We start from the raw sequence: 71,856 nt of genomic DNA, 5'->3' as shown, positions 1-71,856 counted from the left end.
CTAGGCGGTGGTACCGCCCAGACATAGTCTCCCAAGCGGTGATACTGCTAGATTGGGTGGTGGTATCACTTAATGTTAGTGTTGCAAGTGGTGGTACCACCCAACACAGGTGGTGGTACTGCCAGGACTTGAGAAACCCAAGATGAAACCATTTTTTGCTCTAATTTTGAAATCATTTGGGCTCTATAAATATCTCAGCTATTCCTGCATGGAGCAATAAGAATAGAGCATGAAATTGAGTTGAAAAAGAGGGAAAAATACTTAAGAAAAAAATTGGGAAACTCTCTTAGGATTTAGGATCACTTCTTTCTTGTATTTAGAAGTTTGTCTAAAGGGAGAAGTGAGGTCTAAAAAAAAAGGCTTGTAAGGGTTGTCCCTAAACCTGTAAAAAGAAGAAAGAGTGTAAAATGGTCGTTGATCTTCGCCTATTGAAAGAAGATCGGTAGTGGAAGCCGGGGGCCTCGATGGCAGAGGAATCGAGAGTGGATGTAGGTCACGACGATCGAACCACTATAAATTCTTGTGTGATCATTTCCATTCTGCTTTTTATTGCTGCTATTACTTTCTAAGTTAATTGCTAGTTCATTTACTCTAAAGTCAAGCACTTTCCGAAATTGGTTTTCAACGAATGAATATCTTATAAAATCAATGTTTTTATCCGTTGTACTAATTCACCCCCCCTCTTAGTGCCAACTCGATCATAACAAAAGTAATATTAGTTTGTATGTATCACCTACAACTAAAGATGATTCAATTGATAGATCTTGAGGATCCATGTTGTATTCTTATAATTCTGGGAATTTGGGTTCTTTACCTAGAATTGTTAGAATATTATTTCCCTTTTGGTGATTGTAAACTTACTGTGATTCAATAAAAATTAACCTTTGAATTATGTATAATAGTCTATACAGAATTAATATGAATCTTAAGTTTACAATGATCTTATAAGTAAATATTAAAATAAAATATAGTTTTATAAACTCCTTAAGATTATGCTTATATTTGTGGGTCACTCTATACTTTCGTCTTAGTAAAGAGAGATATTTTATCACCATATAAATAACTTATTGAGATATGATTCTATATATCTAATTTATGTGAAGTCTTAAATCATTAACACTCTTGAAGTATACATAAATAAAATCAAGAGACAATTAGATAGAAAAGTCAAGATTATCATATCTGACAATGGTGATAAATTTTATGATATTTATAACCCAATTATAATTCTAATTTTTTTGCTAGATTTTTATAAAAATAAGGTATATATGTTTAATATGATTTACCAGATATGTTATAGTAGAATATGATTGCTGAAATATATAATCATGCCTTTATAGATATGGTTAGGAGCATGATATGTTATTATTCTTTTGTATCGAAATCAATATGATAAGAAGCTCCAAGGACAACTATATATTTCTTGAATGGTGTTCCTAGTAAGTAAATTACATGACTTCTTTTAAGTTATGAAATGATAGGAAATCTAACTTAAGATATTTACATATTTGAGATTGTCCTATAAAGATAAGGATCTTCAACTCATGTAAAAAAAAATTAGATTTAATAATTATTTCTAAATATTTTATTATCTATTCAAAAAAGTTTAAAAGGGTACATATATTATTGCTCTAATCATAGTACAAAGACAATTAAATCTAGTAATATAAGATTCTTATAAAATAGCAAATCAATGGGAGTGAAAATCTCGAAATTTTTTTTTGATATAAAGGAGATACAAGTTGATACTCCTTTATTATTTGAAAGATTGTTGTTACTCAAATTATTAAATAATTTGATAAAAATAAACAACAAAATAGTATTACTAAACTCATACATTATATTAATATCGTTATTAATGGTCTTGTAGAACAATCATAATTGACAACCTTGGAAATATTTTAAAGGAAAAGGAATCTTATCATTTATGATTATTATGTGGCATATCTACAATAGTTATTATTATAATATAGGAATTATAATGGGTCCCTTATTATTTTCACATGTAAGTAATGTTTCTGAAAAGTAATATGATGTAATAAAAGAAGAGTTAAAATTAATAACCAAAATGGTGCCTGATAAATTTATCAAATTATCCAATAATTGTAAAAGAGTCTATTATATAAATTTACTCAAAGAATAATGTTGAATAATATAATAATCAAACTTATGGTTAAAAGTTTTACTGATGAAGAATATATCGACCATAACGAGATATTTAGTTTTTAATGAACTCGTTAAGAATCATCATAACATTAGTGACTCATTATGAATTTCAATTATATCATAATGATATGAAAATAATTATTTTAAGGATCTAGTTTTATATGGGCTACTCTAAACAATTTACAAAGAAAATAAAAGAAATATAAAATTTGGTATGCAAATTCAGAAATCCATTTATGACTTTAAATAAGCTTCAAGATAATATAATATATAAAGGTTCTTGATATCATTATTTTTTTTTCAGATTTAAGATAAATACTATTGATCATTATTTATATCAATGGAAGCAAGTTTATTATATTGGTCTTATATATGGATAATATTTTATCTTACCAACAGTGATCTTGGTTTATTATACTAAATCAAGAAATTTATCACTAAGAGTTTTAAGATAATTGATATGAATAAGACATCTTATATTACTAATATTGAGCAATTCAAGGACAGACCTCAATGATTGTGAAGACTATCTTATAAAGGATATATTAATTGAGTCTCGAAAAGATTTAATATACAACTTTGTTCAGTAAATCATAAAAGAAAAATTTTAGTCAATAGTAAATACTTTAAAATGACTTACAAAGAATCAGATGATAAAGAAGATATTCTTTGTATATACGCAATTGGAAGTTTATGCTCAAGCTTGTGTCAAAACATATATCAGTTTTATAGTTAAAATACTAGATATATATTGGAGTTATACAGAAGTAAAAACAATAAAGGACTACAAAGAAAATAATAAGATATCCGGAAAGGACAAAAGATTATATGCTCATATGTATGAAATTATATCAACTTAAAATGATGATATTTTTCAGATGCTGATTGTATACATTGCCTTGATAATATAAAGTCCACCTTACGGTTAATATCTATATCAATTAGAGTGGTAATTTATTATTATTAATAATAGAAGTTGATTTTGTGGTATGCTTTGAGGCCACTGATCAACTTTTTTACTATAAAATTTTATCTCAAGATTTGGTATAGTCAGACTCAATTGTCAAGTCGTTAAAGATATTTTGTGACATTGCAGTAGTTTTCTTCTCCAGGAATGACAAGTACTATTGCATCTCTATGCATTATGGTATAAAGTACTTGTGGTTAAAGAAGATGAGTCCAGAAACATCAAATGTTAATTAATTACTTAAGTTCCACTGTATTGATTGTTGATCCATTCACTTATGACTTACAGCCTAAAGTATTTTGAAAGAACATGTTCTTACGATTGAGTTTGTGAACAACCCATAAAGGATATGGTGATGCATGTTTTAGTGGATACTATAATTGACATTCTTGCTTATGTACTTAAAGTTATTTATTTTTGCTATCAGATTCATAATTATATATGTACATATTATGGTTGAATGTGATGACAAGATTGTCTTGACAAGACAAATTATATGGGTCATTTTGAACTGCATTAGGAAAGACTAACAGTGTTGTGGTACATAGAAGAAAGTATGACACTGATAACATACAACCGCTATGACTCATATTGTTAGTCAAACTTAATATAGTATTATTATATTTATTAGACTTATTGATCTATTTTTAAAAATTCACATGCATGTATATAGTTTTTCTAAAATTTCATAATTCAATTGGGATCAAATTATTTTTAAATATATTTTATTTATTTTTTTTTATTTTAAATCTTTTTTATCTTATCAATTAATGGGTAAGTGAGAGAATGTTAGATTATATGATCCTATTTAATTAGATAAGATATATTATAGATATGATTGGATTCTTTTAATTAAAAAAAAAGTTCATATTATCGTAAGATTCCTTAATGATGCTATTGATGAAATTCTCATGATAATTTATTCTAAATCTTCTATTGTTCTTATTTATAAATAGATAGAATCCTAGGGACTAAAAAGAAGACATCTCACGTGATATGAAAAGATAGGAAGAGATTAAAAATGTCTAATTCTAGTTTTAGTACTTTATCCCCTACAACCGCAGCCCTTCTCTTATCATCTCCTCCTCCCCTTTTTCCCTCTCTTCATCTCTTTCCTTCTCCTTTCTTCTTCCTCTCCTTCTCCCTTACATTCTCTCCTCTTTCCCTTCTCCCCTGCAACCTCCACATTCTTTTCTCCTCTGCTTTGTCCCTTCTCTTCCCCTCTTTCTTTCCTTCTCTTTCTTCTCCCTTCCTTCCCTTCTCTCCCACTACCGCAGCCGTAGTCTTCTCTTCCTTTCCTCCTCTGCTTTCTCCCTTCTTTTTCCCTCTTTCTTTCTTCTCTTTTCCTTCCCTTCTACCCCACAGCCGCAGTCCCCTTCTTCCTTTCATTTCCTCACTCTCCTTCTCTTCTCTTCCCTTCCTTTCCTTACTCTCCTTTCTCTTCTCTCCTTCCTCCCTTTCTCTTCTTCCTTTCCCTTCTTCTCCCACAGCTGCAGCCCCCTTCTTTCTTTCCTTTCTCCCCTTTCCTCTTCTCTCCTTCCTCCCACTTCTCTTCTTCCTCTCCTTCCTCTCTCCTCCACCGATGCACCTCTGTTTCCCTCATGGGGAAGTTAGAGGTGCGTGAGAGGCAAGGGGAAGAAAACTCTATTTTTTTTTTATCTTTTACAGTTTAATCCCTGTAATACCTATATTTATAAATAGATACTTAAAAATAAAAACATAATTTTAGTTCTATAAATTTGACGTATTTAATCCGAAAAGTAATCAAAATTGATATATCTTCGTGGCATCACATATAATTAAATATTTTAAAATATATAAAAATTTTAAATATTATCCGTCTCAAATATTGATCCTCAATATAAATATTTTTGTTCTATCTATATATTAAGATAACTTAGCCTTGTATTAAAGTATGTTAGCATACTTTGGCTTATTATATTATACTTTAAACATTAATACTTACATATGCTCAGTCAATATTTCATAAAATTTTAAAATTTATATATTTTGGAATGCATGTACTCCAATTTTAAGAGTTGAAAATATGAGCATATCATTTATCATATTTATGAGCATAAATATAAAAAATCATATCATGAGAGTAATATATATATATATATATATATATATATATATATATATATATATATTATTTATAGTACTATTGGCTTGATAGTTATAATTCAATGTATGTGAGACTTGAGCGCTATAGTATAAGCCTTTATAGCTTTATTCCGAATATAAAATTCTGCATCAAAATAATTTGAAATGACATATAAAAAACATAAAAAAATTTATAAGCTACTACATTGCATGTTGTCATAATACATATGTACATTTGTATATCACAAGTCATTATATATATATATATATATACACTTTTACATAATATATCATAATATATATGTATGCTCCTACACTATATATCATAACATATACGTGTATTGTATATCATAATATATCTATACACTCTTACATTATATGTTGTAACATATTTTACAATGAATTTAACTTATATTTATTTGATTGAATTCAAAAATGATGATGCCAATAAAAGACTACGTTGTTTATTGATCAAGTGTGCTAAGAAATGATACACCTATCATCGATTTATAATAATTAAGAACCTTATCCCTTGAATTATCGATTTATAATAATTTATTATAATAATTTAATGATAAAATCTCTTATGAAATAAACTGTACTAACCTAAAAAATTATCTGGATTCCTCCACCAATTTTTCAACAATTCACTTTAAAATCAAATGAACTAATTAGTATTATTCAATTAGTGAAGAAATTTTACTTTACTATTCTAGTTGACCGAATGATATTGAATTATCATAAAATTTTATAAAATACTATGAGATATATAAAACTAAATATATACCAAAATTTAGCATAAAAAATAATCATATGGAGGCTAAACTACTCTTCTAATTCAACTACAATGCCTATTCTATTATATTGAAATTGGGTTAATATTATATAAATTTATAAACCTTATATCTTTGTGTATAAAGATAGCATTCACTCAATTTTAAATTTTACAAAAGAAATCTTACTTTTTAAAACATATCAAAATGTTAGAGTTTAATTATATCCCTAAGGAGACTAATTTAGCTCAAATATAATTCTTTTTTAAAAAATAAAATATTCTAAATACCTTATATTAAAGTCATATTAGTGGCCTTAGAACTATAACAGAATCATGCAAGATATATTCAATAATCAAAGATAAATTTAAAGTTTAAGTTATTCAAAAATAGTATGAAATATCAGTCTATAATTTATAAAACTAAAATCCTAGATATAGCAAGGGAAGAGTTAAATTTTTATTAACTCAATCTTCCTTAGAGTTGAGATTTCATGGCCTCTCTGAGAGAAGTTGAGAGAATGGCTAAAAAATAAGAAAAAAAGATTATAGAAAAGAGGATGAGATCAAAATTAAGATAAAAATATTTAAGAGGTTGCTTTAAGGTCTAGGATTCAATCTCATTAGGCCTCCTTTCATGGTTTTCTTTTTTTTTCTTTTACTATTATAATTTTGATATTATAAAAACTTTAATTAAGTTTAATTTGGTTTGAACAACGATTATATTTTTGATCAAATTCATCTTTCAATCTCACTTATGTATCTTAACATTTAGTATAATACTCCTCTTTGATTTGCATCATATTTAATTTTTCTATTACTCTATCCATATCTAAATAACTTATTATCTTGGATATACATGATATTTAAAACTTAAACTTCCTTATTTTAGTTATGTTCAAACTCATTTAAGTCTTAAGATTCACTTAAGATCGATTAAAATTCAATCGTCACTTGTAATCACTATATACATATTTATTATCATAACTTAACCTCATTTTCATCTTAATAATTATATGTGTTTAAATCAATATTTTATAGAACAAAAGATATTTTTGAAAAATATATATTTTAATCTTAAGAATCAAAAACATGAATACGTAATATATGAATATTATTTATGTTTCTATTGATATACTAACTATAATTAAATATTTATGAGACTCCGACACTATATATAAAATTTACTATATGTAAGTAAATAGAGGATATGTTTTACTCCCCTTCGTCTTTCTTCTGCTTTTGATTACTTCTCCAACTCTCTCCCACACTCATAGTTCTCAATGTTAACGCGCATCAATACTAAATCAACGGAGAAATGATTTAGCGTGTGGAAATAAGAACCATTGACTTCTCACCATTAGAATTCTATGCAATTCACATGCACTTTCCTTCCTTGTATTCAAATTCTCGTGGTCTTCAGTTGATGTTGCGATATGGTAACAAATCCAAGCTAATTGAAGTAATCTTAGTGGGTCTAATTTTGTCAAAATATACTACAATATTTACCTTAACTACGTTAATATCCTTAGAATCAATCTCATACCCCCCAAATCTTCCCTCACCGAAGGGATTTAAAGAGTTACAGCAGAAACTTCAACTAAGTTCAATCACCCATATTTAAATACCTCTAATTTAATTTAGGATATTATTTTATCCATGCAAATATGTATACATTTTATTTTTATTTTTATATGATTTATTTGTTACTCTTTCTATTTTCTTGTTCTCACTCGTTGACCTTTGGCTAAAGTCAACTGATGTCTTTTCCAAAAACGACCCTGGTTTTTAGCCGTTTCGAGAGAAGGGGCTCCCACCAAAATGGCCCTTGACGGCTTCTTTCCACATTTGCTCTGCATCGTGTAGCCGAGGAGAAAAAGTCAGCGCCGCTGGATCGTCTCCCTCCGAGCCCCCTTTCCGACCTCCTCCTTCCGTTGGTCAACGCCTCCGTCTCGCTTTCCACGCGGGGAGCATGGGCTTAATAAGCGGAGCTCGAGCTCGGAATCCCGAGGAAGTGTATCTGAGCCATGTGGTTGCTGTCGCTGGGGATGGCTGATGACGACTGGGATCTGGGCGCGGTAGTGCGGAGCTGCCGGCCATCGGGGACGAAGGCCGCGCCGATGGTGCCGCTCGAGGTGGAGCTGCAGGAGGCAGCGGCGGTGGGAGCTGATAAAGGTGCCTCCTTTGTGGGTTTCCAGCGTCTGTTCCTCGGCCGGGATGGCCTTAAAGAGCTGGAGGAGCTTTACGAGCCCTGCTTCCCCCAAGTCCAGCAGCAGCAACAGTCGAGGTGGAGTCCGTCTCCTTCCCTTGCCGACGCTGCTGCGAGACCGTCCAAGGATGCTCACCGACCTCTTTCCCAGACTCCACGCTCCAAACGACGGTAAGAGGAAGCGGTGCCTCTCCGCGGTGTAGTTCAGATTTGAAGAGGAAGCTTTGATCTAAGAATTGGATATTAATTGGGCGATTCCAGGAAGAAGCAGCAGCAGAAGGTGGTGTGCCACGTCCCGTCCGACGGGCTCTCCTCCGATGCGTGGGCGTGGCGGAAGTACGGCCAGAAACCCATCAAAGGCTCTCCTTATCCTCGGTAAGCTAACCCCCCCTCTCTCTCGCTCTCTCTCTCTCTCTCTCTGAGCTTGGTGAGTTCTCTGTTGGTGTCTGGATGCAGGGGATACTACAGGTGTAGCAGCTCAAAGGCTTGCCTCGCCCGCAAGCAGGTGGAGCGCAGCCGGGCGGACCCGGCCATGTTCATCATCACCTACACCGCGGAGCACAACCACCCGGTGCCCACCCACCGCAACGCCCTCGCCGGCAGCACCCGCCACAAGTTCCCTTCCCCTTCCCGCGGAGTTGGCGACCCTGCCCCCGGCAACCCATCCTCCAGCCCGCCGTCGTCCTCCGCTGCGGCGGGTCTCTCCCCCACGACCCCCCTCACGGCCTCCATGGAGGACGAGCTCCTCCAGAAATGGCCGCATGAGAAGGAGGACGAGGACGAGGAGGAGGACGAAGACGAAGGAATCCTACTGGTGAAGGACATGGAGATCATGGGCGAGGACGACCTGCTCTTCATGGGCGCCGCCGCTCCCACTGCGGCTGCCGAGGCGGGGGAGTTCGATTGTGGGGACCTGAGAGACCAGTAGTTCCTTCAGCCGCGGTGACTTCCTAACAGCAACAACACGGCGAAGGCAGCCGGTGGGAGATGATGCCTCCTCCGCCGTCCGTCCTATAAGCTGCACAGAGCAGACAGGAGAGGAAAGGGAGAAAGACGGCATCATATCTCCACAGTTTTCCTTTTTCATACACTGTACAGAGAAATTTATTAGGAAAGAATTATTCACACGCAATCTTCTCTCCATTTTTCTTTCTCTATTCATTATGTAATATGAGTTGTAAGATTTTTGTATTTTTCAATTAATTTAGATTTTTTTTCAATACTCAATCAAATATGTAAATTTTGAATTAATAATAATAGCGACCTGAATAAGTTTGATATCATTTTATATTTTCAATACATCTAAAATATTGAGTAATTATATAATATATGATTTAATATATTTATATTCTTAATATATCAGTCCTCTTTTTCCATGACTACACCATGAAGATTATCAATAAAATAAAATGTGTTAATCGATTAAAAAATAATTTACATCACTAGGAAAAAGAAATTAAGAAGGAACTTTTAATATATATTTTTTTAATAAATTTACTTAGAGGTTAAACTCTTTTAATCTTATATGATAGTTTTAGTTTGATTGAATTTTTTTTTCCTTGAAAATAAATTTGTAAATTTTTCGAGTTTTTCTTCTTTTCTGTTTAAGTCAAAGATTATTTGATGCAAAGAAAATAATGAAATAATAATTTAAGAATGGAGAAAAATGTGTGTGTGTGTGTGAGTTAATGAATTCATCTCTCTTACCTCAATTGATTATTTTGATGCTAAGGCTGTATTCGAAAATACTATGTAGTTACATAATAATACTTTTAGTGTTTGATAAGCAATAGATGTAAATTACATTTTATATGTGTATCCATGGTAATTGTTATTTGATAAAATTATATTTCAAATGTCTAATAATAATTTTTTTTGCTAAATTTATCCTTTTAATTTTTTATATTTATTTAAAATTATAATTACTTATTTTAATTAATAAGTAAAAATAAATAAATGAAATCTTATAAAAAATATTTTATATAAAAATAAAAATAACTTTTAAAAAAGAAATACAATTTTATTTTATAAAAAATATAAATCATGTTAATTTTATTAAATTATTTTGATAAGCTTATAATTTTAAATAATATCATAGAATATTAAAAAAAATTAAAAAAAATATATCCTAAGTTAGTAGTAACATTTGAACATTTTTAACACGATATTTAGATAATCAAGTATGATTTAATAAAATAAATATTAATTTATATTTAAAACACATATTGATGTAACTGTTATTTGATAAAATTATATTTCAAATGTCTATTAATATTTTTTTGCTAAAATTTATAATTTTAATTTTTTATATGCATTAAAAATTATAATTACTTATTTAAATTAATAAGTAAAATAAAAATAAAAAAACTTTTAAAAAATAAATAAAATTTTTATTTTATAAAAATATAAATCATGTTAATTTTTTATTAAATTATTTTGATAAACTTACCATTTCAAATAATATCATAGAATATTTTAAAATTTAAAAAAAATTATATTAACATGCCGTCAATATTGAATATTAATTTGGGTATTTGAGCATTTTTAATATGATATTTAGAAAATCAAATATGAGCATTTGAGCATTTTTAATACGATATTTATTTAAAAAAATCAAATATAATTTTTTTAAAAAAATATTAAATATTAATTTATATTTAAAATATATATTGATCCTCGATACACATTTTAAATATATTCTCAAATAGACTTACCGGTGCACACTGTTCTTTGGCCTATCCACATTTTGCCTGTTTCCTATCATTGTCATCTTAATGTGGGTTTAGTTTTGTCATGGAACGTAAAAGTTGATGCCACATGAAATGGGCGCACTTTCCAAATCTTTCTTTTCCAAGGCAAATAAAAGAAAGTGATTTGAGTTGACAATTTGCCTCATCACTTTTGACCCAATCTCTCCAATGTTAATGTCAAACTCAAATGAAAAGTTTGACCCGTTGCCATAAGGACATTATTTTAATCGAAAATAAGAACATTAATTTTCAACTTACAAACTGTGATTTGACCTATTGAAAAGTCAAAATTGAGTCAATTATTTTTTTCCCCCAAACTCAAGATTTGTTCATCTGATTTGATATTAATATATCAAAAAAAAATTAATTAAATAACTCTTAGCAATATTAATCCTCTCTTAATGTATAATTTCAGACAATATTTTTTTTTCTACCACTTAGTAGATACTAAAATCAAACAAAAAGGATAAAGTATATATATATATATATATATATATATATATATATATATATATATATATATATATATATATATCTTACATGGCATTAATATTTGTAGTAACTCAAAAGTTTTGAAAAATTAGGTGCTAATTTTATTTTATTTTATTTTACCCTTCTGTTTCAGAATCAAAAGTGGGACCCACACTGGTCCCCACCAGGGCTGATATTTCAACCTGTGATCCTCCTATTCACCGCCTTATGTAATGACGAGACCAATCTTTGCTTTGCTTTGCTTTATTCATCCCCATCCCCAATATATCTCTCTCGGATAGGAAGGAGGTTCCTTTTTCGCCCCATTTCTCCCATGGCGTTCCTCCTCCCTCTCACCGACGCCACCTCACTCCCGGCGGCCAAAGCCCCACTCCCCAGGCGGACGAGCAGCAGCAGCCCCGATCCCGGCAGGACACCGCGACGAAGCGTTTGCGCCCGTGGCGCGGTAAAGGACGAGGCTAAGGAGAGGGTGATTAGGGTGTCCGATCCATTGCGGGAGAGGGGCCTGCTCCCTCCCCCTCTCCTCTCCGTCCCCCTAATTTCCGGCGCTTCGTCTGCTTCTCCCCCGTCCCCCTCTGTGACGCCGCAGCAGCAGATGGACGACGGCGACGAGAGGCATAGCTACTATGTCAACATGGGATACGCGATTCGGACCTTGCGAGAGGATTTTCCTGATACCTTCCAGCGTGAACCCAACTTTGACATATTTAGGTTCGTGATTCCGCTTGTTTCGTGGCTTTTATTGGTAATTATATCAAGATTTCGCTTGACCTTTTAAACAATATTCGAATCCAGCTGGAAATTTCACGGAAAAGTTCATCCTTTTAGGTTTAGAGAACCTAATTTCTGTGGACATTTAACAGCCTTAGATGAGAATTTGTACAAGTTTGATCGGAGCTGTCTGGCGGCTTGCTTTCATTTTACTACCACCATCCCCAGATTTTTGCCCATATAAGTAGCGTGGAGAGATTAATGGGGACACGGAAAACCAAAAGTCATGCCTTGAGGAGATATCTCTGAATCTTATGGTTTTTTTGGCATAGCCACAATCTGTGTGGTTGCCACTGCTGTTTTTGGTTTAGGCAGAACTGGATATTAGATGTGTCGACCACGATGGAACTAGGAATGGGCAAAATGTGCACGGAATTCCAATAGCTATACTGTCGAGAAAATACAGGGATGGGATCTTTCATGATTTAAGGCATAATTATGAAACTAGCTTATAAAAATTAAAAAAGTTAAATCACTTGTCTTAGGTCTACCATGTGAAACCCCGTCATGAAACCCATATCAAGAAAAGAGGAGAGCATGAGAAAAGATTAAAAAAAGAAAACCCCATATCTTACAATAGGGTACCTCTGGAAACAGTAGTAGAATTCTGTGTCTATTCTTCCACAACTTACACTGTCATAATGGCATGGACCAAAGAACTGTTCCAAAATAGCACCTACAAGGAAAATAGGGAATGGGTTATGATTATATGATTCCTAACCTAAGACATCTTCTTAGATAAGTAGGATTCAATCGACCGACAAATCAAATTAAGGCATGACTACAAGAGTACTACACTGAACATGGCTGATCAGCCAAACCCATCTCGGCACAAATTTGGACTGGTCCCACCTAGCAAATCTAAACATGTCATTCTTGGTTCCAAAATTCCACTGGATCATAGGTATGACCTTCCTCTCCCTGTAGGACTTGAATTCCCGAAATCTTCATATGCATTAGATGTGCCTAAAATAACAAAATCACAGTTAGATTTGTGTTTGTAGTGATTCTATCGGCCTATGCTCCAAAAGCCTACAAGTCCTTAGAACCATTGATGCGATACCATGCAACCTATTTGCCTGTCAGCAGAAAGATAAACGAACAGTTGTGGAACAGGATATGGGGTCGTTTCATCGATTTTCTATCTGTTGAAGCTCTTCCGCATAAGATGGGAACTATCCGACGAGCCAAACTTAATTCATCATGTACATCAGTAGCTCATGAAAAGGGTAGATAAAAAATAAGGCTTAGCATTTCCCACATTGTCTAGAGATATCCACGTTTGATCACACCCACCACACTTAATATGGTTTTTCATGATTGATCGCTGTGAATCATATTAATGAGGCTCCCTCCAAACCTACTTTTACAGAGGACTAGCTGTCATGACTTGGCCAGGGCTTGATCAGCCTCATCCAATTTCGACTGAATCCAACTAGTTCCAATGGATTTCAGTGGGGTTTTAGTCATCAATGGGCCTAGTTGATCCTATTTAAATTTGGGCCCATTTCGGCCAATCCTGAAATGTTCTAATCACTTTAGGTTGTTTTTTTCTTTCGTAAAAGGCCAGTGTCGCTATCAAATTCTGCCAGTCCAGATCGTAATTTCCATGGTTGTTTTTAAATTGGATCTGAATGTTGCAAATCTTGGTACTTGGTCCAATAGCTAGATCTAACCAAAATGAGTCATCAAGCTAACATATAAATAGAAATGAAGATTTCTCTCGACTTTTAGCCAAGTAATTGATTGGTGCAAATTGGCAGCAGGTGAATCAGCTTATTCTCTCTTTGTTCTTTATTTTGTTTCTCCATCCCTTTCTTTAGGTAGGTAGAGTGGTCACTCTTATGATTCCTTACTAAGCTGTTGTGCGTAGAACTCAAAAATGTGTTTAGACAATGAGGACAGGCTATAATAGCATATATGACTCTCCCTAATGTTATGCTTCCTTCTTCTAAATCCTATTTGCTGTGAGGTCCCCACAAGCTATCATGACTTGATATAAAGTTTTTCAACATCTAAATCTATAAATTTTAGCTGCTGGTCTATCTATAAATGTAAAGAGCTGATAAAGAACCTTGAATACTTATGAAACTTTACAGGGTTTGTTAGATAGAAAATACTTTTCCTACTTTTTGGCTTACACATTTTACCTGGCTGCCTCGATAGAGGCATTGATGGCTCCACATGGGAGTTCCACACGGGCCCTTTAGTTACCTCTACATATCCTCCCATTTGCATGGTTGTTGCCACTCGCCAAGGAAATGAATGATTTTGGTTTAAGTACCACAAACTTCATCAAACTCTCAAGATAAACAGTTCTATATTACCTAGATCAGTCTCATTCTTAAGATTGAACTTTTGTTGAAAATAATTTGAAATATTAGAAATGTTCAAGTAATTCATTAGAACAGGTTGTTTTAAGGTAGACGATACTTACATCATGTACCTTATGAAAACATTCCAGAAGTTATTACTTGTTCCGCTCTAAATTCTCAGTTATAGTTGTAAAGACATGTCCTGTGACTGGTACTCACTGTGTCTGGCGTTGCTGATTCACCATGATCTTCTCACTTTTAATTGGTTGAATAGTTTATATTACTGTCAGTGTAATGATTTTTAGAGCTATTAGTTAGTTCTGGTTAACATATTTCTTTTGTTATCATCCAGGGATGATATTGTCTTCAAAGATCCTCTCAACACGTTTGCTGGTATTGACAATTATAAAAGGATTTTTTGGGCACTAAGACTTAGTGGCTGCATTTTCTTTCGGGCCATATGGATTAACATTGTGAGCATATGGCAGCCTGTGGAGAATGTTATCATGATCCGTTGGATTGTTCATGGCATTCCCCGAGTGCCTTGGGAGAGTCATGGCCGCTTTGATGGAACCTCAGAGTACAAACTTGACAAGAATGGAAAGATCTATGAGCATCGTGTAGACAATGTTGCTCTTAATACACCGACCAAGTTTCAGGTACTGCCAGTGGAGGAGCTGATTCAGTTGCTTGGCTGTCCATCCACTCCAAAGCCCACTTATTTTGAGACATCACTATCAAGTGGCTTTTCTTGCTTGAAATTTATGTTGAGACTCTCATGGATCAAATGCTACTTGGCATTTTATCTAGTTGCATCCAGATGTGCCGAAAAGGACTGACAGAAGTTTCTGCTTCCCAAAATACTTATGGAGTTTTGCCAACTGACATTTGGGAGTTAGCATATGTATAAATTGTTGGTATCAGATTCTTGTATAGTTGTACAGTCAGTTGTAATGCAGTTTTCATGAAATTATTGTTCCATATAATTTAACCGAATGTAGCCACAAAATAAACAGGTGTTGATAAAATCCTAGAAAAAATAAAAGTTAGCGTATTCCTTAATGTGGAAGGGGTTGAATTTTTTTTTTTTCCAATTGAACCAATTTTCTTATATAAATCATAAATGTTTTCATCATTTTGTTCCAGAATGGATTCAGTAATGCCTTGCAAAATCTGCTTTCAAAGAGGGCTGGTAGTTTCTTCAGTCAGATTATGGGCACATGAAAGATCTGTTCTTGTGATTGTGCATGTGCACAGTGATATTATATGACACAGAATATGGTATGCATTATCCTGTTCAATTGTTCCAACTCCTCAATCTTTTCCTGTTGAACTGCAAGTTGAAACTGATGTTGATGATACATGTGCATCATCTTCTTTTAACCCTGGGGATGAAATGGAAAACACATTTTTAGATGCGAGGAAGAAGTTAAAATTGGGACTGTTGTTCTTAGTACAATTGATCCTATTGTCTGCTACAAGTGAACTCTTCATGAAGGAACAAGCAATAAAACTGATGGTGATTTCCTTATAAAAGGCACTTGTAAGATGCTTTGAAATAGTTTATAATAGTTTGCTTCCCTATTTATATTATTCCATTGATATCATGGATCATTTTTTTTCTTCTTCCCATTTAGGAAATGGTCATAACTTCTGCATACAGGGTTTTATTTTGCTATTATTCACCCTTTTCCAAGTGTGAAACTGATGACACAAGATTTTTTTTATTTGCTAGAGAAAAAATTAGTAAGAAAGCAGCTGTGAAGAGAGAGAGAGAGAGAGAGAGAGAGAGAGAGAGAATGAATGTCCATTCCATGTATTTCTTAAATTCTTACCCTTATTAAGTAGGTTAGAAACTTCTTTGTAATTCAACAAACACAATAAAACTGTAATATGCCAATTATCTATCAGTAATCTAACATAATCCTTCCGAGCTTAGAATTTCCTTATAATTTTCAAACTTCCTTAAAATGATTAATCTATTTATTTGTATTTCAATCTGGTATTAATTTTAAATAACCGGTCAGTTTGGTCTAACATTAAGAAAATTATAAAAGAATAATTAATAAACTAATTGAAATTATTAAAAAAAATTAGTATAACGTGTCTTCGATGAAATGGATGATACCTTCTTCAACGATTCGATTCGAGATTATATACATGAAAAATTTTTATACGATTGAAACAAGACTCAAACAATTGCTCGATGGTTAATATGGACTTAGATGCTTGTCTCACAAAAACTAAGATCAAATGAGATTTTCGACGTGATTCCTTCGAAACTCAAGTCAATAATTAATAAAAATAAATAATTTTAATAAATAATAATTGATCTCGATTATCATACCGTAAGTAATCTTTTATAACAAATTAATCTATGAAATGTTTCAACATAATATCCTTTCTCCCATTGTTTTTCATAATATTTCTTGAATTATTATTTTAAATTAATATTTTGAATTATAACAAATTAGAAGTTGATGGGAAAATATTATGAATTAGTCAATAAATTAGAAGTTGATGGGAAAATATTATGAATTGATCGGATCTTTGCTTTCTCTCCGGTGATTTTTACTTGAGAATATCTTCCCATCAACTACTAAATCGTGATATTTTAATTGAAATCAAACCAACAGAAACCGTATCACCAAACATGCTTTAAAAGTCGGGCTGTTGTCGCATTTCATCAAGTTCTGATCCTTCGCCCCTATTCGGTCGCGCATTCGTCCTCTTTCCCTCTCTTTCACTGGTGGCCGCGACGCCTATTCTTGGCGTTCGAAGCCGTTCGCCGGTGCCCTAAAACCATCTCCACGCTGTTCCCAACCCCCGTTGGGTTCAGTCCCGTTTGCCTCCCATCTTCTAATGCCCCCATCAACTCCGCGTCTTCCCACATCCCGGTGGCTCTCGCGGCGTCAGAGGAGGTCACCGGTACGTAACCATCACCTCTCTCCTCCAATCGTTGATGCGTTTGCTCTTCTTTATCCTCCTGTGTTTCAAGATTTCATATTTCTGCTTACAAATTGAATCTTGATGTGTCTCAACCTGATGATTCGTGTGGGGTGAGTTTTATGTCTGTGACCGGCTTATCAGCACGTTCATTGTTGTTTTTTTCTGGATTCTTGCTGTGCTTACTATATCTCTATTCTCTTGACATTTTGTCAGACTGATACGTGACGTAATTGAGAGCTTCTATTGAGATCTTGCTTGGCTTGGAAGGTTAGTAAAGTTGGTGCGTAATCTATTGTTGTGATAAATGTTGTGTATACTAAGATTTTTATATCTTCATGTAAGCTCTGGATGAACGGGTTTTGAGTGCTCAGTGATCGCACGATGAGCTTCATTGTGTGTGGAGCTTCTGTCAATTATGTGCCCACGCCTGTGTCCTAATTGTATCAACGCATTCACATCACATGTGCCAGTTGAAACATGATTAGCTATGCCCAAAAATGTTTGGACAAAGAAAGAATCTTGCCTTTTCCCGCTATGTAATTTCCAAAATCAAGTGAACGCAATCATATCCTTGCGATTTCACTGAATAGCTTAAGATGATGCTACTCTCTGCCTACTTTCTTACGATTTTTTTACTTCTTGTATTTGGTAGCATGTAATAGTACATTTTTTCATTGAATTAGTTAAATTATTTATAAGATAAGTGATGGTTTATTGGGCATGTTATCCTTATGCAAAGGTTATTAACATGCAGGCAGAAATGGAGGAAAAACCAGCACTCGGAGAGTGGGAACCTTCTGATCTTGATTTTGTTTCCACTTCAAATTTTTCCTTGCAATGTTCTATTGGTTCTCACACAACAAATGCCAAGTTTGAGTGGGTAGATTATCGTCCTGCAGTTTTCAGGTTCGTACTTACTTTACAAATTACTTCCTTTTTTTACAGATTTTTAACTAATATACTCATTTCCTATTGAGTTAGTAGTATATTCTATATAAATGAGCTTTATTATTAAATTACAAAGAAATACTGGAATAGTTTTTTAAGATTGTCCTATTAGGCTCTAGATAGGTGTAAATAAGATCTATTTTGGAACTTTTATCTTTATTTGTATTGTGAATTTGTCGTAGATGAGGGTCTGCAAGCTGTAATATCCTCCATCACCTCCTCAGAACAAAATATTAGTTCTATTGAGTATTTTTGTGTTGTGACAGAAGGAAAGAATTACTTTAACATTGACAATCTAAACTGTAACAAGTACACAATATCGCTTTAGTACTATACCTGTTCTTTTAGTAGATTTTGGAACATTTTGTTTGTATGTAACCATTTAGATTATTTGACTTAATCTTTTTTTATTTGCTTCAATCTTCAGGAAACTTCAAGAGTTTGGGGAAATTGATAATGATGACTACACGGACTCAATACGTGGACATGAAACCTTAAAGTTCCTTGTTTCACCTGAAAAGGCTACCTCTCTTTGTTTACAGCATGATGATCGATTTATAATAAAGATCCTAAGCAAATCTGAGATGAAGGTACTGCACTACTGCCTCATTTGTATCAGTAGTTTATTAATCTTTTGCTTTATCTGTTTGAGTCAAAATTTAACCTTATCATGATTATGAAATTTGTTGAAATAAATGGTAAATACTCCAACGTTATGGTAGAAATTGGTGGCCTGCACCAAGACAAACAATAAAAACAACATTATCCTATTTGACACAAATTTGCTTGGGTGTAATTTTCCAGACAGATTTAGTATATCTAGTTTCTGTCTGAATCAGTTTTAAAAATAGGTAACTAACTGAAACTATTTGACATTTTCTCTTAATGTGCATGTGTGGCCACTATTTTCTGCGGGATAAATAACATTTAGTTTATGTTGAGGTTTATTCCATAGGCATTAAAAGTTTTTGCCGCTGCAAACAGCAAGCTTATATTCCTCATTCTTTCAGGTTTTATTAGAAATACTACCAAAATATTATCACCATCTGAAGAAATACAGGAGGTCTTTGCTACCAAAGTTTTATGGGCTATATGTTGTGAAGCCACAAGGTGGAAAAAAGGTAGTATGACATGTCTAATTTGCTTATAACTTCTGCTTCACCTGTAATAAATAACATGATTAGTTGTTTCTTTGCAAATTTTGAGATGGTATCTTACCTATTATGGTGGGTTATGACACATTACTATAAACAGGTTCGCTTCGTCGTAGTTGGAAATATTCTTCGGTCAGATATAAGCATTCATAAGAAATTTAACCTTGGAATTTCACCTCAAGGTCGCCTTGTTAGCAAAGCAGGAGCTGAGGAAGATCTTAATGTTGCTTTTCACCTCCATGCAGCAGTTAGGCACCAACTTCTAAGGTAGGTATCTTGGGTATTATTGCTCTTTACAACAATGTTTTCCTTTGTATTTTTTTCTTTGCTTGTTTTTTCAATGATTTAAAAGGGGTTATACCAAGATCTTCAACCTTTGAACAAGTTGAAACTCATGTAGTTAGTTTATTTTCCTTATCTGATAAATTCTACTTGCTAATTAGAATACTAAATTTATTTATTTTTAATAATCGTGCATTCAGCCATTATTTTTCGTACTTTCAGTTTGCATGTGAAAAACATTGATGTTCATGATTTATCTGAGCCATGAATCCTTTTGTTTGTGTCGCAGTATGTTAACAGAGAGATCTATACTGATCTTAGAAACCTTTATTCTTATGTATCCTCTGCTCACAAACTTTTGTTTCTTCTCATACTTGTTAATTCAGATCCCCACATCTAATTCCTATTTTAGTTTTTTGAGCCAAGTACTAACTAGGCACTAAAGGTTAATGGGCAGACGATTAGGAGACACTGCAAGAGCCTCCTGAAGACTCTGAGGGATTAGGTCCTCAACACTTGCAAAACACTCAATCCTCAGGTCCTTGCTGCTTCAGTATATTTATCTGTCCTCATACCCCTGTGCTACAACCAGTTATGCTCTTTAAAGGATCAGAATCAGAGGAAATGGTGATTGAGTTCAAAAATCAAAAGTAAATAACAAAATTATTTGTTTTAAGAATCAAATTTTTAGTAGAAGTTCCAAAGATATGGAAAGAGATTGAGGGTAATATGGAGAGAACTAAACCATATGAATAGGATTTCTGTGTTTACATAACTGAAGCTCATCTTACTTATTACATTGTGAGAGAACCCCTCGTGTGGTATTGCTTAGGTCATCTCCAAAGCAAACTTAAAATGCCATATCCAAAGTACTGCTAGAAACCTGTTATATGATTATTTCATTTATGAAGGTGGTAAGCGCACAATTAGATAATTTAGAATAGCCCTGCAATTACTGTTAATTTGAACTGAATGAAGGAATATTAAGATTTCATGATATTATCATGTGTTGTCTTTTGTTTTGCTTTCCAAAGTTAATTTCTTTCTGGGGCAGGCAAATAAAGCATGACTGCAGCTTTTTGAAAGAAGTAGGCGTTACTGAGTACAGTCTCTTGCTAGGCATGCATGTCTGCTCCGCACCATTTGAAGCTGTTTTTCAAGGCCACTATACCACTACACATAAAGAAGGTAAAAAAGTATGGCATTTGTTGGGTCTTCTAATGACTATATTGCATATTCTACTAGTCCTATAGTCTGGTGTGAAGTACGCGTAGGTAAATCTTTAGGCATATTTTTATTTTCTCAAGGAAATTTTATGGTTTTAGTTAATCAGTGAGTGAACCTTCTTAAACAAGATTGGAAAAAGTCATCATGCTTCAGTTAAACCAAACTGCCTGGCAAAGAATATGAGAATCTTGATATGCACTTAGCACCTAATGTGCCTCCTTTACTCTAGGGGGCTTATATGAGGTCATATTTAGATTGGAAAGTTGGAAAAACAATTCCTTACAAAAAGACAAAACCACTCCTCTTCAGTAATGATTTTGGGTCCATAGTTTCTCATAGGTCAAAGTGTTTGCACTGATAATAGTTAATTATCCACAACAACAATAACAACAAAACGTAAATCCCAATTATTTGGGGTCAACTACATAAATCTTTTGTCATTATTGAGATATGTAAAACACTATATGTTTGGTTAATTTTAGAATATTTAAAATTTTATTTATAATTTTTATTAAGATCTCTTTAGATTTTTCCCTGTCTCTTCTCTTACCACTAATATTAATCAAGAACACACCAACCCCTGTAAAGATTAGCGGATATCACTGTAGCACAACAGATTGGATGACTTGTGGGCATAACAATAATCATCTGTATGAAGATTCAATAGGAAATGTTGGGTGAGGCTGCAAGTAACGAACACACAAGACCACATTCAAATCAAAGCACGAGTCCCACATTTAGATTTCTAAAGCACCATCCAAGCTCTATCCTAGAACCGAACTTATCTGATTTGTCGTTTTGCATCCTAGCTTTCTGTAAGTACTGAGTTTTAGTTTTACATGCGATGCTTCAACTCCTTAAGGTGTGTGTGACTATATATATATATATATATATATATATATATAGTCAAAAGATGAAACTAAGTATCTGTAAGAGTCATTGTCTGTTTGAAATTTAGGTGCTAGCTAGAGTTGCAATTGGAAAGTTTCTTGTTATTTTAGAAGGAAGACATAATGATGCAGCTTTCATATATCACTAATTCAGCAGCTGGTAAATCAGTTTCAAGCTACTCATTTCCCTGTATTTTCTTTTTTATGTCAAGAATTAAGTTTGTGTGATAAATGCGTCGTATGCGGAGAAAGAAATCTCTCCTTGAAATTGTTTATATGTATAACAATGTCATTTTTCGACACTCTGAGCAATCCCTATCGCACTTAAAGATGATAACTATTGATCCAAAGACATGCAATGGATATATTGTGCAGGTTCAGATGATACCGAGAAGAAAACTTCAGATGGTCCAGACGCAACCCAGTGTGATCCAGCCGAAGATATGACTACCGATGATAATTTAGGGTCATCCTGCCCTATAGAGTAAATATCTCCACATTTTTTATGCTCAGAAATATCCTAATAGTTTTTGGTTTGTAATTTTTCATCTTTGTACATTTAAGCATCAACACATCTTTGGATTTTGGGGTGATAGTTCTGAACTGATCTTTTTTTTAATTTCCTTTTTTTTTTTTTTTCTCTTTCACTTGCTCTAAAAACAAATTAATTATTTCAGATTTGCAAGTGAAATTGGCATCCGAATGACAGCTCGTGTAGTCAACACACAGAGAAAAGAAGGCAATTTAGCATCACTTTGCCACCCCAGGAAGCAGTCGCCCAACAACGTTATCCTGTATCTCGGAATAGTCAATATTCTTCAAGGGCACAGCAAGCTTAAGCATGTGGAACATGTTTTCAGGTCTCTCCAATCAGACTCCCCGGTGATTTTAGCAGTCAATCCCAAGGTTTATTCGACTCATTTCGAGGAGTTCCTTGGCAAATTTTTTCCAGAAAGTGAGGCTGAAAAGATCATGATAGAACTTTGATCATGTTCTGTTTGGAATCAAGCTGTGTGTAACAGTGTGATGGTCCTCATCATATGCTGATAACCTTTCTCTCTAGAAAATTCTTGAGTCCACACAGAATCAGAATTGATGTAAAATGAAGTGTTTCTGAGAAGTTATCAAACACTGTATTTTTCTACTTGTTCACACCGCACATATTTTTGGAAGAATGGCTTATCAATGTATGTTGATATTATCAATGATGGAGTGGAAGCTGGCTGCACTTCCATTGATTGCCAGAGATGTAGAAAATGACTATAGCTTTCTCGAATTTGATGATGTTTCTGTTGACTGATACTGAGAGTTGATCATAGTTGGATGTTTCTGATCTAATCCAAGAAAATTAGGGACTTGTGTGCTTCCTTTCCTCTTATTTTTTGTGCCTTACAACAGTAATTATGTGAAGTCAAAAACCAGAGATTTGCACTTGTTAAAGACTCCAACAATCAAAGCGTAAGAACACCATCATGTGCATAAAGCCTATCCTTGAAGAATCTTGTGATATCAACTGATTTTGAGAGGCTGTTGCCGACATGTAACAGCGGCAACAACAAGTCCTAATTATTCGATGTCGATTACATAAATCTTTTATAATTGTTCGATTTACAAATAATTGGATCTCCTTTCTTGTAGTTTTTTTTTTTTTCATAATTAATGCTAATCGACTTATCAAAGATATGAATCATTTGCAAATCTTCAACTAATTGGATCATTCGTTCCATGGATCAACAGATCAAATTGCAGATTTAATATAGTCTGCTATAATATATTTTTATTTTTAATTTTTGTTAATTTATTGTCTTCCCACATTTCTCTCCTCTCGGTCTCACACAAGTGTTAACTACCGGTAACGACGGATAACTACCACCGGAAAGGATAGGTGGAAGGGATGCAATTGATGGAATACGACGTGGATTTGGTATGTCCACAATAAGATTGTCCAATCGAACGACCTCTATCATCCACGTTTTCAACCCTCACCCAAAGTTTTCCCATCACACAAATCAGCGATGTGAGAGAAAAATATTATCATCCACTCATATGAGAAATGATTTTAATAAAACCATATAATGTTATTTAGCTCGATATGACAAATATTCTTGGTCAATCAGACAGGTGAAAAACCCTAATTGATAATTGTTATAATAAAACAGAAAAATAATAATTATGATGTCCGAATAAACATAAAAATAATAACTATTTATATCTTAAATATTAGTTCCGTAGATTCTAAGATTCGAAACCTTATCCGATATATTTATATATTGTATAAGATGGAGGGTTGAGAGTTCGAAATCTCTGACTTTTGAAATTTTATTGTAATATTTTGAGTTTGAATCTCGCCTATCTTTAAAAAATAAATAATATATTATCTAAATAATAAATATTTATATCTTAAATAATAATTATAAGTTTTTTACTAAGTGTTGAGATTCGAATTCTTATTCGACATATTTATACTTTAAATATCGATCTAATTGTGGTACATTAGACTCTTACAAAGGGTTAAAAGTTCGAAATCTAGATTTTTGAAAGTTTATTATAATATTTTGAGTTTGAATCTTGCCTATATCATATATTTTTTTAAAATAAATAATATATTATCTAAATAATTTTTTAAATTTTTTCATTCATATTCAATTAGAATGGGAATATGTATTTAACTCTTATTATCTCGAAACTTCACAAATTTAAGTGTTTGGAGAGATCTCACTCAACATGACTACACATAATTACAATTATACATACAATGGTTGATTGTCTAAATGTATTGAATTTAGAGAGAGAAATACTATAATCAATTAGCAATATATATGTGGGTGAATTCGTAAAAAAAAGTTTAAATTTTTCATAGAGCGTTTTTAATTTGAAAAATTTTGAAATAATATCTTAAATTATATGAAACAATTATTTTATCTCTTTTTTTATAGTAAGAATGATATGTAAAAAATTTTGAAAAGTAAATTTTTTTTTCAAAAATTCATATATATATATATATATATATATATGGATTCTTTTTGTAGTAATAATAATATTAAAGACGGTTCATCTTAACATAAAAGGTGTGTACTTACAAACCGGCAGCTCTCCGCTTTCTCGTGTCGGCTTTAAAGCCCTTCAGCCATTTCCATTCTTTCTTGGCTTCGCTTCATCTCTTAGGGTTGGGGCTTCGCCTTGGGCGTGAGGGGGAATGAGAGAGTGGAGAGGCGGCGCCGATCCACTCGACAACGGAACGGCTGCGTCGGAGATGGATCGCGACCACTCCCTCCCGAGCGGAGAGAACAACTTCGAGTTCGCCTTCAACTCCAGCAACTTCTCCGACCGCGTGCTTCGGATCGAGGTCATGGCGGAGACACTCGGGGCCGGGGTTGGAGCCGGCATCGGGTGGGACGGACACCGCAAGCGGAGGAGAAATGATGGCTCCAAGGAGGAAGGTGAGGGGACCCCTCTCGGACTCCCCAGCTCTCCGTTAATTCCCCGGATATTGCAGATTCCCTTCCTCTCGCCAGTCCATTTATTTGTTCCTTTACTTCTCGTTTTCTCTTCTGACCGAATATGTTCAAGACGTATAGGTATTTGGTTACCGGTACGGTTGAATGAAAGGGGTTTCGATTGGAGAGGTGATCTTTTCTAGCTCTCCGAGTAGTGAGGTCCATCTTGCGCTAGAAATACTGACACTTGAGTTATAACGAACTTTTGTTACAGATAGGTTTTCTGACCATGGTCAGTGGAAAATGATGGCGGATATTAAAATTTGGCTAAAATTGGATCTTGTTGGCTACGTCAACAAAGATGTACTGTTCTTCAAGTTCTTAAGATAATCCCAATTCTGGATAGACCAGTTAGAATCAACCTAGAACTGGTGATTTGAGTCGATCTCAATCAGGATCTGCTAACCCATTATGGTATGCTTATTAATGGTTTGAATTTGACAATTTGGGCTGTTCCCTTCAGGGATCTGTTGATTATGGTGATCTCAGATGTCGAGGCTCATGTGAAATATACTTCAAGTTTTTGAGGATCAAATTAGTTGACATGGAATGGCACTACCAGATTATAAAACTATGGTTTAGAAATTAATTATGTATTTAAAAAGGGTAATGTTGAGTGATGGCGATTTCAGGAAGAAAAATGAAATGACTATATTGATGTTAGATTTGGGTGTCATTATGGCTGATGGGTGAAAGTCAGAAGGGCAGTCTTTGTATCAAAAGAACACCATCCAGTTAGGGTTAAGTCCCTTTATGTCATAGGTAACACAATTAAAATGTTAGAACACAAAGAATCTTGGCAGAAGATGGAACAATGTGTTTAACCCTCTAACTGATGACATGGCTGTCCAAGAGCTAAATGGTGTCCCGGGTACAAGGGTTGACTTATGAACCATGCCATGATTATAGATGTGCACTATGTCCAATGCATATCGGTGTGTGCAATATACTGTTAGTGCACCGACACTCAATATAGCTTGCTCACAAGATACTGTGGGGTGCTAACCATGCCAATCCTCACTATTTTACTCTTTGAAGAATGAAGCCTTGATTGGAGGTATATTAAGTTGCAAGTTTTTGCGGAGCTTTCTTGCATTATCTGAATCATGCCATGACTTTAATGTATCTGTACTTTTATTTGTTTATTTTTTAATTGTTGTATTCAACAAACATGTTCATCAATTTTAGCACCAGAATTTGCAAGATACTCATCGGAGCTTATATCAAGTTGCGAGCCTGACACTGAGGAATGTGCGGAATATGAGAACCAAGATGAAGAAGATGAACCAATGCTTGAAGAATCAGCACCAACTACAGATCGAACTGGTGTATGCGGTATGCCCAACTCTCTTTAGCATCATGCTATGTCAATAATTAAATATTGCTGCTGGGTGGAAGGTATTTTTGAATATCAAGTTCCCTTATAGGTATTTTACATTCATGTTGTTACTTTGATTGCATAGCTTGGTAATATGTTTATTTTGTTTCTTTATAGAAATTATCTCTAAACTTGCAACTTGGAGAGTTTGGTTCAAGGTTTAGAAAACTGGCCATACTGGTCGGTCAATTTTGTATTTGCTTGTCTGATCGTGAACTGATATAGTGATATACGTACTGTTACTTCTCAGGTGTACCATCTGATTTTAGTTATTAAAACTAGAGATATCAGGTGGTAAGCCTATCACTCGGTATCCCCATCTTTTTTTAAATATTTTGACAACTATATCTTTTTTCCTCTTCCCCCACCCACACACCGCGCAGCCCCGCCGCGCGCGCGCCCCAAACCTCATCCTTCACCCTGCCACATTCACTGTTGCCTCCTCCTCCTCGTAAGGTTTGCCATCGTCTCCTCTGCCATATACTGGTATGTCTATTCCTTTGTCTCCTCTTCCACATCTTCCTCTCTGTCAGGCCTCTGCTTCTATATCACCACCACCTTCTCCTCCTCCTGCTCTGCCTCTGCTGCCATCACCTCCTTTTTCTCTCTAGTTCAAGTGGTACTGTGTGTCAGTTTGTCACTATGTACTAGGTTTCTGTATAGATCTGGCCATCAATCAGTATCCACACCTGATCAAGATTTTGAACCTTGGTTTGGATTGAATTGAAGTTAAGCTTAACCCAATCCAACACATAGGAAACACCAACTGTAACTTAATTAGACCCAATTACATCTTGGAGGTTTTAAGTCCCAACTCATCCTCAACTTATGCTGGGTGAAACTCAGGTTAATGAAGATTTCAGTCTATGAATGTCATGTAGATAGCAAGATGTCATGCCAGGCTGGTTTTAGGTTGGGCGCTGGCTAGGGTTAGGTGCTACTTGTCTCAGGAATGAGTCCTGAGTCAACCATAATTTCGCCAAACCTGAGACATTTAGACAAAGTTATTTGGCCTAACTTGATGAAATTAGTCCTGAACAAAATAATTTAACAATGTAATAATATTTTGTTCAGCATTGATCACAATGTTCTTAAGTTCATACTATATTTGTTGGATTGAAAATTCAATCCTGTCAATGATTATGTTGCTTCTACACACAGAAAAAAAACTTCAATTAGCAAGGTCTTGACCTGTGGATGATTGCAGATATGAGCTTGCTCTGCTCCTGCAATCTATTTGCTTGATTCTTGCGAAATCATAAATTTTGTATCTGAGCTTGCCATTAATACCTTAACAACACAACATAAAAGTTTCAGATGTCTATAGTTGTCACTGTTAATACTTATGCTTTAAATGAATAAGTATGTGAATCTTATCCTAATAAAAAACATATATGAAGGCCTCATCATAATAAAGGACAACCATTGTGTCTCAATCTGTATTTGTCTCTGTCTTGTATGCCATTAAGTGTCTGACTTCTCTGATGTGAACCTTAAGTGCTTACTTCTTATATATGATCATTTTGTAATTTTTTTTATCAATATTGGATAGGTTATAGAACATTAATGAATCTAGGGAAGGCCTTACGGAGGTTATGAACATCTTTGTATTATAAAAAACTTGGGTGCAAAACATCTAAACCTACTTTAACATTCCTCCTTAAGACAAATTTGTATCAGGTTTGGTCAGCATGCCTACAGGCTATATTGTGTGTATATTATTTTCTTTGTACCAATTCAGGTTCAAGTATCTCCTGGGCCGCAATGAGATTAGACAGAAGGGTAACTTTGGTTAGGGAGTTACATCAAGATAAAAACAAAGTCAACAAGCAGACAAAAAACACAAAATTAAGAGTAAGCACAATAATATATATGTTATATTTCGTTTTAATCATGAACTTTTGGAGACACTCAGCAGCTCACTATGCATGGCCATAATAATCAACTTCTGTGTCAATTATGTGTCCACAGAATTAATTTTTGGTCTAATCATTGTTTGTCGTCCAAACTTGTATTTGTGCTGTAAGGCACATCTCATTTGCCTGCCAAGTCTCCTTGAGAATAAAAAGTCATGACACATCCCAGCTTGATGCTATACTTCATCACACATTTTGTAGAAAAAAAAAAGTTACTTCTCCATTTATATGCTATTCCTTTCGTTGGAGCATATAGAGGAGGTTTCACTGAAGGCATTTTCTACCAGTACGATAGAGATGTCAATATCTTGCTGAACCTGGAAGAATCATCCTTGTTTTAAGAATTGGTTGATGAACATGGCAATGCTGACTTGGATCTTATTTTGTCACAGTACCATTTTTTGTGTTTATGTTTGTTGTTTGACTATATTTAATAATTTACAGGTGATGATTCAGAAAGTAATGATCCATTAAGTCTTGATTCTCCTTGTATCCTCAGAGTCAACTCCATTTATATTAGTTCTGCTATACTGGCTGCCAAAAGCCCATTTTTCTACAAGGTTAGAAGTGCCACCTACTGTCGTACTCCATTCTGTTTGTGATTATAACTTCTAAATCATTGTTTTTTCTTTTTTCTCATGTTTTCATTATTAGCTTTTTTCAAATGGCATGAAAGAATCCGATCAGCGACATGCGACCCTAAGAATCAATGCATCAGGTAATTTCAAAACATATGGTATTAACTATTAAGTGTTACTTGGTGTAAGTATATCTGCCTTCTAAAGTGTTATATTTCATCTTGGAAATGAGTATATAATTCAATTTGGCCATTTGATCCTTTCTTGCTTTCAATAGATCCTTGAGACTTTGTAATTGATAAAATTGTCATTTCTTGCACCAGATTAGATTTGTCTTTATTTTTTAAGGTATAGGAGAATCTTCAGATTTTAACAAAATCAACAAAGTTGAGTAATATTATGTGAACTGCCATGTGGCATTCCTCGAGTGAACAATTCATGTTATGGATATGTTAACTACATCCTTGATGGATAGAACTTGTTTCTGCATTCCAAATATATTTTGTTCTCGGAGTTCCATCGTTTTAGAGAGAGATTCAGAGCAACAACCCCAGAGTTATGGAGGTCTGTACATCAGCCCAACTTGCATGCCTTTCTGGACAAGCAACTTTATCTTTATATACCTTAATTTTTTTCACTTTAAACAGAGGAAGCTGCTCTTATGGAGCTCTTAAGTTTTATGTACAGTGGAAAGTTGTCGACTACCTCTTCCACCCTCCTCTTGGATGTGCTGATGGCTGCTGATAAGTTTGAGGTTGTGTCTTGCATGCACCATTGTACTCAGTTACTTAGAAGCTTGCCCATGACCACAGAATCTGCACTACTCTATCTGGATCTCCCTTTTAGTGTTTCAATGGCCTCAGCAGTCCAGCCTTTGACCGATGCAGCCAAGGATTACCTTGCCAATAGTTACAAGGACATAACAAAGTAAGTCCACATGTAGAAGCAATGACCATATGCAAAACTCGGTACATATATTCTAACTTTGGACTTGGCAACTTTTCTACTTGCAGGTTGCAAGACGTAATGATGGGCCTTCCTCTTGCTGGCATCGAGGCTATACTATCTAGTAATGACCTCCAAGCGGCATCGGAGGATGCAATCTATGAGTTTGTTCTCAAATGGGCCCGTGCTCAGTACCCAGTCTTAGAAGAACGGCGTGAGATCTTGAGTTCTCGCCTAATTCGCCATATCCGCTTTGCTCATATGACTTGCAGGAAACTGAGAAAAGTTCTCACATGCAATGACCTGGACCACGAGCTTGCTTCCAAGTTGGTCACCGAGGCGCTCTTTTTTAAGGCAGAAGCCTTGCACCGGCAGCGCGCCTTTTCTGCTGATGAATCAAGCCACAAGCGGTTTACGGAGAGGGCTTATAAGTACCGTCCGCTGAAGGTGGTAGAATTCGATAGGCCTCACCCACAATGCATCGTCTACCTGGACCTGAAGAGAGAGGAGTGCTCTAAACTGTTCCCATCGGGCCGGGTCTACTCACAGGCATTTCATTTGGGCGGGCAGGGATTCTTCCTCTCAGCCCACTGCAACTTGGATCAACAGAGTTTGTTCCACTGCTTCGGCCTTTTCCTAGGGATGCAGGAGAAAGGTTCAATCAGCTTTACGGTGGACTATGAGTTTGCTGCAAGAACCAAGCCTTCAGGAGAGTTTGTGAGCAAGTACAAAGGCTACTACACTTTCACAGGCGGGAAGGCAGTAGGCTACAGGAACCTGTTTGCTACACCATGGACTTCCTTCATGGCCGAAGATAGCCTCTTCTTCATCAATGACACTCTTCACTTGAGAGCTGAATTGACCATCAAGCAGTCCCAATCCCCCTCGCTGCAGTAGTACAAGTGTCAGACGATCAGTGAACATCAATCTCTCTCATGCGAATGAAAAATGAAATGTTGATGCTTTGTCATCTTGTCACTCCCCATAATGCCATGGGGTGGATGTAAGGGTGTCTTGCCATGGTTTTTTTTTTTTTTTTACCCTACGATGGCGACCAAAGCTTTAGAGGGGGGAGGGGAATGGTCATGTAATATTATGTATGAGATTGCGAAAGTTCCTTTGCTCACTAACTCCGCTCCTAACTAATGAATCTGTATAATTATTATCGTCTTCAGTTATTTATCCAGCAGCTTATGCAGCGTGACATCTTTCAGTTTCATGGCATGTGGATATTTTCCCTGACTGGCTTCTTCAAATTCCAGGTTGGATTGGTTGTGTGTTATCAACTTCAATCTGACTTCATCTTTTATGGTCCTGTTGGATTCATTAATCTACACTGATCTGCTTGGGCTCAGGTTTGACCTCAAATTGAAGAACTATTTTGGGAGTAAAAGAATACAGCCTTGTGTTGGAGATCTATTTACATGAGAAAAGGACTGACCCATTTGGCAGGTTGGTTAAGGCACTGTAAGTAAGCCCCCCTCTTTCCCCCTTCATACTGCCAATTTTAGTACATCTGTTCCAATTCTGGTTAAATGCTGTCAGAAATTTTCCCTAATCTTTTTGGTTAATTTTTTTTGTTGTACAAATTTCATTCAAACCGCATTATTGCTCGTGTCCTGTCTTTTGTTTACCAGCGAGGAATCTGATCATCACAGAAACAACTAAAAATCATCTCATTCGTGGATATTTGAGGTAAATCCCATTCGTGAGATCTCATTGCATATTCTTTCTTTTTTATATCAAGAACAGTGGTTAGATAAGACGACGACTCCTCAAGTCTCACTCACATAAGAGGAGGACCTCAAATATCCATTTAGTACTTTGCATACTTTTCTAGTTTGTTGGTTTATTATATTATATTCCCTGCTTATATGACTTCATTGGACCACATATTTTGGCTAAATATGTTGACAATCCTCCAAGAGACTTGTTAGATTCCATGGCCAATCTTTGTCACCCGGTTCCAATACATTGTTTGGTCCTCCTCATCCTTCCTTATCTCATACATATCTATATATTTATATTTATATATTTAGGAACAAATGGATATTGGACTGCAGAGCTCAGAGAGAAAGAAGGTGGATATGCCTCGACGAAACCTGGACAGGATTACTGTTGATGTTCCAATCATGGATGTTGATCACATTGACCAACTAGTACGAGATTGACGGCGGTATCCAAGCTGTCACCCTCCACTTGCCACACGTACAACATGGCTATAATTGCCCTGCTGATACCATTTCCAACCTTTTGCATCTCTCTTCGCCTCTTAGATCTTGCAATATTAGCCAATCCAGCCCATCTCTGTGCCCTCCTCCCCCATCTCTTCACGGATAGAGTTGATTAAAGTTGGATAGTAAAGGGAGAGACAAAAAGGCCTCAATCAGACACACAGCCTTTGGAAGGAGAGATAAAGGAACTCCACCTTCTTTTCCTTGCTTGCTTGGAGTCGGAGCCTCATCGACGTATGCAGTCTCTTCTTCCTGCAGCCTCATGGGCCCAAGAGCGGCGTGTTGGCCTGTCACCTCTCTCCTCTTCTCCTCCTTGTTGCTCGTCGCCCTTGGAACGGACTCGTCGACCATGTCGATCGAGTCCTTGGATTCGACGATTCGCGACCGTGCTTTCGACCTGTTATCTCGAGGTCGAACAGGTGTGGCATACGAGGTGCCTCTTCCTTCGAGTCTCTCCGGCGTCAGAGCTTCTGTCCAAAGGATGAGGAGCGGGAATCTGTGGAGCAGAGGAGCCCGTCTCGGCTCCCTCCACGTCCCTCCGAGGACGACGACCGTCCCGTTCGTGAGGCGGCTGGTCGTCGTCCACCAAGATCTCGGCAACCGGTCGTCGTCCTTCTTCAACGTCCCCGGCTACTCCCTCCTCGCTCCCGTCGTCGGCTGCCTCGCTTACGACGCAACGTGTGGTTCCACTTCCAACGCCACCCGGAAGCTGGAGCTCAGAGTTCTGGGAGATCCCATCTCCATCACCTTCCCCCGAGTCACATTGCCGGCGGGACTGAACGCCACGATCGAGTGCGCCCGCCTCGGGCCGCACGGATCGGTGGTGCAGCTCGCCGACGCGGCGTCGGACAACGCCTGCGCCGCGACGAGGACAGGGCACTTCACCATGGTCGTGCCGTCGTCCGTGGCGAGCTCGGCTCCGGACACGGCGAGGGAGACGACGTGGAGGGTTTGGGCGGTGGCATGTGGGAGCGGAGTGGTTGGGCTTCTCTTGGTGGGTTTGGTAGGGATGGGAATCATGAGGTTGACGAGGAATAGGAAAATGGAGGAGATGGAACAGAAAGCAGAGGAAGGTGAGGCTTTGGGCACAACCTGGGCCGGGAGGAGCAAGATGCCATCTGCCGCCATTAGTAGAACAAAGGCAGTGATGGAGGATGGAACTACTGCACCGTGACTGACTTTATCATCACCTCCTCCTCCTCCTCTATCATCACAAAAGGATTGGAGTAGCTGACAACAACAGCTACTTGAAGTGTCTCCGGTAGTAGATATATCGTAGTCGAGTCACTTCTCTTCTTCCAGATAGAAGAAAAACAAATTTTAGGATCTCACAGATGATGTGGATCCTAGAGATAGTCTTCAAAATAAATCACTGGCATTATTGCTTCAAATTGTGTTTCTTTTTTCCTTTTTTCTTTGGCTTACAATTTTTAATGATTGAAGCCAGTCAGGTGTGTTAATTAACTGCACTAATTTTGCCCATATTTTATGGTGGCCTGCTTCTTGGATTCTCTGGAACTTCACTCACACATTGCAAACCCCAAATCCACAACATTTCAAGTGCAACAATTAAACACTATATATATATATATATATATATATATATATATATATATATATATATATATATATATATATATATATATATATATATATATATATATATATATATATATATATATATATATATATATATATATATATATATATATATATATATATAGCACTAGCATAATATTTAAATAACTTAACAAAAAAAAACTTGAGCTAATATTATTATGTCAAACTTGGTAATCAATATACAACATTGTTACAATGTTTTCGATAATACTAAAAAATACTATAACTCAGTATTACATTATAATATTTTTTGATATTACTAAAAAATATCGTAACATAGTATAAAAATATTATAATTGGACTGATCGACCCTATCGATCGATCCGTCTATAGGAAAACGAGAAAAAAAAAGATATTTCTAGTATTAGGTTAAAAAGGATACTATCACATAATTATAAAAATGAGGATATTTTTTCAGCAAAACCTAAAAGAAGAAAAAGCTTTTCTTGGGAATTTACACTTTTGTAAATGATTCGGATTTAATGTTGGGCTAATGTGCCAAATTCTTATTAGACTTGTATTGGGAGCCTATCCAATGATTAATAAATACTTAAGGTAATAATAATATTATATATAAGAGAGAATTATTTTTTGTCATGACTTTTTTTTTGGATAAAAATATCGAATTTGAGTTCGGTGCTTTACGATAAACTATCAAAATTCTAATTTATTAGATTCTACTCATTGACTAAATTGTAAAGTCAATTTAATACATTACAATTTAATAAATATATTAAAAATTGTAAAGTCAATGGAAAAAAAATTCGTGCTGTATTTTGTTAAATCTAAAATTGGAATACAAACCAACCTTTTGATATCTACATGATGTGATTGATAGACGGTTGATCACATCATCCACCATGTCGTCATCGTTACATCATCGGCCCCCGTCGTACAAATATACGAGTATGCAATACGGCAAACACGCGTACGTATTCGGTGGATGGATGTATCGCTACGAAACTTCCCCCTTCCCTTATTACCTTTCCGCTTTCGCCGTTTGTTCGTCGAAACCGCGTGCGGGAAGGAGCGGATGACGACGACCCGAAGAATTCCTATAAGAGCGCGCTTCCTCCCCACCTCCAATCCGGTGCTGCTTCTTGCGATCGGATTGTTCTTCTCCTCCTTCCCTCGGCGATCCGATCGATTCGGGGTTGCTGCAGGGGCATTAGGTCTGCGTTCATGGCCTCGAAGCGGATCTTGAAGGAGCTCAAGGACCTCCAGAAGGATCCTCCCACGTCCTGCAGCGCAGGTAACCTCGCCGGATCCAGATAGTTTTGCCCTTGTTCCCCGTTTGTTTTGTGATGAGCTGTTGAGGTTTTCGACCCGGACTCGTATGGTGGGGGTGGAGCTTTTGTTGGTGTTAAAGCTGCCATATTCTAAGAATTACCTGAGTTTTCTAGATATGAAATGATTCGACTTCACTATTTTCTCGCGTTGCATGTGGTGATTTAGGGAATTGAGCCGGAAACCTTGTTGTGGTTCATAATATGGTTTTTGGACTTGTGTTTGTGGTGTCTGGTCTTATAGCAGTTACCAAATTTCAGACCGAAGTAAGATAAGGCAACCTATATTTTTCCCGGTGGCAGAATGTTTTTTCTTGAGATGGTAGACGCTCAGCTTTTGCAGGATTAGGTGTAGACTTACGGAAATGGGATATAATGTGACAGGGTTGGTTGTCTACTATGGTCGCTTTATGGCTGTTCTTTCAGATTGTTATTTGTCAATATTGATTATTTCAAGAATTCAATGGTTTATTGCTTTTGGTTGTGGTTGCTTATTCGCCTTTTGATTTCATATCGTTTCATGCATAGGCAATATGCTAGATCTTACCATAAAAGTAACAACGAAACATGTTGTTCTAGTGCGGTTGGTTCAGGGGAAAGCGAGGACTGCTGTCAAGGTTGTCAAAAATAAAAAAAAATTGATCTTGTGCTCATATGTATATATCTATATTTTTTTGCTTGAATGATAATGTTAATCTAAGTAAATGATTAATTTTATTGCAGATGTTGATACATTAGCGTGGATTACCTATTATGAATTCGTTAACCATTGTTTAACCTCACTACTTAGTGGCTCTGCTTTTAGTGACAATAAACTAGTTTTTGTTGTCGTGTTGAGTATGGATCTAGTTTATATGCTCTCTCTCCCAATTGTTCTTCATGGGTATTTTTTAATTTAATGGCATGCACATGTCTTGTCTTAAATTATTGTGGACCTTCTTTTTATATACTTGAAATGAATAAAAAGGGACTAATATCACTCGGTCCAAGCAATATATGCTTGATAATATCCTAATAGTCATCTTTTTTATTTAGTGCATGGTTAATCCATTGAGATGAAATTTGTAGATACCCATGGCAGGAAAGGATCCATGTAGCTGAAGCCTATATAGTTGGAACCTTACGGCTTATTATTAATTGATCCATTTGGATGCTCACAAGCATCTTAGAGTTTATCAAACGAAGATCACTAACTAAAAACCCTTATTTTGAGCTTGATAGTTTATTCAATTCTTGTGATCATAATGCTTAGATGTGGGTGAACCTTAAACTTGGAATTTACTGGTAACTTCATCTCTACATGACTTTGACGTTTATTTTTTTTTCCATAAGTTGCATTTTTTTGGAATTTACAGGTCCTGTGGCAGAAGACATGTTTCACTGGCAAGCAACAATAATGGGTCCTCCGGATAGTCCTTATGCTGGGGGTGTCTTTCTTGTCACCATCCACTTTCCTCCTGATTATCCATTCAAACCACCTAAGGTACTGCATCATTAAGCTTCTCGATATGTCTTGTCGTTTAGAGTTACTTTTGTTTTCGGAGGGTGCAACTATAACAACTCTTTTTTCTTGTTAATATTGGATGTTAAACTGGTTTGCTTTTTGTTTTCCAAACCTCTGACTAAACATGAATGTAGAAATAGGCTAGGAGGTAAGGAGCACTGGATAGGGCACAATGCATATACACCCTGCTACAAATATTAAAAAATGGATGTTGGTTGGCATGGATATGTTTATAAGAAAGAGAAAAAGAAAAGTTCATGAGGTCTATGATTGACTTGACATCATCTTTGAGCTATTGGATGTGGTAATCACAACCTATGACGAGTGATTAACATCCCAAGTTTGTTTATGAAGAAAAACAAGTTGCTCTCCAAGAAGAATATAGCACAAAGGGTGTAGTACAAAATTGATAATTATTAACCCATTGGCCATGTGTAACAACTTAATATACACCGCTACAAGATTTGGAGGAAAAAAATCTAAAACCAATCTATAAACTTGTTAGTCATGAGAGTTTATCAATGATTAGTGGTGTTCCTCAAATTTTCTATAGCACAGACTTGAGAAAGGCATTCAAAGTCAAAGCATTTGTATCTTCTCATCGTTTAGAGCTTGAACACCAAAACAAATTTCGACAGGTTCTGTAAGTCTACTGTAAAATAGAAGATACTTGTCAACAATCACCCTATGAGGACTATTCTTCCAATAATGATGTTATATGATTTTTCTGATTATATTTAAACAAACAGAATCAGGCGGATCATTAGAATTTTATAGGCAATATCAACAACAAATGAAGCAGGAAAGCCACTTGGACCCAACTTTAAGAAACATTCCTATCCCAGCTACTGTAGCTTGTTGTTGGAATATGGTAGCAGTCAGGTTGCAGTTCCCATAATACTCACCACCGTAAATTAGTAGTGGAAAAAGAAAAGGGATAAGCATCATTTGTTTTGATTTAGTGTTGTTGCATTATTTCTAATGGGCATAATGGGTATGCCAGGACTTGGCCTGTGTATGGAGATTAAGTAATTTGTGCCTTGATTTCATTAAATACTTAACAACACACATATCACAGTTAAAATAAGAAGTGATTTCGGTTCCCTTAAGCCTCAAATCTGTACTATGCAGGTAGCATTCAGGACAAAGGTCTTCCATCCAAATATTAACAGCAATGGCAGCATTTGTCTTGACATCTTGAAGGAGCAGTGGAGTCCTGCGTTGACAATCTCTAAGGTTATTAAATTTTGTGCATATTCTTTCATGGTCAAAATTTATTGTAGATTAACATTTAATGGGTGTTTTATAGCATTAAAATTTTCCAGGATCTAAGTGGCGGTATTCACTCATAGCATATTTTGGCAAACTATTCAACAGCATCTGTTAAATAGAAGTATTTTTGAAGATTTCTCTGTGTGGCATAAATTCAAGCATCTGTTGTTATCTTTTGGTAATCGTGTCAGTGAGAGTAATTGCCATTGATTATCAATGACTTGGTGAGATGTGACCGGTTGCTGATGTTCATTATTTTCTTTTCTTTGATCGTCCCATGGTATGCTACTTGATTACAACAAACCGGTCTCCATTGCTCCTTGTGAAAACCTGGATGTAGGTTGATTCGGCTGCGATAACAACCTGCGTCCAACATTGTCGTTTGCTGTTCTTCCATATGATACTTTTTTGTAAGTGAAGGATAAGACCGATAAAAAATAACTGATGTTTGATATTTGCTTTGGTGTTCTTTCAGGTGTTGCTTTCCATCTGTTCTCTTTTGACAGACCCAAACCCCGACGATCCTTTGGTCCCAGAGATTGCACACATGTACAAGACTGATCGGAACAAGTATGAAGCTTCCGCGAGGAGCTGGACCCAGAAGTATGCAATGGGTTAGTCACGTAGCAGCTAGGATCTGTTGGGGCTGTATCCTCCCTTGGACATGCTGTGAATCATGTCTCTGCTATCTGTTACTTGTTTCAAGGAGTAGAAGAGTCCCAATTGTGCTCTCTATAAACAAGAAAATTAATCAAACAGAACTTGTCGCTGCATTCGAGATGTTTGCACCGTTGCTCTCTGCTGCCTTACAGGCTTGAATCTATGTAAAATTGAACCTTCTGAGAAAACCAAGCTGTGAGGCTCTAAAGATATTCCCTTCCCTCTGTGCCGCAACCATCATTTTCAAGATCTGTATGGGATCAGAGTACGCAGAGATGGCCATCACCTTGGAGAGAGCTTCAAGATGCCTTCTGAAATAGGAGGGTATGGTGAAGGAGGAAGGTGAAAAAAAGAAAGTAAGGAAATGAGGAAGTGATCGTATTAGTCGGTATCAATGTTTCAAACACTAAGGAGGAGAAGAGGAAGATGTAGCGAAGGAGAAAGAACGAGAAATGAGAAGAGGAAAGAAGATTAGGAATGTCAAACAATAGTGTGCCAAGGGGTGGTTAGATGGTTGCGAACAATAGTAGCGATGCAGTGTCGATTTCATATGTCTCATAAGAAGAAATCTCATATTTACGAGCCCTAATCATTATTTTAGCTTTTGTTATATTGAATTTGATTGAATCACTAATGTTTACGAGTCCTAACCATTATTTTAACTTTTGTTATATTGAATTTGATTGGATCACTTGAAACGATAATCATTTATGTATCGATTCACATCTCGATCGGTAGGAATGTTCGTGACATGCGGTATAATTCTTTTTATATTTAATTAAACAAATGAGGACATTGACATCCTCATCCAGAATCAAATCTTAGTGCAAGCTCGATGCGATTATTAATTTATTAAGTCTCAACTAAAATATTTAAGTCCAACTAGAAATTTTTATTAGCTAATTCAAGTATTCAATTATTTTTTAATATGAGATTAAATTAGGGTGTTATAGTAATCCCTTCAAAAAGAAAAAAAGTTTGATGTTATTTTGCTCTCGTTGCATCGGTCATGTCGAATCCTTCTCCTGTTCTCTTTCTTGTCCTCGATGAACAGTATGATATGATCGAGCGAATAAGTCATGTCCCCATGATTTCATATTGGATACCATCGCACATGCGGATATTTCATAACCCACGTGATGCACGTGTCACGTGTCGAAGCTCGCCACGTGATGGTACCATCGTACCATCAGTTTCCCCAGCACCCAAAACGTTCCCACCCAAGCGTCCCAGCAGAACGATGTCCCACGGTTTCCACGTACTGTACGACGCCACGGATGACGGCGGCTCGGAAGAGGGACGGAATCCACACCAGCCCTCTCGGGAAACCGCCCGCCACGTCTCGGCCACATGCGGCCGGCCGGGAGGCCTCGACACGCGTCCGTCTTGAGGCGGGCGCCGGTGTGTCGCCTTCTGGCACCGCCAGTGTCGCGGTGGTGCGTTGTGGTCCTGGCGCCGACCGGCCGCTGCCGCTGTGCCCTGTCCCAGTCTCGGCCACCGAGCCCACTTCCCGCTTTACTATATAATATATATTTGCTTTATGTTCTTCTCTATGGTATTCTAATTCCTTGTTCTCGGAATTATATTTTAAATACTCAGAGGAGCATTAATTAGATTAAGATTAAGATTAATTAGATTTGTAATTTAAATAAAAAATATTATTGTAAATTTATAGTTTGGACAAAGAGAGATATAGCTGTTGATTATAAGTTATCAATGATGGAATCTAATCATAGTATTTTTTGAATATAATTAAATTTTTATCTAGAAACTAAGAAAATATAATTTCAGTCCCTACAACTTAAAAGAGTTATGTTGACATCCCATATAGTTACAAAGGTGAAACATCTAAGTTCATTTACACGAATGTTGTTCATCTTACCAACGAAAATACAAAAATAAAAGTAAAAAAATAATTTTAATATTTTTATTGATGGTGATGGACGATGGGTCGTTGGGGGCCACAAGTGGCCATTATGGATGAGGAGAGTGGCAACAAAAGATAAGGGTTGCTTTGCATCTATGTCGACATTGACATAGTTGTCGAGCAATCCTTTCGTCGCTCTGCATATGCGTCAAAAGGGCCGCTTGATATCTACATCAGTACCAACATAGATGTAGAGTGACAACTGTTCAACATCTACATTAGTACCCTTTTATCGCTCGACGACTATATTGGCATCGACGTAAATGTAGAGCGACTTTAATCTCTCGTCACTACTCTCCTCATCCATAATATCGGCCTATGGCCTCCAACAATTTCCTCAACTGCATGAGAAAATCTTGCTGGACAGTTAACGAATATCTATGTACTTTTATCATTACAATTCAACTTATCATGGTATTAGAGCTACTACTGCCTTAGAGCAAGGTTTATCCTTCCTTCCTCATTGACTGCTACTCCCTCTCTAGAGCTACCGCCAAATCCGCCATCAGGCTCAGGTGCAACACCACCAACAACTGCGTTCTCGCACTGCTGCTCCTCTTCGCTGCTGCATTCTCGCACTCTAGCCTTTTCAACCGTAGCTCCGACGACGAAGTCATCAGATGACCTCCAAAGTCCTCGAGCTCCACCACTGTCGCATAAGCTCCAACGAGTAACGACGCCACCCCTCTCCGCCTATCAAAGAGATGTTGTTGTCCTTTCATAAATAAGATCTTGCCAATCAAAGAGACGCTATTGAAATCTTGGGTTGTAACCTGTTGCCAACACCTTTCGTAGATCAAAGCTCGGAGCGTGCCTCACATCAGAAGCCTGGAAGCTGGATGATGTTCATATCGTAGCAGAAGTCTAGAAGCCGGATGATGTTGACATGGTGAATTCGACCGATGGTGGCCAATTAGCTGGTTCTACCGAATATAAGTATCGACATATAGTTGAAACTAGTCTTACACTTCTACATTAGGCATCTATGCCACCAACTTTTTGGTCATTAGACTTTTAAATTGTAGTCTATCTCATTAATCGTATGCTCACTCCAGTCCTCCAATACCAGTCACAATTTGAAAAACTATTCCATAAGTCTCCAAACCTTCATAAACTTAAAGTCTTTGGTTATCTATGTTATCTATGGCTATGTCTTTATGCCTCATATAAGCTAACACCACGATCTAAGCCTTACATTTTTATAGGATATTCTCTTGAACATAACACTTTCTGATGCTATAACCCCAAACTCAAAAAGTCTTTATATAACGTTATGTTATTTTTGTAAAGTCTTCTTTTTCTTTTCAAAATCATGAACATCTTACCATGCAAGCTACTTCAACAAACATACATCACTGGAGTATCTCTCCGATCTCATCACACGAACCTCCCACAACGCCGTCTAGTCCTTACCCTCAAGTTCAGCACACTCCTCCAATTCAACAACTCCTCACTCCCTTTATTATTCCTCTCTGATCATTGTAGCAATCATGCCCAAGAAGAAGCATGGCCCACTACACCTCGTCATAGTCATCTTCGATTCTCTTTCTATAACTGACCACTTGCGTGCTCCTGTAGATTTATATCCTCAAAATGTCTTCATCATCTATCTCTAATGCTCCAGTTATTGTTCCTACAAGAAATCATAGCACTTCTCAATATATAAGCCTTATCACCATCAATGTTGCAGCACTCATCCTCTTCAAATTATCCAAAAGCGGCAACTACGCATCATGGCGTGCATAATTTTTTAATATCCTATTTGGATATGATTTACTAGGCTGTTAAGCAAAAAAACAAGAGAAGGAAAAAGAAGAAGATAAGGACAACACAGAGAGACTATTCTCAATTATCCAAGCAGTGTTCTCATCTCAGGTTAGATTAGATCTACAGTAGATTCTTACTGTGATTACTTAGGGAGAATTTGGATATTGTGCATAGTGACGTAATCCTTGTATCTCAGTTATTCTCTTGAGATTATTGCTTGAGTTTTGGGCAAAAGATTATGAGATTTGTATATTCATTATTCTTAGAGTGGATTATCTTTGGTTTGCTCTATGGTTTTTACCCTTCATGTTGAAGGGATTTTCCACGTAAATCTTGGTATCCTATTTTATTATAATTTTTATTTAATTTCGCTGTGTGTTATGGTCTACTTGTATTTGTTCGTATACAAAATTTATTCATTTATATCCTATCAACTGGTATCAGAGTAGGGTTTCATTGATTTAATTTTTTTATGTTTGAACATAGAGGTCGGTAGTGTTTATCATATGATTAGACTGAATGAAAACAATTAGATAATATGTAAATCAAGAATGAAATATCTCTTATATTGCAAAGATTTGTATGAACCTTTGCAAGAGGATAGTGTAAAGCCCGCAACTATGACAAATGATGATTGGAAGAGGTTAGATCGAAAAACAGTTGGGTTTATCCGATAATGGCTTGATGATAGTGTCTTTCACTATGTTTCTACCAAAAGTTCTACATATTCTCTTTGAAAAATATTGGAAAGTCTCTATAAAAGAAAAACAATTGGTAATAAAGCTTTCTTGATAAAAAAACTTATGAACCTGAAATATAAAGAGGGTACTTCTATTATTGAGCATTTGAATGAAATGCAGAGTATCACTAACCAATTATCCTATATGAAAATGTCTCTTGATGATGAGTTACAAGCATTGTTACTTCTCAATTCATTACTAGAAAGTTGGGAGACATTGGTGGTTTCTCTTAATAATTCTGCGTCAGATGGTATTGTCACCATAACTCAAAAAACAAGTAGTTTGTTGAATGAGGAGTTGAGAAGAAAGAATTCAGCAATATCTTAGAATGATTTATAGACACTTATATCAGAGAATAGAGGAAAGTTAAAGTCCAAGGATAGAAGTAGTTCATGAGTAGAAGTAAGTCAAGATCAAGAAAAGATATTATTTGTTATAATTATGGTGAGAAATAACATTACAAAAACCAATGCAAGTAACCTAAGAAGAGCAAGAAAAATGGAAAAAAAGTGGAGTCTACAGAGTCAAAAGATAATACTACAACTACAGTGCACAGGATGATGATTATTTGATTTTGTTTCTTTCTGATGATATTTTTCTTGTGTGTGTCAAGATCTTGAGTGGATGATTGACACAGGTGCTTCTTATCATTCTATACTATTGAGGGAGTTTTTTTCTACCTATAAATCTAAAAATTTTGATGTTATTAAGATGGGCAACTATGACACTACAGACATCATTGACATGAGTAATATCTATTGAATCTCGGATTTTGATGATGAAGTCAATTGTCATTTGTTATCTAATCTATGTGTTGAGATAAGTGTGCAGGATTAACTACGATGAAAGTTAGACAAGCAGCAGGAGTTGCGCCGGAGTCAAGTTCATGATCACGTTGGGAGTTCAAGAGTTCGACGGAAGTTCGGACGGTCGTCGGAGGTTCTGCGAGAACAGATCCGAGAAGTCCAGAAGCTTGCCAAGCGAAGCTCGTCGGAACTCGCCAAGTGGATCGTCGCAAAGTCCAGGTGTTTGCCGGAAGTGCGCAGGAGCATCACCGAGGGTTCATCGGATGATCGACGGAAGTTCGCCGGAAACTCGCCGGAAGAAGCGATTGACGCACCGAAGCAAAGCTGCAGAAATTGTCTTAGATCTAATCATAGTTAGCACGTTGATTAAGTTGGAAACTGGGAGGTGATCCCATTAGCTTAATCTTGGGGCAATTGGGCCCCTGAAAGACTGAAATTGGGCCGAATGGAGCTAACCATTCGGACCCTGATTGCACCAGGAGGTGCAACCGCCTAGGCCAGGAGGTGGCACCGCCTGGGCTAAGCCTCCCAGTGAGACTGGGCGGTGCAACCTCCCCAGCCAGGAGGTGGCACCGCCTGAGCTCAGTCTTCGAGCTAGACTGGGCGGTGCAACCTCCCTGATAGAGAGGTGGCACCGCCTGAGCTCAGTCTTCGAGCTAGACTGGGCGGTGTAACCTCCCTGACAGAGAGGTGGCACCGCCTGAGCTCAGTCTTCGAGCTTTGGCAGAGAGGTGCAACCGCCTCAGTCAAGAGGTGGCACCGCCTGGGCTCAGTCTTCGAGCTCTGCCAAGCGGTGCAACCTCTCCAGTCAGGAGGTACAACCGCCTGATCCCGTAATTCCGGGATTTGATCGTTTTGAGCTCCAAATTTGAATTGGGTTGGGGCCTATAAATACCCCACCCATTCAGCACTGAAAAGATACAGACCTACACCGAATTCTTGATCTTTTCTGTGATTCTAAGAGCTCAAATTTATGTAAAGTCCTAAAGTTCTCCTCTTCCTGTTCTTCAAGTCTTGAGTTGTAAAGAGAGGAGAGAAAGGTCCTGTAAGGGTTGTCTCCTGAGCCCATCAAAAGGAGTGAATCTGTAAAAGGGCAGTTGGCCTTCGCCTATTGAAGGAAGGCCTCTAATTGACGTCGGTGACCTCGTCGGTGGAGGAAGCCAAAAGTGGAGTAGGTCAAGACTGACCGAACCACTCTAAATCTCTGGTTTGCGTTTATTTTGAGCACTTTATCATTACTGCAAACCTCCTACATAGCTACTGCTCTCTGCGCCTTTACGAACAAGTTTCTAAGTGCTGATCTTTCCTAATCTGTATTTAGACGTAAATCGGTGTTTTCATACATTACAGTTTACGATTACGTTTTGTAACTGCAAACTGTCTTCTGCGCTTTTACGAACGAGTTTCTTTGCAGTTTACATTTACGTTTTGATTCTATTTATAACTGCAAACTGTCTTCTGCAATTTTACGAACGAGTTTCAAGGTTTAGACGAAAATCTGCATTCAGACGTAAAACTGCATTTAGACGTAAATCGGCTTTCCTCGTACAATCATCAGATTTCAGTTTATGTTTACGTCTTGATTTCAACTGCATATTGCCTTTTGCGAGTCTACAAACGAGTTTCAAAGTTCAGACGTAAATCTACGTTTAGACGTAAATCTGCGTTTAGACGTAAATATGCTTTTTGCAGATAACTTTTTGAGCTGTACAATAGCAGCACACTGTCTTTATACTTTTGCTTAAACTGCTTTTGATCTAAACAAGTGATTTACGCAATCTGAGCTTAAACGTAAACTGCACTTAGACGTAAACTGTGTTTAGACGCAAACTGCGCTTAGACGCAATCTGCATTTAGACGCAAACTGCGTTTAGACGCAAACTGTGCTTAGACGTAAACTGCACTTAATCATAAGTAATCTTAAAATCAGCTTTTGCATCAAAATAGTTTTTATCAAACGAACGCAGCTTTCATTTTTAATCGCTGAAAGATTTCCACTGCACTAATTCACCCCCCCCCCCCCCCCCCCCTCTTAGTGCTCTCGATCCTAACAATTGGTATCAGAGCCCGGTTAACTCTCAAACGGATTAAAATCCAAGAGAGATGGCTTACGCCGGAAACCAAGAGGGCCATTCCATGACACGTCCACCCATGTTCAGTGGGACGGACTACACCTACTGGAAGACCCGAATGAGGATCTTTCTTATTTCTATGGATTTTGAACTGTGGAATCTTGTCGAAAACGGATTTTCGAAGTCTTCTCTTCCAATGATCGATTACAATGATTTGGAGAAGAAGGCTTTCGCTCTTAATGCAAAGGCTATGAATGCCTTATTTTGTGCACTTGATAAAAACGAGTTTAACCGTGTTTCAACTTGTGAAACTGCATTTGATATTTGGCACACACTCGAAGTGACCCATGAAGGCACAAGTAGAGTAAAAGAGTCAAAAATCAATTTGCTGTTACATTCTTTCGAACTTTTTAGGATGAAACCGAGTGAGACTATTGGCGACATATTTACCCGCTTCACGGATGTTGTCAACGGTCTAAAAGGACTCGGAAAGAGCTTTTCGGATTTTGAGCTTGTTAATAAGATACTAAGATCCCTTCCTAAGAGTTGGGATCCTAAAGTCACGACTATTCAAGAGGCAAAAGATCTGCGAAATTTTCCTCTTGAAGAACTAATCGGGTCACTAATGACCTACGAAATGACTTGTAAAGCTCATGAAGAGCAAGAAGACATCCTTCCAAAGAACAGGAAGGATATGGCACTCAAAACTTCTGAAGATCACTTGAGAGAAAACTCAAGTGATGAGGACTGTGACGATGGCTTGGCACTTCTAACTAGAAAATTTTAAAAATTCATTAAAAGAAACAAGTTTAAGAATGATACTAAAAATAAACTTGAACCCAAGAAGGATCAAGTTATTTGCTATGAGTGCAAAAAGCCCGGACACTATAAGAGTGATTGTCCCCAAGCCAAAAAGAGAACAACAAAGAAGAAGGCGCTCAAAGCAACATGGGATGATTCGAGCGCATATGAGGAAGAGGAGTCCAACACCGAGCAAGTTACTCATTACGCCTTAATGGCCATCGGAGAGGAGGTAACGAATTCATTAAATGCTGATTTATCTTTCGATGAATTATTAAATGCTTTCAATGACTTATTTGATAAATGCAAGAGTATCAGTAGAAAATATAAATTGCTGAAAAAGGTGCATGATAGTCTCACTTGTGAGTTTGATAAGTTAAAAGTTGAACATCATGATAGTTTAAATTCATGTATCAAATGTCATGATTTAGAAACTTTCCAAAAAGAAAACCTGCTACTCAAGGACACCTTGAAAAAATTCGAGGTTGGTAGCAAGTCATTGAACATGATCCTTGCAAACAAGAGTCACGTTCCAAAAAGAAGTGAAATTGGATTTGTGAGAAGTCCTCACCTAAATCCAACCACTTTTATAAAAGGCTCCATCTTACATGTTCAACACCAAGCAAAATGCAACTTTTGTTGCAAAATTGGACACAAGACACATTATTGTCCATTCAAGAAAATTAGTCCAAATAAATTGATTTGGGTTCCTAAAGGAACCATGATAAACTCTATGCAACATGATAAACAATGTAGATCTATCTTTGAGGCACCCAAAAGCAAATGGGTACCTAAAAATTATCCTTTCTTGTAGAAACCCACACCATCCCAAGCTAGGAGCAAGAGATGGTACCTTGATAGTGGATGCTCAAGGCATATGACCGGAGATCCATCTCAATTCTCTAAGCTCACTAGCATAGATGAAGGCTATGTTACCTTCGGAGACAACAACAAGGGTAAAATCATTGGCAAAGGAACCATAGGTAACAAATCCAACTTCTTTATTGAAGATGTTTTGTTAGTTGATGGTTTAAAACATAACCTCTTGAGCATTAGTCAATTATGTGATAAAGGATACATTGTCAAATTCGAATCTAATGCTTGTATCATTGAAAAACCCCATAAAAACATGTCTATGATTGCATTAAAACAAAATAACGTATACACTATTGACATCAATGATTTGTGTAATGAAATGTGTTTTTCGGTTTTAAATGAGGATGCTTGGCTATGGCATAGAAGATTAGGTCATGCTAGCATGAAACTAATCACTCAAATATCATCTAAAGAACTTGTAAGAGGAATTCCTCATATCAAGTTCATCAAAGATAATGTATGTGATACTTGCCAATTGGGTAAACAGATTAAGGGTAGTTTCAAGACTAAAAATCAAATAAGCACCTTTAGGCCCTTACAATTGATCCATATGGACTTGTTCGGACCAATCTCTTCATCAAGTCTAGGAGGTAGCAAATACGCCTTTGTCATTGTTGATGACTATAACAGATATACATGGACCTACTTCTTAAAACAAAAAAATGAATGCTTTAGATATTTTACCAAGTTCTGTAAACTTGTTCAAAATGAGAAGGGTTCTATGATTTCGTCAATAAGAAGCGATCATGGTGGAGAATTTCAAAACCACGATTTCCAAGAATTCTGTGAACTCAATGGATATAACCATAATTTCTCTACTCCAAGAAATCCTCAAAAAAATGGGGTAGTAGAAAGAAAAAATCGAAATCTACAAGAAATGGCAAGAACCATGTTGAATGAACACAGCCTACCCAAATACTTTTGGGCCGAAGCCGTAAACACTGCATGCTATATTTTGAATAGAGTACTAGTAAGACCCTTACTCACCAAAACTCCTTATGAGTTATAGAATAACAAAAAACCCAATGTTTCATATTTTAAAGTCTTTGGGTGTAAGTGTTTTATCTTAAATGAAAAGGATAACTTAGGAAAATTTGATGCTAAATCCGATGAAGGAATCTTTCTTGGTTATTCTTCGGTTTCTAAAGCTTTTCGTATCTTCAATAAAAGAACTTTAATTATTGAAGAATCCATTCATGTTGTTTTCAATGAAATTTCCGAAATTAAGAAAAATGATCTTGATGATGATGTTAATTTTGATTCCTTAAATTTAAATGAAACCCCTTCTCCAACTAGCAACTTGGATGCATCCACTTCCGAAACATCCTTACCCAAGGATTGTAAGTATGTAGATGCTCATCCTAAGGAGCTAATATTAGGAGACACATCAAAGGGGGTTCAAACACGATCTTCTTTTAAAAATTTTTGTGCCAACGCCGCCTTTCTCTCCCAAATTGAACCCAAATGTGTTGATGAAGCCATGAAAGATGATTCATGGATTATCGCAATGTAAGATGAATTGAATCAATTTGAGAAAAATGAGGTGTGGACGCTTGTTCCTAGGCCAAATGACCATTTAGTAATTGGTACTAAATGGGTTTTCAGAAACAAGCAAGATGAAAATGGTATCATGGTTAGAAACAAGGCTAGATTAGTGGCCAAAGGTTTCAACCAAGGAGAAGGTATCGATTACGAAGAAACCTTCGCACCTGTGGCTCGATTGGAAGCCATAAGGATGCTCCTTGCCTACATTAGTAGTAATAATTTTAAGTTATTTCAAATGGATGTTAAAAGCGCTTTTTTAAATGGCTTTATTTCCGAAGAAGTTTATGCTGAACAACCTCCTGGATTTGAAAATAATAGCCTCCCTAATCATGTGTTTAGATTAACTAAAGCTCTCTATAGTTTAAAACAAGCCCCAAGGGCTTGGTATGAGAGACTTAGTTCTTTTCTTATCAAAAATAACTTTACAAAAGGCAAGGTTGATACTACATTATTTATCAAGAATTTTGAAAATAATTTTCTCATTGTTCAGATTTATGTTGATGATATCATCTTTGGCTCTACAAATGAATCTCTTTGTGAATCTTTTGCTAAAACTATGAGTCTTGAATTCGAAATGAGCTTAATGGGAGAATTAACATTCTTCTTAGGTTTACAAATCAAACAACTAAGCAATGACATCTTTATTAGTCAAACTAAATATGCCATGAATTTATTAAAAAGGTTTAATATGAACAACTCAAAGGCTAGTAACACTCCTATGAGCACCTCCACTAAGTTAGAAATTGATGAAAGTGGAGAAAGCTTTGATCAAAAAACTTACAGGGACATGATAGGAAGTTTACTTTACCTCACTGCCACCAGACCAGACATCATGTTCAGTGTAGGACTTTGTGCTAGATTTCAATCAAACCCTAAGATATCTCATCTCAAAGCAGTTAAAAGAATACTTAGATATCTTAATGGAACTACAAATCTAGGATTATGGTACCCAAAATCAGAAAATTTTGAGTTAACAGCTTATGCTGATGCGGACTTCGCTGGCTGTAGACTAGATAGAAAAAACACATCAGGATCATGTCAATTTTTAGGACATGCCCTTGTTTCCTGGTCATCTAAGAAACAAAGCTCGGTTGCTCTATCAACAACCGAAGCTGAATATATTGCAGCAAGTGCATGCTGTGCACAAGTTGTATGGATGAAAAACACTTTAGAAGATTACAAAGTTAATTTTAAAGATATTCCCATTAAATGTGATAACACGAGTGCAATATGCTTAACTAAGAATCCTATACAACACTCAAGAACAAAACATATTGATATTAGACATCACTTTATACGAGATCATGTCACTAATCATGACATAACCATAGAGTTCATTGATACTAAACATCAACTAGCTGACATTTTTACAAAACCTCTAAGTGAAGAACAATTTGATTTCATTCAGAATTAGGAATGTTGATGTGTCCGAATAGATAAATTTGTTAAAATTATTTTTCGGACTATATTGAATGATCAAATCATTTGATTGCCATGTTTCTATGATTATATGTGAAAATTTGCAACAAAATCTTGTCCAAATGCATCTTATGTATTCGAATACTATAAAACAGATTTTCTCGTACACCTTCATGAGAAATAAGTTTCTGAAATAGATTTGATGAAGTGATTCATGTGTATGTATTCCATCCTGCAAAATCTTTACACAGACAATTGATTATAACAAAAAGGGGAAGAAGTATTTAAAGCAATCTATGTAAAATTCCTCTATAAGCTTGCTATTATTATTTTCCTGGCATCATAATTACTATGCTTTTTGTTGATGACAAAGGGGGAGATATATGAATTGATAAACACTACCATGATTAGAAATACTATGAGTGATGCTATAAACACACTGCTATGATTATGCCATCCTTGCATCACCAAGAGATATATGAACATGTGCTAAAGTTTGCATTATGTTTGCATTATGCCCTGAGTTGATATCTTATCATGTGAAGAAAATGCAAAACTTGCTAGAATATTTCAAATGTGTGCATCATGTAATAGTGCTTCACAGCTTTAAATGATAATGTTCAAACTACATGATGAATAGTTACAAACACAATCATACAAACTTGATGATGTATGTCAAGTCTTGACGTCATCTTTGAAGAGATACATCATGATGAGTATCATGATGGGAGTATTGATAAGTTTAACTGATCTAACTTATCAATACATCACTTAAATTCTTAGGTCTTGAATTCAAGGTTGACTTATCTCAATATGGCATATAGACAGGGGGAGTTAAGGATAATCCATTATCAATTGATTGTCATCATCAAAAAGGGGGAGATTATTGAATCTCGGATTTTGATGATGAAGTCAATTGTCATTTGTTGTCTAATCTATGTGTTGAGATAAGTGTGAAGGATTAACTACGATGAAAGTTAGACAAGCAGCAGGAGTTGCGCCGGAGTCAAGTTCATGATCACGTTGGGAGTTCGAGAGTTCGACGGAAGTTCGGACGGTCGTCGGAGGTTCTGCGAGAACAGATCCGAGAAGTCCAGAAGCTTGCCAAGCGAAGCTCATCGGAACTCGCCAAGTGGATCGTCGCAAAGTCCAAGAGTTTGCCGGAAGTCCGCAGGAGCATCACCGAGGGTTCATCGGATGATCGACGGAAGTTCGCCGGAAACTCGCCGGAAGAAGCGATTGACGCACCGAAGCAAAGCTGCAGAAATTGTCTTAGATCTAATCATAGTTAGCACGTTGATTAAGTTGAAAAATGGGAGGTGATCCCATTAGCTTAATCTTGGGGCAATTGGGCCCCTGAAAGACTGAAATTGGGCCGAATGGAGCTAACCATTCGGACCCTGATTGCACCAGGAGGTGCAACCGCCTAGGCCAGGAGGTGGCACCGCCTGGGCTAAGCCTCCCAGTGAGACTGGGCGGTGCAACCTCCCCAGCCAGGAGGTGGCACCGCCTGAGCTCAGTCTTCGAGCTAGACTGGGCGGTGCAACCTCCCTAACAGAGAGGTGGCACTGCCTGAGCTCAGTCTTCGAGCTAGACTGGGCGGTGCAACCTCCCTGACAGAGAGGTGGCACCGCTTGAGCTCGGTCTTCGAGCTCTGGCAGAGAGGTGCAACCGCCTCAGTCAAGAGGTGGCACCGCCTGGGCTCAATCTTCGAGCTCTACCAGGCGGTGCAACCTCTCCAGTCAGGAGGTACAACCGCCTGATCCCGGAATTCCGGGATTTGATCGTTTTGAGCTCCAAATTTGAATTGGGTTGGGGCCTATAAATACCCCACCCATTCAGCACTGAAAAGATACAGACCTACACCGAATTCTTGATCTTTTCTGTGATTCTAAGAGCTCAAATTTGTGTAAAGTCCTAAAGTTCTCCTCTTCCTGTTCTTCAAGTCTTGAGTTGTAAAGAGAGGAGAGAAAGGTCCTGTAAGGGTTGTCTCCTGAGCCCATCAAAAGGAGTGAATCTGTAAAAGGGCAGTTGGCCTTCGCCTATTGAAGGAAGGCCTCTAGTTGACGTCGGTGACCTCGTCGGTGGAGGAAGCCAAAAGTGGAGTAGGTCAAGACTGACCGAACCACTCTAAATCTCTGGTTTGCGTTTATTTTGAGCACTTTATCATTACTGCAAACCTCCTACATAGCTACTGCTCTCTGCGCCTTTACGAACAAGTTTCTAAGTGCTGATCTTTCCTAATCTGCATTCAGACGTAAATCAGTGTTTTCATACATTACAGTTTACGATTACGTTTTGTAACTGCAAACTGTCTTTTGCGCTTTTACGAACGAGTTTCTTTGCAGTTTACATTTACGTTTTGATTCTATTTATAACTGCAAACTGTCTTCTGTAATTTTACGAACGAGTTTCAAGGTTTAGACGAAAATCTGCATTCATACGTAAAACTGCATTTAGACGTAAATCGGCTTTCCTCGTACAATCATCAGATTTCAGTTTACGTTTACGTCTTGATTTCAACTGCATATTGCCTTCTGCGAGTCTACAAACGAGTTTCAAAGTTCAGACGTAAATCTGCGTTTAGACGTAAATCTGCGTTTAGACGTAAATCTGCTTTTTGCAGATTACTTTTTGAGCTGTACAATAGCAGCACACTATCTTTATACTTCTGCTTAAACTGCTTTTGATCTAAACAAGTGATTTACGCAATCTGAGCTTAGACGTAAACTGCGCTTAGACGCAAACTGTGTTTAGACGCAAACTGCGCTTAGACGCAATCTGCATTTAGACGCAAACTGCGTTTAGACGCAAACCGTGCTTAGACGTAAACTGCACTTAATCATAAGTAATCTTAGAATCGGCTTTTGCATCAAAATAGTTTTTATCGAACGAACGCAGCTTTCGTTTTTAATCGCTGAAAGATTTCCGCTGCACTAATTCACCCCCCCCTCCCCCTCTTAGTGCTCTCGATCCTAACAATATCCATATAAAGACCAACCTTAGCTACAAGTTGGTGCTTAAGGATATGAGGTATGTGATTAACTTGAGGCTGAATTTAATTTCAGTTGGAAGACTAAATGATGAAGACTATAATAACATATTTCATAGAGGGCAATGAAAGCTCAGTAAGGGTTCTCTTATTGTGGCTAGTGGAAAGAAATGTCACACCTTATACAGGTTGCAGGCTCAAGCTTATGGTGAGTAATTAAATGCTATAGAGAAAGACTTCAGCATGAAGTTGTGGCATATGCGACTGGGATATATGAGCGAAAAGGGCCTACAAGCTCTTTCCAAGATAGAGGTATTGCCAGAACTTAGAGGTACATGTCCGAACCCTTATATTGATTATTTAGTTGGTAAACAATACATAGTTTCATTTGCTAGTCTTGCTTTGTCTAAAAGAATTACATACCATAGCCCATGTTTATACAGATGTATGTGGTACTTTGAGGACAAAAACTCCTGGTGGATCTATTAATGTTCTTAGTATCAGTGGTGCACTTTATTTTATCACTTTTATAGATGATTTTTCCAAGAAAGTTTGGGCCTATGCTATGAAGACCAAAGATTAGGTTATTAATGTCTTCAAAGAGTTTTATGCTAGAATTGAAAGGGAGACAAAAAGGTAATTAAAATGCACAAGATCAGATAATGATCGTGAGTATGCAGGATTGTTTAATGATTATTGCAGGTCACATGACATCCAACATAAGATGACAGTTCATGGTACATCTCAACATAATACTATTGCAAAGAGGATGAACCACACAATCATGGAAAAAATCAGATGTATGCTTTCACAGGCCAAGCTACCCAAAAAGTTTTGAGATGAGGCTTTAAGTGCTAGTCATAGGTGCCCAGCAAGCCAATCACGTGAGTGATAGCACGTGTGACTTGATACAGAATCTTTTTATTTATTATATTTTGGCGTATATCACTTTATAACTATTGCATATGTGCATATATATATTGTGATGTCCTTGGATTTGTGCAATGGGAATCGGATCGTGATGAGATCACGATAATGAGATCGATTCACCTTTAAACACATATCCTAAATAATCCCGGTCATAGGTTACTCGAGAGGGACATCGTGATAATCGGATAGACTGGTGTGCTGTATACCCATCCATATGATAGATGCAGTTGGTCTCATAGCTGCTCGTGAAGGGACACTAGGGATACAATACAGGTGCTCATTGGAGAATGAGTTCACTGATTGATCCGCTTACGGAATGCTGGATGGTTGATGATGCCTTATTGTCAGACAACGATTCCGTAGTCCTAGTGGTGTATATGGTCCTTAGACTTGAGACACCAAGGATGTCCTGTATGAGTGCTCCACTCTTTAATACCAGACTTATAGGTTTGGCTGTCCCAGATCTAGTACAACTGGTCATTGGGAGTGGTAGTTGACCTTACGAGGGCTATTGAGTGTTGATAGAGGATTATCCACTCTCGACGTCATGAGAGGAATATCCCATATGTTCTTACTCAGACAAATCCCTAGCTAGGGTCATTCGGGTTGAGAGAGAAATAGTTCTCCGGGAGAATCCGATTAGAGCGAGACTCGAGTAGAAACCGCATGGGTCTGACAACACCATGCTCGATATACGGTCTCTGGGATATTAGATAGATGAGGGACTATAGGTACACGGTAATTGAGGACAGACAGGTCCAATGGATTAGATTCCTCTATATCGTCTGGGGACTATGACGTAGTGGCCTAGTACGTCCGTAGTCCGTGAGTCAAGTGAATTATTATAGAGATAATAATTCACTAAGTTAGAAAGAGTTTTGACAGGTATGACTCACGACCAACTCGATATTGGGCCTATAGGTACATGGTAACTTAGGACAGACAGGTCCAATGGATTAGCTTCCCCTGTATAATCTGGGGACTACGGCATAGTGGCCTAGTACGTTCGTAGTCGAGAGTCGAGTGAATTATTATAGAGATAATAATTCACTAAGTTAGAAGGAGTTCTGACAGGTATGACTCACGGCCAGCTCGATATTGGGCCTATAGGGTCACATATATATGGTAGGCAATGCGATGAGTAGAGGTTCGGATATGAGATATCCGACGGAGCCCTTATCTTATTAGATATCCAATAAGCCCTTGAATTATTGGATCACATGGACGAGATCCAATAAGATCCCATGAGAGATTATTGGATAGAGATCCATTAATCTAAAAGGCTTGGGTTATTGGATGCTGATCCAATACTCACTAGGGGAGGATCCATTAGGGTTTGACAGGAGACCTCTATAAATATGAGGGATTCAGAGCCTCATAGGCTAGAGTCTTTGCTTGCCTCTCCTATTCTCCTTCCCCTCTCCACATCAGAGCAGGCCTGGAGTTTTGAGGAGCGTCGTCGTAGCCCTGCTGTATGGATCACCGCTAGAGAGGAGGACGCTTGACCTCCTTCACCTTCTCCTAAAGATCTGCAAGGAAATAGGGATATACAATCTCCCAAGGTAATACAATCTACTTTATATGCAGTTTTAAGTTTCGCGGATTTTGTGCATCAATCTTCGCACAACGACGAACATCTCTTTGGGAATCAGGGATTTTATTTTCTTGTTCTTCCACTATGCAAGTGATGTCGCCCCCAAGATTTCTCAACAGTGGTATCAGAGCCAAGTTGTTCGTGCGATAGATTGGTTTTAAACTGCGTGTGTTGTGTTTTTGAGAAGCTTTTGACGTCAAAATCGTTGACGCAAAAGTGAAAAAGGGCAGCAACTGTTGCTACCCTCGCTGTTGTCGCAGATGGCAGCACTGCCATCTGCATGCAGGCAGGCAGCCTGCAGTAGCAGCTGCAAGGTTGCGCGCGTGCAGGCGGCCCCCTGCGACGGCGCCCGCAAGTAGGGCCGCAGGCACAGCGGCCTCCTACGCGAGCACTGCACCCGTGCGCAAGGGCAGCGGTGCCTGCGGCCGCTGCTCTCGCGTGGTGACGCGTTGTAGGGCAGCGGCGCTTGTGGCCGCTGCTCCTGCGGGCAAAAACCCCGCAAGGGCGACCGCTTGGCGAGGCAGCACCACTTGTGGGTGCTGCCTCACGGGCAGAACCGCCCGCGGAGGCGGCAGTGCCCGCGGGGGCGCCTAGCTGTAGGGGCAGCGCCGCCAGCGAGCGTGCCGCCTGCAGGCGAGGGCAGCAACCCCCCGGCCTCCGCCGCACAGCCCGCCGCCGGTAGGATGGCGGCGGTGGCGGCGCGACAGTAGTAGGGGAGGATGAGGGAATTAGGGTTTTCTAGGCAAAAAACAGTTTTGCTCCTCGGAATTTGAGAAATTCCAATTTCCGTCTTTTTATTTAAATTACTAAAATACCCCTAAGAATTAAGAAATTCCCTATATGTCCCTGATTTCATAAAATATTAATTAATTAAAATATTTAGTTGATTATTATTTTATTATTATCTAGTAGTCCTACATAATGATGATTAATTATACATGTGATGTATGATGTATGGATGGATGATCATGGACCGTGTGATGTGTGTACTTATGATTATTATTATTGGGGTCTGCGAACCTCCATTATATTTCTCGTTTATTGTCGGGCCTGCATGCCTATGATTGAGTTGTAATCATATGAGGAGGCACAACGGGAGCATGGATACGATAGTGGGACCCACGAGACGGACGATCGCGATGCATGAAAATGCATCGAGATGTCGACGGAACCGACGAGAACGAGATGGACGATCACAGGGCATGGAGATGCACCGTTGCACACATAGATCTTGATGTGAGTGATTAGGCCTACTGGCTCGGGCCTAATCATATTAGGTTGTGGTATATGATCATCTGGTGTGATTGCTTATACATATACTAGATATGTATATATATTTGCATGCGATGTAGATATATATTAAATATGTATATGTATGACATGTCATATTAGGAGACCAAATCATAGAAACATCTCTCTCGATAATATTAAGTCGATAAATGTGAGGCAATTAGATTGACCCACGTAGCCTTCCATTATTATAAGTAGGAACCGATTCCCGGTGTAGGTTGAGTTGGTCGAGTCCCTCGAGACTCACCTATATCGTGATTCGTTATCTTGCTTACAACATAGAGATGTCACCGGTGACCTGAGGACATGGTATGCTTGGTCGAGTCCCTCGATGGTATATCATCAAATCAGACTCATCTTATAACGAAGGTGTTGACTTAACCGAGCATCATGGTTGGTCGAGTCCCTCGAGACCATGGTGATTTGAATGCCGAACAGGACGGGAATCACAAGGAGTTGTGATCGGCAAGAGTCGCCTACCTTTTAGGCTTAGTGTGATTGGTTGAGTCTCTCAAGGTTACACTAAGATGCTGATTGGATCCTAATCCCCACTAGAAGTCTGCCGGAGACTTCCGTTTCACGTGCTGAGGGTGTCGTGTGACTCGCTAGTAAAATAGTGGGAGCATATTAAGATAGAAGTCCATATCTTGATAGTTTATTTCTTGCAAAATATGCATGTTATTCATTTCTACTACATCTTTATTTTCAGAAAATGTCGCTTTCAAATCCCTTACGTGGCATACTTGATGTCAACCGCCTCACTGGTCCAAATTATACGGATTGGCTCCGTAACTTGAGAATTGTTCTCACGGCGGAGAAAATCGTGTACGTCCTTGATACAGTGATGCCTACGCCAGAAGAAGGGGCAAGCGAGGATGAGATCGCTCGCTACGTAAAGTACATTGATGACTCCACTCTTGCTTAGTGCTATATGTTGGGCTCTATGACTCCTGAGTTACAGAGACAACATGAAAAGATGGATGCCAGATCCATTCTCCTATATGTCCGTAAATTGTTTGAGGAACAGGAAAAGACTCAGTAATATGAGTTATCCAAGAGCCTCTTCCGTGTTAGGATGACTGAGGGGACACCGGTTCAAAACTATGTCCTAAAGATGATTGAGTGGATAGAGAAACTCACAGGTCTAGGAATGGTCCTAGAGGATAATTTGTGTGTGGACATTGTGCTTCAGTCCCTACCAGATTCCTTTTCACAGTTCATAATTAATTTTAATATGAACAAGCTTGAGGTGACTCTCCCAGAGCTCCTCAATATGTTGAGGGAGGTAGAGAGTACTATTAAGAAAGAGAAGCCAGTTCTCTGCACTAGTGAGACCAGAAAGAAAAGGAAAGCAGACCAGGTAAAGCAAAGATTGCTAAGAAAGATCCAGCAAAGGACAAAGGCCAGTGCTTCCACTGTGGCAAAGATGGGCACTGGAAGAGGAACTACAAAGAGTACCTTGCAGAAAGGGAAAAACAAAAGCTTGATGAAGCATCAGGTACATTCATGATCAGTCTTCATTTGTCAGACTCTTATGATAACATATGGATATTGGATACTGGTAGTGCTTATCATATATGCAATTCATTGCAGGTTCTGGCAAGGCCTAGGAGACTAGAGAGAGACGAGATCGACCTCAAGATGGGTAATGGAGCAAAAGTTACTGTAGTAGCCGTTGGTGAGGTCGCCCTATATCTGCCTGGTAGAGCTTTTATTACATTAGATGCATGTTATTTTGTTCCTTCTATTATCAAAAACATTATCTTCATTTCATGTTTGATAGTTAGTGGATATAAATTAGTCTTTGAGAACAATGGTTGTTCGATATTATTAGATGATAAGATCATCACGAAAGGAATATTGTATAATGGTTTATTTATGTTAGACACTACTCCACATATCATGAATGTAAATGTGTGAGGAAACGAGATGAGATGAACAGTGCATACCTGTGACATTGTAGATTAGGTCACATCCATGAAAGAATGATTCAAAAGTTGCTAAATGATGGATATCTAGATCCATTCGACTATGTGTCATATGCAACTTGCGAGCTTTGCTTTCGTGGAAAACTGACCAACTCTCCATTTAGTGGAACTGGAGAGAGAGCCACTGAGCTGTTGAAACTCATACATAGTGATGTATGTGGACCCATGTCAACTCATGTCATTGGTGGATACTCCTACTTCATTACCTTTACTGATGATTTCTCAAGGTATGAATAAGTGTACTTAATAAAGTACAAGTCCGAGGCCTTTGAGAAATTCAGAGAGTATAAGAATAAGGTGGAGAACCATATTGGAAAGAGTATCAAAACTCTTCGATCATATCGAGGAGGTGAGTACTTAAGTACAGAGTTTACTTAGTTTCTCAAGGACTATGGGATATTATCCGATTGGACACCTCCTTATACACCTCAGCTCAATGGTGTCTCTGAAAGGAGAAATCGTACACTATTGACATGAGATGGTCCATGATGAGTTTTGTTGACCTACCCATCTCATTCTGGGGATATGCCCTAGAAACCGTAGCTTACCTTCTGAACAGAGTTCCAACTAAGTCGGTAGTGTCTATACCATATGAGATATGAAAAGGGAAGAAGCCTGATCTTAAGGTTGTTAAGATTTGGGGCTGCCCTGCCCACGTTAAAAGACACAGCCCCGATAAGTTAGAATCGAGGACAGAGTGATGCAAATTTGTGAGATACCCCAAGGAAACCTGTGGGTATTATTTCTATCATCTAGAGGACCAAAAGGTCTTTGTAGCTAAGAAAGCAGTGTTCCTTGAGAAAGAACACATTCTTGGCGGAGATAGTGGGAGCATAATAGAGTTGAACGAGGTTGGAGAACCAAGCTCAAGCACCACTCTACAGCCCGAGTCTGTTCAGGTACCTAATACACAAGTTTCAACTTTACATAAGTCTGACAGAGTATCCCATCCTCTTGAGAGATATGTGGGACATATTAAAGGAGAGGATGTTGAGAATATTGATCCTTGAACCTACGAGGATGCTTTTATTAGTATAGACTCCGGGAAGTGGCAAGAAGCTATGAATTCTGAGATGGATTCTAGGTACTCCAACAAGTTTTGGAACCTAGTTGATGCGCCCGAAGGTATTGTACCCATCGGTTACAAGTGGATCTTTAAGAAAAAGATTAGAGTAGATGGAAAGGTAGAGACCTATAAAGCAAGGCTAATGGCTAAGAGGTATCATCAAAGGCAAGGTGTTGACTACGACGAAACCTTCTCACTCGTAGCAATGCTAAAGTCCATCAGAATTCTATTGGCTATTGCAACACACTATGATTATGAAATCTGGCAGATGGATGTGAAAATCACATTCTTCAATGGGAACCTCGAGGAGGAGGTGTATATGATGCAACCTGAGGGATTCATGTCCAAGAACTACCCAGATAAGGTGTGTAGGTTGCTTAGATCCATTTATGGACTAAAGCAAGATTCCCAAAGTTGGAACATAAGATTTGATGAGGCAATCAGATCTTAAGACTTCGTTAAAAACGAAGATGAGCCTTGTGTGTATAGGAAGGTAAGTGGGAGCGCTATCACCTTTTTGGTGTTATATATGGATGACATCCTGATCATCAGAAATGACGTAGGAATGCTATCCATAGTAAAGGCTTGGTTATCTAGACACTTCTCCATGAAGGACTTAGGGGAAGCATCCTATATCTTGGGGATTCGAATCTATAGAGATAGATCCAAGAGGAAGCTTGGCTTGTCCTAATCCAAGAACATAGAAACCATTGTCAAAAGATTTGGTATGAAAAATTCTAAGAGAGGTCTCATACCGATGAGACATGAGATATCGCTTTCTACGTGTATGTCCCTAAAGACTCTAGAAGAAAGGGCGAACATGGATATAATACCTTATGCCTCAGCAATAGGGTCTATCATGTATGTCATGCTATGTATTAGGCCTGATATAGCTCATGCTCTGAGTGTCACGGGCAAGTATCAAGCGGATCCAAGCTTGGAGCACTGGAAAGCAGTAAAGTGTATCTTTAAGTACTTGAGAAGAACTAAGGATCTTTTACTAGTATATGGAGGTAGTAGCCTTAAGGTTGAAGGCTACACAGACTCAAGTTTTCAGTCTGATGTTGATGATAGCAAGTCGAATTCGGGGTACGTGTACACCTTGAATGGAGGAGCAGTGTGCTGGAAGAGTTCCAAGCAAGATACTACTGCTGACTCGACCATAGAGGCGGAGTACATTGCTGCATCAAATGCAACAATGGAGGGAGTCTGGGTGAAGAAGTTCATCACAGATTTGGGAGTCGTGCCGGGTAGCGAGGAGTCGATCTCCTTATATTGCGACAACAACGAGGCGATTGCTTAAGCGAAGTAACCCAGGTCTCATCAGAAATCTAAGTATGTTCTGAGGAGGTTCCACCTTATCAGAGAGATCGTAACCCGAGGAGATATAGCAGTGGAAAGAGTTCCATCCGAAGATAACATTGCAGATCCACTGACAAAGCCGTTGTTTCAGATTATCTTTGAGCGTCACAAGGGTCTGATGGGGATCAGACACATAGGTGATTGACTTTAGGTCAAGTGAGAGATTGCTAGTCATAGGTGCCCAGCAAGCCAATAACGTGCGTGATGACACATGTGACTTGATACAGAATCTTTTTGCTTATTATATTTTGGCATATATCACTTTATAACTATTATAGGTGCCCTACAAGCCAATTATATGAGTGATGACACGTGTGACATGACACATAATCTTTTTTCTTATTATTATTATGATATTTTTTTACTTTATATATATATATATATGTGTGTGTGTGTGTGTGTATGTGTGTGTGTGTGTGTGCGCAATAAGAATCAGATCGTGATAAGATCACAATAATGAGACTGATTCACCTTTAAACACAAATCATAAATAATCCTGGTCATAGGTTACTCAGAGGGACATCAAGATAATCGGACAGATTAGTATGCTGTATACCCATATATATATATATATATATATATATATATATATATATATATATATATATATATATATATATATATATATATATATATATATATATATATATATATTGTGATGTTCTTGGATTTGTGCAATGAGAATCGGATCGTGATAAGATCACGATAATGAGATCGATTCACCTTTAAACATAGATCCTAAATAATCCCTGTCATAGGTTACTCGAGAGGGACATCGTGATAATCGGATAGACTGGTGTGTTGTATACCCGTCCATATGATGGATGTAGTTGGTCTCATAGCTGCTCGTGTAGGGACACTAGGGATACATTACAGGTGGTCATTGAAGAATGAGTTCACTGATTGATCCGCTTACGGAATGCTGGATGGTTGATGATGCCTTATTGTCAAACAGCGATTCCGTAGTCCTAGTGGTGTATCTGGTCCTTAGACTTGAGACGCCAAGGATGTCCTATACGAGTGCTCCACTCTTTGATACCAGACTTATAGGTTTGGCTGTCTCAGATCTAGTATAGTTGGTCATTGGGAGTGGTAGTCGACCTTACGAGGGCTATTGAGTGTCGATAGAGGATCATCCACTCTCGATGTCATGAGAGGAATATCCCATGTGTTCTTGCTCAAACAAATCTCTGGCCAGGGTCATTCGGGTTGAGAGAGAAAGAGTTCTCCGGGAGAATCCGATTAGAGCGAGACTTGAGTAGAAATCATATGGGTCTGACAGCATCATGCTCGATATACGGTCTCTGGGATATTAGATGGATGAGGGACTATAGGTACATGGTAACTGAGGACAGACAGGTCCAATGGATTGGATTCTCCTGTATCATCTGGGGACTACGACGTAGTGGCCTAGTACATCTGTAGTCGAGAGTCAAGTGAATTATTACAGAGATAATAATTCACTAAGTTAGAAAGAGTTCTGACAGGTATGACTCACGGCCAGCTTGATATTGGGCCTAGAGGGTCACACACATATGGTAGGCAATGCGATGAATAGAGGTTCGGATATGAGATATCCGACGGAGCCCTTGTCTTATTGGATATCCAATAAGCCATTGAATTATTGAATCCCATGGACGAGATCCAATAAAAGCCCATGAGAGATTATTGGATAGAGATCCACTAATCTAAAAGGCTTGGGTTATTGGATGCAGATCCAATACCCACTAGGGGAGGATCCATTAGGGTTTGACAGGGGATCTCTATAAATAGGAGTGATTCAGAGCCTCATAGGCTAGAGGTTTTGCTTGCCTCTCCTATTCTCCTTCCCCTCTCCACCTCAAAGCAGGCCTAGAGTTTTGAGGAGCATCGTCGCAGCCCTACTGTGTGGATCACCGCTAGAGAGGAGGACGCTTGACCTCCTTCACCCTCTCCTAAAGATCTGTAAGGAAACAAGGATATACGATCTCCCTTGGTAACACAATCTACTCTATATGCAGTTTTAAGTTTCGCGAATTTTGCGCACCAATCTTCGCACGACGACGAACATCTCTTTGAGAATCGAAGATTTTATTTTCTTGTTCTTCCGCTGCACATGTGATGTCGCCCCCAAGATTTCCCAACATTAAGGACTATAGTTGATGTGATCATCTTGTTACTATGTATAGCCCTAGATAGTGATATTGTAGAGTATATATGGTCAGGGAAAGATATTTTCTACAAGCGTTTAAGATTGTTTGGTTGTCATGCATTTGCACATGTTCTAAACAATGTGCTAGTTAAAGGTGCCCAGCAAGCCAATCACGTGAGTGATAGCACGTGTGACTTGATACAGAATCTTTTTGCTTATTATATTTTGGCGTATATCACTTTATAACTATTGCATATGTGCATATATATATTGTGATGTCCTTGGATTTGTGCAATGGGAATCGGATCGTGATGAGATCACGATAATGAGATCAATTCACCTTTAAATATATATCCTAAATAATCCCGATCATAGGTTACTCGAGAGGGACATCGTGATAACCGGATAGACTGGTGTGCTGTATACCCGTCCATATGATGGATGCAGTTGGTCTCATAGTTGCTCATGTAAGGACACTAGGGATACAGTACAGGTGCTCATTAGAGAATGAGTTCACTGATTGATCCGCTTACGGAATGCTGGATGGTTGATGATGCCTTATTGTCAGACAGCGATTCCGTAGTCCTAGTAGTGTATCTGGTCTTTAGACTTGAGACACCAAGGATGTCCTGTATGAGTGCTCCACTCTTTGATACCAGACTTATAGGTTTGGCTGTCCCAGATCTAGTACAACTGGTCATTGGGAGTGGTAGTCGACCTTATGAGGGCTATTGAGTGTCGATAGAGGATCATCCACTCTCAGCGTCATGAGAGGAATATCCCATGTGTTTTTGCTCAGACAAATCCCTGGCCAGGGTCATTCGGGTTGAGAGAGAAAGAGTTCTCCGGGAGAATCCGATTAAAGCGAGACTCGAGTAGAAACCGTATGGGTCTGACAGCACCATGCTCGATATACGGTCTCTAGGATATTAGATGGATGAGGGATTATAAGTACACGGTAACTGAGGACAGACAGGTCCAATGGATTGGATTCCCCTGTATCGTTTGGGGACTACGGCGTAGTGGCCTAGTACTTCCGTAGTCGATGAGTCAAGTGAATTATTACAGAGATAATAATTCACTGAGTTAGAAGGAGTTCTGACAGGTATGACTCACGACCAGCTCGATATTGGGCCTAGAGGGTCACACACATATGGTAGGCATTGCGATGAGTAGAGGTTCGGATATGAGATATCCGACGGAGCCCTTGTCTTATTGGATGCAGATCCAATACCCACTAGGGGAGGACCCATTAGGGTTTGACAGGGGACCTCTATAAATAGGAGGGATTCAGAGCCTCATAGGCTAGAGCCTTTACTTGCCTTTCCTATTCTCCTCTTCCTCTCCACCTCAGATCAGGCCTGGAGTTTTGAGGAGCGTCGTCGCAACCCTGCTGTGTGGATCACCGCTAGAGAGCGTCTCCTTTACCCTCTCCTAAGGATCCGCAAGGAAACAGGGATATACGATCTCCCTAGGTAACACAATCTACTCTATACGCAGTTTCATATTTTGCGGATTTTGCGCACCAATCTTCGCACGACGACGAACATCTTTTTGGGAATCGGGGATTTTGTTTTTTTGTTCTTCCGCTGCGCATGTGATGTTGCCCCCATGATTTCCCAACAGTGGTATCAGAGCCAGGTTGTTCGTGCGAATGATTGGTTTTGAACTGCGTGTGTTGTGTTTAGGAAGAATTTTGACGTCAAAATCATTGACGCAAAAGTGAGAAAGGGCAGCAACAGTTGCTGCCCTCGATCTGCGTGCGTGAAGCGCAGCCGAAGGCGGGCAGCACAAGGGCTGCGTCTGCAGCAGCCCACGGGCAGAGGCGCCGCAGGGCAGCGGCGCGAGCCGCCGCAAGGAAGCAGCGCCTGCCGCCGCACCCGCGAGCGAAACCCCCCCACAGGGGCTGCCGCCCGGCGGGACAGCACCCCCTGCGGAGGCAGCGACGCCCGAAGGGGGCGCCCACCCGCAGTGGCAGCGCCGCCAGCGGGCGTGCCTCCCGCAGGCGAGGGCAGCGCCCCGCCCCTCGTCGCACAGGCCGCCGCCAGCAGGGTGGCGGCGGCGGCGGCAGCAGCAAAGGGTTTTAACGTATTAGGGTTTTATGGGCAAAAGATAGTTTTGCCCCTCGGAATTTGAGAAATTCTAGTTTCTGTCTTTTGTCCAAATTATGAAAATACCCCTATCAATTCAGAAATTCCCTACATGTCCCTGATTTCAGAAAATATTAATTAATTAAAAGGTTTAGTTGATTATTATTATCTAGTAGTCCTACATGATGATGATTATTTATACATGTAATGTATGATGTGTGGACGGATGATCATGGACCGTGTGATGTGTGTACTTGTGATTATTATTATTGAGGTCTGCGAGCCTCCATTATATTTCCCGTTTATTGTCGGGCCTGCGTGCCTATGATTAAGTTGTAATCACATAAGGAGGCGCAGCGGGAGCGTGGATGCGATAGCGGGACCTACGAGACGGACGATCGTGATGCATGGAGATGCATCAAGATGTCGACGGAACCGACGAGGACGAGATGGACGATCACAAGGCATGGAGATGCACCGTTGCACACATAGATCTTGATGTGAGTGATTAGGCCTACTGGCTCGGGCCTAATCATATTATGTTGTGGTCCATGATCATCTGGTGTGATTTCTTATATAATACTAGATATGTATATATATTTTTGCATACGATGTAGATATATATTAAATATGTATATGTGTGACATGTCATATTAGGAGACCAAATCATAGAAACATCTCTCGATAATATTAAGTCGGTAAACGTGAGGCAATTAGATTGACCCACGTGGCCTTCCATCGTTATGAGTAGGAACCGATTCCCGGTGTAGGTTGAGTTGGTCGAGTCCCTCGAGACTCACCTATATCGCGATTCGCTATCTTGCTTACGACATAGAGATGTCACCGGTGACCTAAGGGCATGGTATACTTGGTCGAGTCCCTCGAGGGTATATTATCAAATCAGACTCATCTTGTAACGAAGGTGTTGACTTAACCGAGCATCATGGTTGGTCGAGTCCCTCGAGGCCATGGTGATTCGGAGGCCGAACAGGACGGGAATCACAAGGAGTTGTGATCGGCAAGAGTTGCCTACTTTTTAGGCTTAGTGTGATTGGTCGAGTCCCTCGAGGTTACAGTAAGACGCTGATTGGATTCTGATCCCCACTAGAAGTCTGCCGGAGACTTCCGTTTCACGTGCTGAGGGTGTCGCGTGACTCGTTAGTAAAATAGTGGGAGCATATTAAGATAGAAGTCCATATCTTGATAGTTTATTTCTTGCAAAATCTGCATGTTATTCATTTCTGCTGCATCTTTATTTTCAGAAAATGTCGCTTTCAAATCCCTTACGTGGCATACTTGATGTCAACCGCCTCACTGGTCCAAATTATACGGATTGGCTCCGTAACTTGAGAATTGTTCTCACAGCGGAGAAAATCGTGTACGTCCTTGACACAGTGATACCTACGCCCGAAGAAGGGGCAAACGAGGATGAGATCGCTCGCTACGTGAAGTACATTGATGACTCCACTCTTGCTCAGTGCTATATGTTGGGCTCTATGACTCCTGAGTTACAGAGACAACATGAAAAGATGGATGCCAGATCCATTCTCCTACATGTTCGTAAATTGTTTGAGGAATAGGGAAGGACTCAACGATATGAGATATCCAAGAGCCTTTTCCGTGCTAGGATGACTGAGGGGACACCGGTTCAGAATCATGTCCTAAAGATGATTGAGTGGATAGAGAAACACACAGGTCTAGGAATGGTCCTAGAGGATAACTTGTGTGTGGACATTGTGCTTCAGTCCCTACCAGATTCCTTTTCACAGTTCATAATGAATTTTAATATGAACAAGCTTGAGGTGACTCTCCCAGAGCTCCTCAATATGTTGAGGGAGGCAGAGAGTACTATTAAGAAAGAGAAGCCAGTTCTCTATACTGGTGAGACCAGAAAGAAAAGGAAAGCAGAAAGGTCCCTTAAGAAGGGAAAGGGCAAGGGCAGACCAAGTAAAGCAAATGTTGCTAAGAAAGACCCAGTAAAGGACAAAGGTCAATGCTTCCACTATGGTAAAGATGGGCACTGGAAGAGGAACTGCAAAGAGTACCTTGCAGAAAGGGCGAAACAAAAGCTTGATGAAGCTTCAGGTACATTCATGATCAGTCTCCATTTGTCAGACTCTTATGATAACACATGGGTATTGGATACCGGTAGTGCTTATCATATATGCAATTCGTTGCAGGTTCTGGCAAGGCCTAGGAGACTAGAGAGAGGCGAGATGGACCTCAAGATGGGTAATGGAGCAAAAGTTACTGTAGTAGCTGTTGGCGAGGTCGCCCTACATCTGCCTAGTGGAGCTTTTATTGCATTAGATGCATGTTATTTTGTTGCTTCTATTATCAAAAATATTATCTCCATTTCATGTTTAATAGTTAGTGGATATAAATTTGTTTTTGAGAACAATGGTTGTTCGATATTATTAGATGATAAGATCATCACGAAAGGAACATTGCATAATGGTTTGTTTATGCAAGACACTACTCCACATTTCATGAATGTAAGTGTCTAAGAGGAAACGAGAGGAGGTGAACAGTGTCTACCTATGACATTGTAGGCTAGGTCATATCCATGAGGGAATGATTCAAAAGTTGCTAAATGATGGATATCTAGATCCATTTGACTATGTGTCATATGCAACTTGCGAGTCTTGCCTTCATGGAAAACGGACCAACTCTCCATTTAGTGGAACTGGAGAGAGAGCCACTGAGCTGTTGGAACTCATACATAGTGATGTATGTGGACCCATGTTAACTCATGCCATTGGTGGTTACTCCTACTTCATTACCTTTACTGATGATTTCTCAATGTATGGATATTTATACTTAATGAAGTATAAGTCCGAGGCTTTTGAGAAATTTAAAGAGTATAAAAATGAGGTGGAGAACCAGACTGGAAAAAGTATCAAAACTCTTCGATCAGATCGAGGAGGTGAGTACTTAAGTACAGAGTTTACTCAGTTCCTCAAGGACCATGGGATATTATCCCAATGGACACCTCCTTATACACCTCAGCTCAATGGTGTCTCTGGAAGGAGGAATCGTACGCTATTAGATATGGTACAGTCCATGATGAGTTTCGCTGACCTACCCATCTTATTCTAGGGATATGCCCTAGAGACCGTAGCTTACCTTCTGAACAGAGTTCCAACTAAGTCGGTAGTGTCTACACCATATGAGATATGGAAAGGGAAGAAGCCTGATCTTAAGGTTGTTAAGATTTGGGGCTGCCCTGCCCACGTTAAAAGACACAACCCTGATAAGTTAGAATCAAGGATAGAGCGATGCAAATTTGTGGGACACCCCAAGGAAAATTGTGGGTATTATTTCTATCATCTCGAGGACCAAAAGGTCTTTGTAGCTAAGAGAGCAGTGTTCCTTGAGAAGGAACACATTCTTGGCGGAGACAGTGGGAGAATGATAGAGTTGAGCGAGGTTGGAGAACCAAGCTCAAGCACCACTCTACAGCCCGAGTCTGTTCAGGTACCTAATACACAAGTTTCAACTTTACGCAAGTCTGATAGAGTATCCCATCCTCCTGAGAGATATGTGGGACATATTAGAGGAGAGGATGTAGAGGATATTGATCCTCAGACCTACGAGGAGGCTATTATGAGTATAGACTCCGAGAAGTGGCAAGAAGCCATGAATTCTGAGATGGATTCTATGTACTCCAATAAGGTTTGGAACCTAGTTGATGCGCTCGAAGGTATTGTACCCATCGGTTGCAAGTGGATCTTTAAGAAAAAGATCGGAGTAGATGGAAAGGTAGAGACCTATAAAGCAAGGCTAGTGGCTAAGGGGTATCGTCAAAGGCAAGGTGTTGACTACGACGAAACTTTCTCACCCATAGCAATGCTAAAATCCATCAGAATTCTATTGGCTATTGCAGCACACTATGATTATGAGATCTGGCAGATGGATGTGAAAACTGCATTCCTCAATGGGAACCTCGAGGAGGAGGTGTATATGATGCAACCTGAGGGATTCGTGTCCAAGAACTGCCCAGATAAGGTGTGTAGGTTGCTTAGATCCATTTATGGACTAAAGCAAGCTTCCCGAAGTTGGAACATAAGATTTGATGAGGTAATCAGATCTTATGACTTCGTTAAGAACGAAGATGAGCCTTGTGTGTACAGGAAGGTAAGTGGGAGTGCTATTACCTTTTTTGGTGTTATATGTGGATAACATCCTCATCATTGGGAATGACGTAGGAATGCTATCCATAGTAAAGACTTAGTTATCTAGACACTTCTCCATAAAGGACTTAGGGGAAGCATCCTATATCTTGGGGATTAGAATCTATAGAGATAGATCCAAGAGGATGCTTGGCTTGTCCTAGTCCAGGTACATAGAAACCATTGTCAAAAGGTTTGGCATGGAAAATTCCAAGAGAGGTCTCATACCGATAAGACATGGGATATTGTTTTCTACGAGTATGTCCCCAAAGACTCCAGAAGAAAGGGCAAACATGAATATGATACCTTATGCCTCAGCAATAGGGTCTATCATGTATGCCATGCTATGTACTAGACCTGATATAGCGCATGCTCTGAGTGTCACGAGCAGGTTTCAGGCGGATCCAAGCTTGGAGCACTGGAAAGCAGTAAAGTGTATCCTTAAGTACTTGAGAAGGACTAAGGATCTTTTACTAGTATATGGAGGTAATAGCCTTAAGATTGAAGGCTACACTGACTCAAGTTTTCAGTCTGATGTCGATGATAGCATGTCGAATTCAGGGTATGTGTACACCTTGAATGGAGGAGCAGTGTGCTGGAAGAGTTCCAAGCAAGATACCACTGATGACTCGACCATAGAGGCGGAGTACATTGCTGCATTAGATGTAGCAAAGGAGGGAGTCTGGGTGAAGAAGTTCATCACAGATTTGGGAGTCGTGCTGGGTAGCGAGGAGTCGATCTCCTTATATTGCGACAACAACGGGGCGATTACTCAAATAAGGGAACCCGGGTCTCATCAGAAGTGTTCTGAGGAGGTTCCAACTTATCAGAGAGATCGTAACCCAAGGAGATGTAGCAGTGGAAAGAGTTCCATCCGAAGATAACATTGTAGATCCACTGACAAAGCCGTTGTCTCATTTTGTCTTTGAGCGTCACAGGGGTCTGATGGGGATCAGACACATAGGTGATTGGCTTTAGGTCAAGTGGGAGATTGTTAGTCATAGGTGCCCAGCAAGCCAATCACGTGAGTGATAGCACGTGTGACTTGATACAGAATCTTTTTGCTTATTATATTTTGGCGTATATAACTTTATAACTATTGCATATGTGCATATATATATTGTGATGTCCTTGGATTTGTGCAATGGGAATCGGATCGTGATGAGATCACGATAATGAGATCGATTCACCTTTAAACACATATCCTAAATAATCCCGGTCATAGGTTACTCGAGAGGGACATCGTGATAACCGGATAGACTGGTGTGCTGTATACCCGTCCATATGATGGATGCAGCTGGTCTCATAGCTGCTCGTGTAGGGACACTAGGGATACAGTACAGGTGCTCATTAGAGAATGAGTTCACTGATTGATCCGCTTACGGAATGCTGGATGGTTG

The 71,856-nt window shown here is 38.3% G+C and overlaps 6 protein-coding genes across 8 annotated transcripts; all 6 read left to right on the top strand.

Annotated features, from left to right (window-relative positions):
* The first annotated feature begins 7,709 nt into the window (after window positions 1-7,709).
* LOC135671099 (probable WRKY transcription factor 27) lies at window positions 7,710-9,440 on the top strand. Its single transcript, XM_065179026.1, has 3 exons — window positions 7,710-8,391; window positions 8,482-8,595; window positions 8,677-9,440. The coding sequence occupies exons 1-3, from the start codon at window positions 8,039-8,041 to the stop codon at window positions 9,146-9,148; spliced, it is 939 nt and encodes a 312-aa protein (XP_065035098.1). The 5' UTR covers window positions 7,710-8,038; the 3' UTR covers window positions 9,149-9,440.
* A 2,242-nt stretch (window positions 9,441-11,682) lies between these two features.
* LOC135671100 (uncharacterized) lies at window positions 11,683-15,610 on the top strand. Its single transcript, XM_065179027.1, has 2 exons — window positions 11,683-12,173; window positions 14,901-15,610. Exons 1-2 carry the CDS (start codon window positions 11,776-11,778, stop codon window positions 15,385-15,387), a joined length of 885 nt encoding a protein of 294 aa, XP_065035099.1. The 5' UTR covers window positions 11,683-11,775; the 3' UTR covers window positions 15,388-15,610.
* Window positions 15,611-17,232: 1,622 nt separating this feature from the next.
* Window positions 17,233-23,298, top strand: LOC135583022 (phosphatidylinositol 4-phosphate 5-kinase 10-like). Of its 2 annotated transcripts, none has more exons than XM_065179076.1 (9): window positions 17,233-17,476; window positions 17,711-17,764; window positions 18,252-18,403; window positions 18,873-19,035; window positions 19,456-19,566; window positions 19,700-19,866; window positions 20,936-21,069; window positions 22,374-22,482; window positions 22,676-23,298. In XM_065179076.1, exons 3-9 carry the CDS (start codon window positions 18,258-18,260, stop codon window positions 22,983-22,985), a joined length of 1,140 nt encoding a protein of 379 aa, XP_065035148.1. In that variant the 5' UTR covers window positions 17,233-17,476; window positions 17,711-17,764; window positions 18,252-18,257; the 3' UTR covers window positions 22,986-23,298. The 2 variants fall into 2 exon arrangements, with proteins under 2 accessions (XP_065035148.1, XP_065035147.1); XM_065179075.1 differs by having other exon boundaries at window positions 18,237-18,403.
* A 1,784-nt stretch (window positions 23,299-25,082) lies between these two features.
* LOC103999689 (BTB/POZ domain-containing protein POB1) lies at window positions 25,083-31,486 on the top strand. 2 transcript variants are annotated; one of them, XM_009421509.3, is made up of 6 exons: window positions 25,083-25,438; window positions 26,690-26,830; window positions 29,234-29,349; window positions 29,444-29,507; window positions 30,015-30,294; window positions 30,381-31,486. In XM_009421509.3, exons 1-6 carry the CDS (start codon window positions 25,195-25,197, stop codon window positions 31,207-31,209), a joined length of 1,674 nt encoding a protein of 557 aa, XP_009419784.2. In that variant the 5' UTR covers window positions 25,083-25,194; the 3' UTR covers window positions 31,210-31,486. The 2 variants fall into 2 exon arrangements, with proteins under 2 accessions (XP_009419784.2, XP_009419783.2); XM_009421508.3 differs by having other exon boundaries at window positions 25,084-25,438; window positions 26,684-26,830.
* A 133-nt stretch (window positions 31,487-31,619) lies between these two features.
* Window positions 31,620-34,053, top strand: LOC135671240 (uncharacterized). The gene has a single exon (XM_065179244.1). The coding sequence runs from the start codon at window positions 32,809-32,811 to the stop codon at window positions 33,718-33,720; it is 912 nt and encodes a 303-aa protein (XP_065035316.1). The 5' UTR covers window positions 31,620-32,808; the 3' UTR covers window positions 33,721-34,053.
* A 1,136-nt stretch (window positions 34,054-35,189) lies between these two features.
* LOC135582971 (ubiquitin-conjugating enzyme E2 10) lies at window positions 35,190-39,001 on the top strand. The gene is made up of 4 exons (XM_065179356.1): window positions 35,190-35,418; window positions 36,808-36,935; window positions 38,088-38,192; window positions 38,704-39,001. The coding sequence occupies exons 1-4, from the start codon at window positions 35,349-35,351 to the stop codon at window positions 38,845-38,847; spliced, it is 447 nt and encodes a 148-aa protein (XP_065035428.1). The 5' UTR covers window positions 35,190-35,348; the 3' UTR covers window positions 38,848-39,001.
* Window positions 39,002-71,856: the final 32,855 nt, after the last annotated feature.

Source organism: Musa acuminata, unplaced genomic scaffold (assembly GCF_036884655.1).
Source record: "Musa acuminata AAA Group cultivar baxijiao unplaced genomic scaffold, Cavendish_Baxijiao_AAA HiC_scaffold_1138, whole genome shotgun sequence".
Classification (NCBI taxonomy): Eukaryota; Viridiplantae; Streptophyta; class Magnoliopsida; order Zingiberales; family Musaceae; genus Musa; species Musa acuminata.
Note: the sequence above shows the minus strand (reverse complement) of the source record. Positions and strands in the feature narration are given on the sequence as shown.

Coding starts and splice junctions, on each gene's coding strand:
- LOC135671240 (XM_065179244.1), top strand. CDS start 32,809: ATGGGCCCAAGAGCGGCGTGTTGGCCTGTCACCTCTCTCCTCTTCTCC.
- LOC135582971 (XM_065179356.1), top strand. CDS start 35,349: ATGGCCTCGAAGCGGATCTTGAAGGAGCTCAAGGACCTCCAGAAGGAT. Junction 35,419..36,807: donor TCCCACGTCCTGCAGCGCAG/GTAACCTCGCCG, acceptor TGGAATTTACAG/GTCCTGTGGCAGAAGACATG. Junction 38,193..38,703: donor CTGCGTTGACAATCTCTAAG/GTTATTAAATTT, acceptor GTGTTCTTTCAG/GTGTTGCTTTCCATCTGTTC.
- LOC135583022 (XM_065179075.1), top strand. CDS start 18,246: ATGCAGGCAGAAATGGAGGAAAAACCAGCACTCGGAGAGTGGGAACCT. Junction 19,036..19,455: donor TAAGCAAATCTGAGATGAAG/GTACTGCACTAC, acceptor TCATTCTTTCAG/GTTTTATTAGAAATACTACC. Junction 21,070..22,373: donor TACCACTACACATAAAGAAG/GTAAAAAAGTAT, acceptor TATATTGTGCAG/GTTCAGATGATACCGAGAAG.
- LOC103999689 (XM_009421508.3), top strand. CDS start 25,195: ATGAGAGAGTGGAGAGGCGGCGCCGATCCACTCGACAACGGAACGGCT. Junction 29,508..30,014: donor CCTAAGAATCAATGCATCAG/GTAATTTCAAAA, acceptor CACTTTAAACAG/AGGAAGCTGCTCTTATGGAG. Junction 30,295..30,380: donor AGTTACAAGGACATAACAAA/GTAAGTCCACAT, acceptor TTCTACTTGCAG/GTTGCAAGACGTAATGATGG.
- LOC135671099 (XM_065179026.1), top strand. CDS start 8,039: ATGTGGTTGCTGTCGCTGGGGATGGCTGATGACGACTGGGATCTGGGC. Junction 8,392..8,481: donor ACTCCACGCTCCAAACGACG/GTAAGAGGAAGC, acceptor GGGCGATTCCAG/GAAGAAGCAGCAGCAGAAGG. Junction 8,596..8,676: donor AAAGGCTCTCCTTATCCTCG/GTAAGCTAACCC, acceptor GTCTGGATGCAG/GGGATACTACAGGTGTAGCA.
- LOC135671100 (XM_065179027.1), top strand. CDS start 11,776: ATGGCGTTCCTCCTCCCTCTCACCGACGCCACCTCACTCCCGGCGGCC. Junction 12,174..14,900: donor CCCAACTTTGACATATTTAG/GTTCGTGATTCC, acceptor GTTATCATCCAG/GGATGATATTGTCTTCAAAG.